Source organism: Electrona antarctica (genome assembly GCF_951216825.1).
Source record: "Electrona antarctica genome assembly, contig: scaffold_86, whole genome shotgun sequence".
Lineage (NCBI taxonomy): Eukaryota > Metazoa > Chordata > Actinopteri > Myctophiformes > Myctophidae > Electrona > Electrona antarctica.
The window spans coordinates 207,337-279,425 of record NW_027637549.1 but is presented as its reverse complement, the minus strand read 5'-3'; the positions used below and the strand labels follow the sequence as shown (position 1 = coordinate 279,425).

Genomic DNA, 72,089 nt, shown 5'->3' with positions numbered 1-72,089 from the left:
ATCCTGCCCTATGGGCCTCATAGCTCAGTTCATAATTAATGTTCCAGTGTTGGAGCTCTGGCTCAATATGGACTAAGAACCACAGAGAAGTGAACAGAACCGAGCTGGAAAAGAGCTCAACTCCTAGATGGAGTAGAGTGGTTTTTAAAGAGCTCAACTCCTAGATGGAGTAGAGTGGTTTTTAAAGAGCTCAACTCCTAGATGGAGTAGAGTGGTTTTTAAAGAGCTCAACTCCTAGATGGAGTAGAGTGGTTTTTAAAGAGCTCAACTCCTAGATGGAGTAGAGTGGTTTTTAAAGAGCTCAACTCCTAGATGGAGTAGAGTGGTTTTTAAAGAGCTCAACTCCTAGATGGAGTAGAGTGGTTTTTAAAGAGCTCAACTCCTAGATGGAGTAGAGTGGTTTTTAAAGAGCTCAACTCCTAGATGGAGTAGAGTGGTTTTTAAAGAGCTCAACTCCTAGATGGACTAGAGTGGTTTTTAAAGAGCTCAACTCCTAGATGGAGTAGAGTGGTTTTTAAAGAGCTCAACTCCTAGATGGAGTAGAGTGGTTTTTAAAGAGCTCAACTCCTAGATGGAGTAGAGTGGTTTTTAAAGAGCTCAACTCCTAGATGGAGTAGAGTGGTTTTTAAAGAGCTCAACTCCTAGATGGAGTAGAGTGGTTTTTAAAGAGCTCAACTCCTAGATGGAGTAGAGTGGTTTTTAAAGAGCTCAACTCCTAGATGGAGTAGAGTGGTTTTTAAAGAGCTCAACTCCTAGATGGAGTAGAGTGGTTTTTAAAGAGCTCAACTCCTAGATGGAGTAGAGTGGTTTTTAAAGAGCTCAACTCCTAGATGGAGTAGAGTGGTTTTTAAAGAGCTCAACTCCTAGATGGAGTAGAGTGGTTTTTAAAGAGCTCAACTCCTAGATGGACTAGAGTGGTTTTTAAAGAGCTCAACTCCTAGATGGAGTAGAGTGGTTTTTAAAGAGCTCAACTCCTAGATGGAGTAGAGTGGTTTTTAAAGAGCTCAACTCCTAGATGGAGTAGAGTGGTTTTTAAAGAGCTCAACTCCTAGATGGAGTAGAGTGGTTTTTAAAGAGCTCAACTCCTAGATGGAGTAGAGTGGTTTTTAAAGAGCTCAACTCCTAGATGGAGTAGAGTGGTTTTTAAAGAGCTCAACTCCTAGATGGAGTAGAGTGGTTTTTAAAGAGCTCAACTCCTAGATGGAGTAGAGTGGTTTTTAAAGAGCTCAACTCCTAGATGGAGTAGAGTGGTTTTTAAAGAGCTCAACTCCTAGATGGAGTAGAGTGGTTTTTAAAGAGCTCAACTCCTAGATGGAGTAGAGTGGTTTTTAAAGAGCTCAACTCCTAGATGGACTAGAGTGGTTTTTAAAGAGCTCAACTCCTAGATGGAGTAGAGTGGTTTTTAAAGAGCTCAACTCCTAGATGGAGTAGAGTGGTTGTATAGAGCTAGATGGAGTAGAGTGGTTTTTAAAGAGCTCAACTCCTAGATGGAGTAGAGTGGTTTTATAGAGCTAGATGGAGTAGAGTGGTTTTTAAAGAGCTCAACTCCTAGATGGAGTAGAGTGGTTTTTAAAGAGCTCAACTCCTAGATGGAGTAGAGTGGTTTTTAAAGAGATCAACTCCTAGATGGAGTAGAGTGGTTTTTAAAGAGCTCAACTCCTAGATGGAGTAGAGTGGTTTTTAAAGAGCTCAACTCCTAGATGGAGTAGAGTGGTTTTATAGAGCTAGATGGAGTAGAGTGGTTTTTCCTTTGATACTTTTGCACGACAAAAATCTGAAAGGCCGACATATGAGGTCACTACACGACACAAACAATGTTTGATTTCAATCTGTTTAGTTTAGCTTCCTGTCATTCAACTTCAGTCTCTCTCTCTCTCTCTCTGTACACATGGAACCAAATGGACCCTTACAGGTCTGTAACTCTGAGAGTGTAACACATGGAACCAGTCACCTAGAATGTTTTAGTGTTAGTCTAGTTTTAGTCGACTAAATGTCATACGATTTTAGTCTAAATCAACTGTTGATTTAGTCGACTAAAATGTATTTTGGCGGGCCTTGATGCTGTCGTAATGACTGATTTTATTTTAAGAGATCTACAAGCTCACAACGCGTCGCGCTTTGTGAGCTTGTAGATTGGCTATTTTCAGCATGCAACCAAGTGTAAAATGACTCATACTGGATCTCTTGTCCACTAGTCCGGGGGTTTTCAACTGATTGTGAACCAGGGACCACCACCCTGACTTAGAATCAACCTGGGGACCACTGTTGCGTTGGGGGGGGATATATGGGCTAAGGTTAATGCTCTCGTAACACTTGCTATGCATCCCACGTGTACACGTGTGTTTTGCCCTCCCTTGAGCACATGATGCGCTCCAGAGCGGGAAAGGGGCGTCTACGCTGGGAGGCATACTATGATCCGACGGAGCATTGGTCCGAGGTGGGGGTCGGGAGTTAGGTTGGGGTTAGGTTTAGGTGTGCTGCCCCGTGGGGGGTTAGGGTCAGGGTGAGGGTTTGAGGTAGGTTGTCGTTCGGACCAATGCTCCGTCGGACCAAACACATGAACCCGTCTACGTGTATATGTCTATGTACTCACCACTAGATCACCTGGAGGTTCTCTACTCACCACTAGATCACCTGGAGGTTCTCTACTCACCACTAGATCACCTGGAGGTTCTCTGCTCACCACTAGATCACCTGGAGGTTCCTCTACTCACCACTAGAGGATGTTCCTCTACTCACCACTAGATCACCTGGAGGTTCTCTACTCACCACTAGATCACCTGGAGGTTCTCTACTCACCACTAGATCACCTGGAGGTTCTCTACTCATCACTAGATCACCTGGAGGTTCTCTACTCACCACTAGATCACCTGGAGGTTCCTCTACTCACCACTAGATCACCTGGAGGTTCTCTACTCACCACTAGATCACCTGGAGGTTCTCTACTCACCACTAGATCACCTGGAGGTTCCTCTACTCATCACTAGATCACCTGGAGGTTCTCTACTCACCACTAGATCACCTGGAGGTTCTCTACTCACCACTAGATCACCTGGAGGTTCCTCTACTCACCACTAGATCACCTGGAGGTTCTCTGCTCACCACTAGATCACCTGGAGGTTCCTCTACTCACCACTAGATCACCTGGAGGTTCTCTGCTCACCACTAGATCACCTGGAGTGTCTCTGCTCACCACTAGATCACCTGGAGGTTCTCTACTCACCACTAGATCACCTGGATGTTCCTCTACTCACCACTAGATCACCTGGAGGTTCTCTACTCACCACTAGATCACCTGGAGGTTCCTCTACTCACCACTAGATCACCTGGAGGTTCCTCTACTCACCACTAGATCACCTGGAGGTTCCTCTACTCACCACTAGATCACCTGGAGGTTCTCTACTCACCACTAGATCACCTGGAGGTTCTGTACTCACCACTAGAGGAGGTTCTCTACTCACCACTAGATCACCTGGAGGTTCTCTGCTCACCACTAGATCACCTGCAGGTTCCTCTACTCACCACTAGATCACCTGGAGGTTCCTCTACTCACCACTAGATCACCTGGAGGTTCCTCTACTCACCACTAGATCACCTGGAGGTTCTCTACTCACCACTAGATCACCTGGAGGTTCCTCTACTCACCACTAGATCATCTGGAGGTTCTCTACTCACCACTAGATCATCTGGAGGTTCTCTACTCACCACTAGATCACCTGGAGGTTCCTCTACTCACCACTAGATCACCTGGAGGTTCTCTACTCACCACTAGATCACCTGGAGGTTCCTCTACTCACCACTAGATCACCTGGAGGTTCCTCTACTCACCACTAGATCACCTGGAGGTTCTCTACTCACCACTAGATCACCTGGAGGTTCTCTAATCACCACTAGATCACCTGGAGGTTCTCTACTCACCACTAGATCACCTGGAGGTTCCTCTACTCACCACTAGATCACCTGGAGGTTCCTCTACTCACCACTAGATCACCTGGAGGTTCTCTGCTCACCACTAGATCACCTGGAGGTTCTCTACTCGCCACTAGATCACCTGGAGGTTCTCTACTCACCACTAGATCACCTGGAGGTTCCTCTACTCACCACTAGATCACCTGGAGGTTCTCTACTCACCACTAGATCACCTGGAGGTTCTCTACTCACCACTAGATCACCTGGAGTGTCTCTGCTCACCACTAGATCACCTGGAGGTTCTCTACTCACCACTAGATCACCTGGAGGTTCCTCTACTCACCACTAGATCACCTGGAGGTTCTCTACTCACCACTAGATCACCTGGAGGTTCTCTACTCACCACTAGATCACCTGGAGGTTCCTCTACTCACCACTAGATCACCTGGAGGTTCTCTACTCACCACTAGATCACCTGGAGGTTCTCTGCTCATCACTAGATCACCTGGAGGTTCCTCTACTCACCACTAGATCACCTGGAGGTTCCTCTACTCACCACTAGATCACCTGGAGGTTCTCTACTCACCACTAGATCACCTGGAGTGTCTCTGCTCACCACTAGATCACCTGGAGGTTCTCTACTCACCACTAGATCACCTGGAGGTTCCTCTACTCACCACTAGATCACCTGGAGGTTCTCTACTCACCACTAGATCACCTGGAGGTTCTCTACTCACCACTAGATCACCTGGAGGTTCCTCTACTCACCACTAGATCACCTGGAGGTTCTCTACTCACCACTAGATCACCTGGAGGTTCTCTGCTCATCACTAGATCACCTGGAGGTTCCTCTACTCACCACTAGATCACCTGGAGGTTCCTCTACTCACCACTAGATCACCTGGAGGTTCTCTACTCACCACTAGATCACCTGGAGGTTCTGTACTCACCACAGTAGATCATCTTGGAGTGTCTCTACTCACCACAGTAGATCATCTTGGAGTGTCTCTACTCACCACAGTAGATCATCTTGGAGTGTCTCTACTCACCACAGTAGATCATCTTGGAGTGTCTCTACTCACCACAGTAGATCATCTTGGAGTGTCTCTACTCACCACAGTAGATCATCTTGGAGTGTCTCTACTCACCACAGTAGATCATCTTGGAGTGTCTCTACTCACCACAGTACGTGTAGATCATCTTGGAGTGCAGGAACCGGACGGTGAGGTTGTGAAGGACGGCCGGCTCGTGGAGGTAGCTCAGCGCCGTGAGGTCGTTCTCTCCCACCAGGATGTTGGGGTTCCTCAGGGGAGGCAGGAGGAGGAGCTTAGAGTCCACCGCCACCTCCACGCCCTGAAATACAAAAAACAGTGATGTTATTAACACAGAGCCCGCCAGAAACGAGGAACACGAAGGTTTAAATTAGTACCCTAGCCCGCCAAACCCCAGATTCTCGGGTTTGAGGGCTTGTATTCTTTAATCTATTTTTTGATCCGATCGTATCGCTAGCTGATGTTGCTACCCGCATCAACACAGAGTGGGACACTGGCCGCGGCCATTTTGAACATGCGCGCGCATCCACTTCCAGTCTAAGCCCACCATTCACAGCTCTGTATCTCAGAAAGGACATTGAGGGGCCGTTTCTGGTGAATACAAGGTTTTCAACGGGCTGTAGCAGGCGCGCTGACACTCGCGGTCTGCTTTTTCACACCACCGACCGACACAACAACCTCCGGGCAACATCCACACACAGCAGTTTGTCATTGTAACATTCGGTTACGGATATTTGGCTCTTCAAAGTAAGTGTTACGCGCGATAAAACCTTGACAATAGGCTATCGAGGGATTAATTAATGCTGGCGCGAATTGATTTAACACTCTCTCCACGCCCTGAAATAAAAAAATAACATTTTGCCAACGTGCCTTTTTTCAACTGAACATGTTTTTTCAACAAAATATGTTGTTCCAGGGACCTCCCCAGAAGCAAAGATTTGAGTTAAAAACGTTCGTTCTGGAAAAGAAATTGCAGAACGAGTGGCGCGCTACGAGCTTGTAGATCTGCTATTTTTCAATAGCTAAATTATAACATAATGTTTAAAACACCAAAAGGGGTTCCCGTCCCAAAATGGGTTAATAACCTGTTGCACCTTGATCTAAACGCCCTGAAATAATGTGTATGTTATTTTATTTCAGGGCGTGTAGATGGATGCCCTGCAGGGACGTGAGAGAGTGTTAGAACGCCCGGGGTCATTTAATCCATTACATTATAGTTAAGTTAAAGGTTATTTAATCCATTACATTATAGTTAAGTTAAAGGTTATTTAATCCATTACATTATAGTTAAATTAAGGGTCATTTAATCCATTGCATTATAGCGCCCAGTCGATTTATAAACACGGACCACTTTTACCGGCGGACCGGATGTTGTTGTGAATGTGTGTGTAGCAGCTCACAATAGCCACGCCACTTCAAAGTCGATCGATTAAGAAAACAACTGACAGATTACAACTTGTCCAAAATGCAGCAGCCAGAGTTTTAACTAAAACTAAGATGAGATAACATATTACTGCTGTTCTGGCTTCACTGCACTGGCTTCCGGTTGTTTTTAGGATTGATTTTAAAATGATTTGACTTGTTTATAAAGCTCTCAATGGTCTCGTACCTTCCTACCTACATGACTGCCTGTCTAAATATGTCCCAAACCTTCCTACCTACATGACTGCCTGCCTAAATATGTCCCAAACCTTCCCCCTAAGGTCTTCCACTGCTGGCCTGCTCGCTTTGCCTAAAAAAAATGGCAACTAAAAAAGCAGCTTTTTGCTTCTACGGGCCGACGGCGTGGAACAAACTCCCACTGTACCTTCGACAGGCAGCCTCTGTAGTTTAACAAACTCCCACTGTACCTTCCACAGGCAGCCTCTGTAGTTTAACAAACTCCCACTGTACCTTCGACAGGCAGCCTCTGTAGTTTAACAACCTCCCACTGTACCTTCCACAGGCAGCCTCTGTAGACATTTTTAAAGCGCAGCTCAAGACTTACTTCTACACTCTTGCTTTTAATTGATCTTTTAATTTTTTGTTATTCATGTCCTCACTGTATTGCATTACTGCTCTTGTTTTTTAATGTTTATGCCTTGCTTTTCTCTTCTTTTTTCTCCACTGCTCTGTAAAGCACTTTGAGCTGCATTTCATGTCATGAAAGGTGCTATACAAATAAAGTTTTATTATTACAAGTAAGACGCGCAAACGCGGGAAGCGAACGCAGCTCGTAAATTGCAATAACAACAATTAGAATAAATTACGTACTTTAAGGTTTTTTTTAAGTAAAGTTTTTTTAAATTAAATGTTTTTTCAAGTTTTTTTTTAGTGTGTGTATGTGTGCGTGCGTGCGTGTTTCTTTTTTAGGTTTTTTTTTTTAAGTTTTTTGTTTAAGTTTTTTTTTAAGTTAAGTTTTTTTTAAGTTAAGTTTTTTGTGTGTGTGTGTGTGTGTGCGTGCGTGCGTGCGTGCGTGCGTGTGTGTGTGTGCGTGCATGTGTGTGTGTGTGTTTTTGTGTGTGATACAGCTGCGCCCTCTGGTGGTGGGCGGGTGGTGTTACAGCGTGACACACAGACACACACACACACAGACGTGATCTGCTGGGTCTCATAGTAAATGCTCACTGCGTTCGCAATAGTAAATGCTCACTGCGTTCGCAATTATTATTTTTATTATTATCGCGACTAGCGACAGGACAGCGGAGCGCCGTCTAACACAGGATCTTTTTTCATAATTAGACGGGATGATTTAGATCGCGAGTTATTCATGTTTTAAGATTTTCGTTTTCGTCGGCTAAACAGGGGGAGTTTTTCGATGACGTCTCACTCTTACACAACACCGAGGATTGCCCAACAGGCGCTCCTAGGCGGTGGAGCCATGCGATCCGTTCTCATATCAATAAACTTCGTCTTTTGGACAATACTTCGTCCTGGGTGTCGGGCGTTACTAATAGATAAGACGAAGATACTTCGTCCTGGGCGTTCTAGGTGTTAAGACTTTTTGGACAAAAATAGGGACAAAAATATCTGCCAATAGGACTTTTGGACAAAAATAGCGATAATAGCAGATCAACAAGCTCTCAAGAGAGCTTGTAGATCGGCTAAAATAAAATAAAAATAAAGGCCTAGTTTAGGGACAAGGGGTTTAGCGGTGACGAAGAATAGAGCCCTAGATGTTCGCCCGGGACCCAAACTAGTGAAGAATAGCCGATCTACAAGCTCACAATGCGTCGCTTCGCGCCACGTTGTGAGCTTGTAGATCGGCTATTTTCACTATTTCTTAAAACATTTGTTTTCGATTTTATGGAATTTCTTTGCTTTGATTTAAAAAATCTACACAGCCATACATAACATAAAATGCTCCGATCAATCGGCCACCGATCGGAGATCGGACTCCAAATGACTCCATCGGTGATCGGGCAATTTACCCGCTCTGGAGAAACCGATCTTTTACACCATTTAAGTGGTATAAGTGGTCCATTTGGTTCTATTTGTAAACTCTGAGTTACGGACCCCCTGGAACTCCCTCAAGGACCCCTGGAACTCCCTCAAGGACCCCTGGGGGTCCCCGGACCCCCTGGAACTCCCTCAAGGACCCCTGGAACTCCCTCAAGGACCCCTGGGGGTCCCCAGACCCCCTGGAACTCCCTCAAGGACCCCTGTGGGTCCCCGGACCCCCTGGAAATCCCTCAAGGACCCCTGGAACTCCCTCAAGAACCCCTGGGGGTCCCCGGACCCCCTAGAACCTTCAAGGACCCCCTGGAACCTTCAAGGACCCCTGGGGGTCCCCGGACCCCCTGGAACCTTCAAGGATCCCTGGGGGTCCCCGGACCCCCTGGAACTCCCTCAAGGACCCCTGGGGGTCCCCGGACCCCCTGGAACCTTCAAGGATCCCTGGGGGTCCCCGGACCCCCTGGAACTCCCTCAAGGACCCCTGCTTTAAGCTGTCACAGACCTGTCCATTCCTACAATAACTGAACTCATTTCCATTCCTCCTCCACGTGTTCCAACCTGCCAGCAGCTCACATACCATCACATTATGGAACACTGAGCTCTGTGCGTGTGTGCGTGCGTGTGTGCGTGTGTGCGTGCGTGCGTGCGTGCGTGTATGCGTGCGTCTTCTGGACAGGAGTACAAATCACAACTAGAAATGCTCTCTGCCGAGGTGCTAACCTTCGCCTTGCACACCAGTAGGCCAACCTTCACCTTGCACACCAGTAGGCCAACCTTCACCTTGCACACCAGTAGGCCAACCTTTACCTTGCACACCAGTAGGCCAACCTTCACCTTGCACACCAGTAGGCCAACCTTTACCTTGCACACCAGTAGGCCAACCTTCACCTTGCACACCAGTAGGCCAACCTTCACCTTGCACACCAGTAGGCCAACCTTCACCTTGCACACCAGTAGGCCAACCTTTACCTTGCACACCAGTAGGCCAACCTTTACCTTGCACAACAGTAGTCCAACCTTCACCTTGACACCAGTAGGCCAACCTTCACCTTGCACACCAGTAGGCCAACCTTTACCTTGCACAACAGTAGTCCAACCTTCACCTTGCACACCAGTAGGCCAACCTTCACCTTGCACACCAGTAGGCCAACCTTCACCTTGCACACCAGTAGGCCAACCTTTACCTTGCACACCAGTAGGCCAACCTTCACCTTGCACACCAGTAGGCCAACCTTCACCTTGCACACCAGTAGGCCAACCTTCACCTTGCACACCAGTAGGCCAACCTTTACCTTGCACACCAGTAGGCCAACCTTTACCTTGCACAACAGTAGTCCAACCTTCACCTTGCACACCAGTAGGCCAACCTTCACCTTGCACACCAGTAGGCCATCCTACTTGATTACATCACCGTCAACAGCCAATCAGGGGCCTTGTATGGCCTACATACCATACATACAGTACACAGCCGACCACAGTACGTGCGCGCTCTGCTTGCGCGCAAGTAACTATTTACAGTGTAGATGTTCAGCAGAGTAACTATTCACAGTGTAAACGTTCAGCAGAGTAACTATTCACAGTGTAGGCATTCAGCAGAGGCTCTGAATCCAGAGAGATTTACAGTAACTGTTTACAGTGTAGACATTCAGCAGAGTAACTATTTACAGTGTAGCCATTCAGCAGAGTAACTATTTACAGTGTAGACATTCAGCAGAAGCTCTGAATCCAGAAAGATTTACAGTAACTATTTACAGTGTAGACATTCAGCAGAGGCTCTGAATCCAGAAAGATTTACAGTAACTATTTACAGTGTAGACATTCAGCAGAGGCTCTGAATCCAGAGAGATTTACAGTAACTATTTACAGTGTAGACGTTCAGCAGAGGCTCTGAATCCAGAGAGATTTACAGTAACTATTTACAGAGTAGACGTTCAGCAGAGGCTCTGAATCCAGAGAGATTTACAGTAACTATTTACAGTGTAGACATTCAGCAGAGACTCTGAATCCAGAGAGATTTACAGTAACTATTTACAGTGTAGACGTTCAGCAGAGGCTCTGAATCCAGAGAGATTTACAGTAACTATTTACAGTGTAGACGTTCAGCAGAGGCTCTGAATCCAGAGAGATTTACAGTAACTATTTACAGTGTAGACGTTCAGCAGAGGCTCTGAATCCAGAGAGATTTACAGTAACTATTTACAGTGTAGACGTTCAGCAGAGGCTCTGAATCCAGAGAGATTTACAGTAACTATTTACAGTGTAGACGTTCAGCAGAGGCTCTGAATCCAGAGAGATTTACAGTAACTATTTACAGTGTAGACGTTCAGCAGAGGCTCTGAATCCAGAGAGATTTACAGTAACTATTTACAGTGTAGACGTTCAGCAGAGGCTCTGAATCCAGAGAGATTTACAGTAAGCAACAACAACACATCACATGTTCGGCTCTAGCAGTGATTACTCAAACCGTTTAATTTCAAGGACCCCCCAGTTTGACATGCATTTAGTCTACGGACCCCCATTTAATGGCATTTTTATATCTCTGGGCCCCCCAATTTATATTGTAAAATCAATGTTCATTTAACTCTTGAGAGTGTACAAATGGAACCAAATGGACCCTAACGGGTACATTCCATGTGTACACTCTCAGAGTTACGGACCCATAAGGGTCCATTTGGTTCCATTTGTACACTCTCAGAGTTACAGACCCATAAGGGTCCATTTGGTTCCATGTGTACACTCTCAGAGTTACAGACCCATAAGGGTCCATTTGGTCCATTTGGTTCCATTTGTACACTCTCAGAGTTACAGACCCATAAGGGTCAATTTGGTTCCATTTGTACACTCTCAGAGTTACAGACCCGTAAGGGTCCATTTGGTTCCATTTGTACACTCTCAGAGTTACAGACCCATAAGGGTCCATTTGGTTCCATTTGTACACTCTGAGTTACAGACCCATAAGGGTCCATTTGGTTCCATTTGTACACTCTCAGAGTTACAGACCCATAAGGGTCCATTTGGTTCCATGTGTACACTCTCTGAGTTACGGCCCCATAAGGGTCCATTTGGTTCCATTTGTACACTCTCAAAGTTACAGACCCATAAGGGTCCATTTGGTTCCATGTGTACACTCTCTGAGTTACGGACCCATAAGGGTCCATTTGGTTCCATTTGTACACTCTCAGAGTTACAGACCCATAAGGGTCCATTTGGTTCCATGTGTACACTCTCTGAGTTACAGACCCATAAGGGTCCATTTGGTTCCATGTGTACACTCTCTGAGTTACGGCCCCATAAGGGTCCATTCCCCTTGGAACTCCCTCAAGGACCCCTGGGGGTCCCCGGACCCCTTGGAACTGCCTCAAGGACCCCTGGGTGTCCACGGACCCCTTGGAACTCCCTCAAGGACCCCTGGGTGTCCCCGGACCCCTTGGAACTCCCTCAAGGACCCCTGGGGGTCCCCGGACCCCTTTGGGAACCACTGCTATAGCAGTGGGCTTGGTTTTCTGGACTCACTGAAAAATCTGCCATTCGTTTTTTCCCCCCCAATAGAGATTTACACAAATATTGATCAATGATGTTAAGCTTAGAATCCAGACATCCAGAATCCTGCTGAGTCATGACCATAAAACCTTTGATTCTGTAAAAAAAAAAATGAAGTAAGTGGACTAATGGATGGGAACCAATGAGAATCTGTCACACTAATGGAGGAGAACCAATCACAATCTGTCACACATTCTCCTGGCGAGAGAGATGAATCTGATCATCTGACCCTCTGCTCACATCAGACATCACAGAACATGAAACCTCCTGTTATATCTGGATGAAGTGACACTGGACCCACAACTGGGAGAATCTGCTTCCTGCTTCATAGAACACTCTACAACAAACACTAAACATTATATCGCAATATCCTATGGACAATTTAATAAACCTGCTTTTAAATCTCCCTATACCTCAATATGTTGTTTATATTGTTTTTATTGTCTCCACCAGGCCGAAGGCATGGGGAGAGAGTATGTTTTATTGTCTCCACCATGAAGGCATGGGGAGAGAGTATGTTTAGTCGTCTCCACCAGGCCGAAGGCATGGGGAGAGAGTATGTTTTATTGTCTCCACCATAAAGGCATGGGGAGAGAGTATGTTTTATTGTCTCCACCATGAAGGCATGGGGAGAGAGTATGTTTTATTGTCTCCACCATGAATGCATGGGGAGAGAGTATTTTTGTTGTCTCCACCAGGCCGAAGGCATGGGGAGAGAGTATGTTTTATTGTCTCCACCAGGCCGAAGGCATGAGGAGAGAGTATGTTTTATTGTCTCCACCAGGCCGAAGGCATGGGGAGAGAGTATCTTTTGCACTCCGTCCGTGTGTGTGTGTGTGTGTGTGTGTGTGTGTGTGTGTGTGTGTGTGTGTGTGTGTGTGTGTGTGTGTGTGTGTGTGTGTGTGTGTGTGTGTGTGTGTGTGTGTCCGTCCGTCCGTCTGTGAACAGCTAATCTCCGGCACCGTTAACCCGGTCGGGTTTAGCACACACACTCCCTGGATGCCAAACGATGAAACTCTGCCCCAAATTTTCCAGAACGGCCTGTTATAGCGCCACCAGGAGGGCGACTTTTGAAAAACATATATTTTTTAAATTACTCCTCCAGATTCTGTCCAAAAATCCCGCAAATCGTTACACGGTATATCTAGTCATGTGTTCAAGACGGAAATATATCCCACCCTTTTCACATGTTATAGCGCCACCAGGAGGCCACAACCTGACCTGCCCTGGTGGAGACCTGTGCCCCGAGAGGCACTTTATCTAGTTGATTTTGCGTTTGTAATCTGTGTAAGCATTGAGGGTGAACCTCAATAAACATTGAGGGTGAACCTCAATAAACATTGAGGGTGAACCTCAATAAACATTGAGGGTGAACCTCAATAAGCATTGAGGGTGAACCTCAATAAGCATTGAGGGTGAACCTCAATAAGCATTGAGGGTGAACCTCAATAAACATTGAGGGTGAACCTCAATAAGCATTGAGGGTGAACCTCAATAAACATTGAGGGTGAACCTCAATAAACATTGAGGGTGAACCTCAATAAGCATTGAGGGTGAACCTCAATAAGCATTGAGGGTGAACCTCAATAAACATTGAGGGTGAACCTCAATAAGCATTGAGGGTGAACCTCAATAAGCATTGAGGGTGAACCTCAATAAACATTGAGGTTCACCCTCAATAAGCATTGAGGGTGAACCTCAATAAGCATTGAGGGTGAACCTCAATAAACATTGAGGTTCACCCTCAATGCTTGTTGAGGGTGAACCTCAATAAGCATTGAGGGTGAACCTCAATAAACATTGAGGTTCACCCTCAATGCTTGTTGAGGGTGAACCTCAATAAGCATTGAGGGTGAACCTCAATAAGCATTGAGGGTGAACCTCAATGCTTGTTGAGGTTGAACCTCAATGCTCTTTGAGAATAAATAAGGGTTCCAATCATCCAATCAATCAATCAATTCTGAACATACAGAAACATACAGAAACCTCATGATTCTGGACACATTACTGTGTGTGTGTGTGTGTGTGTGTGTGTGTGTGTGTGTGTGTGTGTGTGTCTGTGTGTGGTCTTACCGTCCCATCCTCCAGGAGGACGTTAAGAGTCTTGTCTCCAGGATTATAGTTCCTGCTCAGCTCTGCAGGCTGCCAAACATCCTGGTGGTGGGGGAGCCACACCCGGGCATGCTGGGAGAAAACACAACACACAATTAATAATAACAACAACAATAACAATAATACTAATACTATGTTGCTGTTGGCATTCAGATGCTCTTAATCCAGAGTGATTTACAGTAAGCAAGAACAACACATGGTACTACATCAAACATAGAAATAGTCATCAAGGATTAATTGATTGATTGATTGAAGTATTTATTAACAGTTTGCAGAATTACAGTACATTTCAAGCACAACTTAATACAAAGACTGTTAACTGTGAGTGGACGACACCATAAAGCATTACACTTGTTTACAAGAGGGTCCACCTTGTTCAATTCATCATAAACCATAAGCAAGCTAAGAACCTAACATCTCTATATAATGTATGTACAGTGAGGCTATGAGTATACATTAAAGAGTGCTATATCTACATAATATTATAAATATAATAAAATGCTAAATTATCAAACTAAAGTTTCAGCAGCTAAATCAGTTTAGCCTGCGCTGCGGGTTGAGGTGGAGTCTGAAGTCTGTAGTTCTGACTGCAATGGGAAGTTCATTCCATAGTTTAGAATGGGAGTGAGTCTGTAGTTCTGACTGCAATGGGAAGTTCATTCCATAGTTTAGATTGGGAGTGAGTCTGTAGTTCTGACTGCAATGGGAAGTTCATTCCATAGTTTAGATTGGGAGTGAGTCTGAAGTTCTGACTGCAATAGGAAGTTCATTCCATAGTTTAGATTGGGAGTGAGTCTGTAGTTCTGACTGCAATGGGAAGTTCATTCCATAGTTTAGATTGGGAGTGAGTCTGTAGTTCTGACTGCAATGGGAAGTTAATTCCATAGTTTAGATTGGGAGTGAGTCTGTAGTTCTGACTGCAATGGGAAGTTCATTCCATAGTTTAGATCGGGAGTGAGTCTGTAGTTCTGACTGCAATGGGAAGTTCATTCCATAGTTTAGATCGGGAGTGAGTCTGTAGTTCTGACTGCAATGGGAAGTGCATTCCATAGTTTAGATCGGGAGTGAGTCTGTAGTTCTGACTGCAATGGGAAGTTCATTCCATAGTTTAGATCGGGAGTGAGTCTGTAGTTCTGACTGCAATGGGAAGTTCATTCCATAGTTTAGATCGGGAGTGAGTCTGTAGTTCTGACTGCAATGGGAAGTTCATTCCATAGTTTAGATTGGGAGTGAGTCTGTAGATCTGACTGCAATGGGAAGTTCATTCCATAGTTTAGATCGGGAGTGAGTCTGTAGTTCTGACTGCAATGGGAAGTTCATTCCATAGTTTAGATCGGGAGTGAGTCTGTAGTTCTGACTGCAATGGGAAGTTCATTCCATAGTTTAGATTGGGAGTGAGTCTGTAGTTCTGACTGCAATAGGAAGTTCATTCCATAGTTTAGATTGGGAGTGAGTCTGTAGTTCTGACTGCAATGGGAAGTTCATTCCATAGTTTAGATTGGGAGTGAGTCTGTAGTTCTGACTGCAATGGGAAGTTAATTCCATAGTTTAGATTGGGAGTGAGTCTGTAGTTCTGACTGCAATGGGAAGTTCATTCCATAGTTTAGATCGGGAGTGAGTCTGTAGTTCTGACTGCAATGGGAAGTTCATTCCATAGTTTAGATCGGGAGTGAGTCTGTAGTTCTGACTGCAATGGGAAGTTCATTCCATAGTTTAGATTGGGAGTGAGTCTGTAGATCTGACTGCAATGGGAAGTTCATTCCATAGTTTAGATTGGGAGTGAGTCTGTAGATCTGACTGTAATGGGAAGTTCATTCCATAGTTTAGATTGGGAGTGAGTCTGTAGTTCTGACTGCAATGGGAAGTTCATTCCATAGTTTAGATTGGGAGTAAGTCTGTAGTTCTGACTGCAATGTGAAGTTCATTCCATAGTTTAGATTGGGAGTGAGTCTGTAGTTCTGACTGCAATGGGAAGTTCATTCCATAGTTTAGATTGGGAGTGAGTCTGTAGTTCTGACTGCAATGGGAAGTTCATTCCATAGTTTAGATTGGGAGTGAGTCTGTAGTTCTGACTTCAATGGGAAGTTCATTCCATAGTTTAGATTGGGAGTGAGTCTGTAGATCTGACTGCAATGGGAAGTTCATTCCATAGTTTAGATTGGGAGTGAGTCTGTAGTTCTGACTGCAATGGGAAGTTCATTCCATAGTTTAGATTGGGAGTGAGTCTGTAGATCTGACTGCAATGGGAAGTTCATTCCATAGTTTAGATTGGGAGTGAGTCTGTAGTTCTGACTGCAACGCTGGAGAGGAAGGCAGAAGCACCGTGGCAGACGTGCTGGGATCCTGGTGCGGGCGAGGAAACGTGCAGGCAGGCTCCCTCTGCCATCGATCCTGCTCGCTAACGTCCAATCACTGGACAACAAGATGACGGAACTTCGGGCGAGGATGAAGTTCCAAGGAGAGACACGAAACACGGCTATTGTTTGTCTCTCTGAGACGTGGCTGGACGCTGACATACCAGACTCGGCGATAGAGCTACCTGGCTATGCTCACTTCCGTGTTGACAGGACAGTAGAACTGACCGGAAAGGTACGAGGAGGAGGTGTGTGTGTGTACGTCAGTGACACCTGGTGCTCTGATGTGAAGACCATTGGCTCCCTCTGCTGTCCAGATGTGGAATATGTCATGATACAACTCAGACCGTTCTGGCTACCAAGGGAGTTCAGCACAGTGTTTTTTATAGGTGTCTATATACATCCAAAGGCGGATATAGACACAGCACTCAAAGAGCTCCACAAGGCCATCAGCGAAATGGAAACTGCCCATCCAGAGTCTGTTGTGGTAGTTGCAGGAGATTTCAACAGAGCAAATCTGAAGAAAGTTCTCCCAAAATACCACCAACATATCACCTGTAACACTAGGGGTGACAAAATTCTGGACCACTGTTATACCACCTTCCCTGGCGCCTATAAGCCCCTCCTCCGCCCTCCTTTTGGGAAGTCAGACCACAGCGCCATTCAGCTGCTTCCTGCCTATAGGCAGAGGCTGAAGCGTGAGCCCATCAAGGAGAGGGAGGTTCGGACATGGTCTGACCAATCAGACTCTATGCTACAGGACTGTTTTGACCATGTGGACTGGGAGATGTTTCAGAACGCTGCTGAGAACATCAATGAGTTCTCAGACACGGTCATGTGTTTCATTGGTAAATGCATAGACGACGTGGTCCCAGTGAAGTCAATCAGGACCTACCCCAACGAGAAACCCTGGATCAACAGCGAGGTCCGTGCCGCTCTCCTCGCACGTAATGCCGCCTTCAGATCCGGTGATCTGGGGGACACCCGAGCGGTGCTCCAGAAAACCATCAGGAGAGCGAAGAAGGAATACTCAGCCAAGTTGGAGGACCAATTTGAGAGCGGGGACGTGAGGACCACATGGCAGGGGCTTCGGACCATCACAGACTTCAGAGGAAGAGCCAGATGTGCAGAGAGTCCCTCTGCCTCCCTCCCTGGTGAGCTGAACACCTTTTATGCTCGTTTTGAACATAACCCAGGGAGCCACAACCTCCCACCGCCTGCACTAACTGCGGAGGCCAGCCCTTTAACCATCTCGGAAGCTGACGTGCGCAGAGCCTTCCAGCGGGTGAACACCCGCAAAGCCGTTGGTCCCGATGGCATCCCAGGCCGGGTGCTGAAGGTATGTGCAGCCCAGCTAGCAGGAGTGTTCACGACCATCTTCAACCTCTCCCTCTCCCAAGCTGTGGTCCCGTCTGGCTTCAACCTCTCCCTCTCCCAAGCTGTGGTCCCGTCTGGCTTCAACCTCTCCCTCTCCCAAGCTGTGGTCCCGTCTGGCTTCAAGTCATCCATTGTGGTACCGGTTCCCAAACACTCCAAGGTGGCGTGTCTGAACGACTGGAGACCGGTGGCCCTCACTCCGATTGTGAGCAAATGTTTTGAAAGACTGGTGAGAGACTATATTTGCTCTGTGCTGCCGGCCACATTGGACCCATGGCAATTTGCATATCGTCAGAACCGATCCACCGACGATGCAGTTGCCCTGGCGCTACACTCTGCACTCACCCACCTGGACAGGGGGGGCAAGAACAGATGTGTCCGAATGCTCTTCGTAGATTATAGCTCTGCTTTTAACACCATAATTCCCACCAGACTAGACGCAAAGCTCAGGGATCTAGGACTGCACCCGGCCATGTGCAGCTGGATACTGAACTTTCTATCAGATCGCCGTCAGGTGGTGAGAATGGGAAACATTACATCGGACCCCCTGACCCTCAACACGGGAGCACCCCAGGGCTGTGTGCTGAGCCCTCTCCTCTATTCCCTGTACACACATGACTGTACGACCACACACAGCTCTAACGTCATCATTAAGTACGCAGATGATACTACAGTGATGGGCCTCATTGAAAACGATGACGAGACGGCCTACAGAGCTGAGGTTGACACACTGACACAGTGGTGTCAGGAAAACAACCTCGCTCTCAACGTCAGTAAGACCAAAGAGCTGGTCGTGGATTTTAGGAGACAGGAGAGAGAGCATGCACCCATCTTCATCGACGGCGTTGCAGTGGAACAGGTCACTGACTTTAAATTCTTGGGGATACACATCTCCAAGGACCTGAAGTGGGCCACACACACCAAAACAGTGGTGAAAAAAGCCCAACAGAGACTTTATTGCCTCCGCCGCCTGAAGAAGTTCAGAGTGAGCCCACGCATCCTCAGAGCGTTTTACAGCAGCACCATAGAGAGTGTCCTGACAAGTGGCAGCACCGCGTGGTTTGGAAACTGCACCGCTGCGGAACGCAGATCACTGCAGAGAGTGGTGCGAACAGCACAGCGCATCGTGGGGGTGGAGCTTCCCCCCCTCCAGGGAATACATGAGAGACGCTGCGTGGCTAAAGCGGAAAGTATCATCAGGGACATTCACCACCCCAGCCACAGCCTGTTCAAGCCGCTGCCGCACCCACGGCCAGGCAAGCGATTCAGGAGCATCGGGAGCTGTACTACCAGACTCTTGAACAGCTTTTATTTGTCAGCAATCAGACTGCTGAACAAGAGCTAAGTTAAGACGCACTGAACTGAACTGATTCATGCTCAAATAGGGACTCTTTTTGTTATAGCCTAGTCGTACATACAGTACATGCACCCATGATGAACTTTTATTTATTTTGCACTAACTTTGTTATGTCATGCACTTTATGTTCTTCTCTCTCTACCTTAAACTGCAATATGAGCCTGCACAACCAAGTTTTTCACCCACCTTACTTGTAATGTGATGTGACAATAAAGATTGATTCTGATTCTGATTCTGATTCTGAAGTTCATTCCATAGTTTAGATTGGGAGTGAGTCTGTAGATCTGACTGCAATGGGAAGTTCATTCCATAGTTTAGATTGGGAGTGAGTCTGTAGATCTGACTGTAATGGGAAGTTCATTCCATAGTTTAGATTGGGAGTGAGTCTGTAGTTCTGACTGCAATGGGAAGTTCATTCCATAGTTTAGATTGGGAGTGAGTCTGTAGTTCTGACTGCAATGGGAAGTTCATTCCATAGTTTAGATTGGGAGTGAGTCTGTAGTTCTGACTGCAATGGGAAGTTCATTCCATAGTTTAGATTGGGAGTGAGTCTGTAGTTCTGACTGCAATGGGAAGTTCATTCCATAGTTTAGATTGGGAGTGAGTCTGTAGTTCTGAATGCAATGGGAAGTTCATTCCATAGTTTAGATTGGGAGTGAGTCTGTAGTTCTGACTGCAATGGGAAGTTCATTCCATAGTTTAGATTGGGAGTGAGTCTGTAGTTCTGACTGCAATGGGAAGTTAATTCCATAGTTTAGATTGGGAGTGAGTCTGTAGTTCTGACTGCAATGGGAAGTTCATTCCATAGTTTAGATTGGGAGTGAGTCTGTAGTTCTGACTGCAATGGGAAGTTCATTCCATAGTTTAGATTGGGAGTGAGTCTGTAGTTCTGACTGCAATGGGAGGTTCATTCCATAGTTTAGATTGGGAGTGAGTCTGTAGTTCTGACTGCAATGGGAAGTTCATTCCATAGTTTAGATTGGGAGTGATTCTGTAGTTCTGACTGTAATGGGAAGTTCATTCCATAGTTTAGATTGGGAGTGAGTCTGTAGTTCTGACTGTAATGGGAGGTTCATTCCATAGTTTAGATTGGGAGTGAGTCTGTAGTTCTGACTGCAATGGGAAGTTCCTTCCATAGTTTAGATTGGGAGTGAGTCTGTAGTTCTGAATGCAATGGGAAGTTCATTCCATAGTTTAGATTGGGAGTGAGTCTGTAGTTCTGACTGAAATGGGAAGTTCATTCCATAGTTTAGATTGGGAGTGAGTCTGTAGTTCTGACTGAAATGGGAGGTTCATTCCATAGTTTAGATTGGGAGTGAGTCTGCAGTTCTGACTGCAATGGGAAGTTCATTCCATAGTTTAGATTGGGAGTGAGTCTGTAGTTCTGACTGAAATGGGAAGTTCATTCCATAGTTTAGATTGGGAGTGAGTCTGTAGTTCTGACTGCAATGGGAAGTTCATTCCATAGTTTAGATTGGGAGTGAGTCTGTAGTTCTGACTGAAATGGGAAGTTCATTCCATAGTTTTGGAGCCAGAAGGGCTCCATGCTGAGAGGCGTGCATCAGTCACAGTCTGGATCTCACAGTGACCAGACAAACGAGTATTAATAATACTTATTATTATATATACACAGGTTTAATGTTTGTTTTTAGTTAAACAAACATTAAAAATCACACCCGTGTGAAGTGAGGGGCGCTAATATATTAAAGTCTAACTCATGTTGATTAGGTGATGTAATGGTGATGTAAAACAACATTAAACGCCATTAACAATAAAGAGACAATATGACACATATTACATAGTACATTTTCCCTTCATTGTCAATGTGTTTACCACATTTTGAAGTAACTAAAGACAAACATTAAACCTGTCTATAGGAGGGGCTAGGGGAGGGGCTAGAAGAGGGGCCGTCAGTCTAAACCATGAAAAGCACAAAGACTAGTTTCCATCAGGGTCCTCCATGTTCAATTCATCACAACATTTACAGACGTACAAATATACACTAAAACAAAACAGGAAATCATGCGTGTGTCCGAGCGTGCGTGCGTGCGTGCGTGCGTGCGTGTGTGGGTGCGTGCGTGCGTGCGTGCGTGCGTGCGTGGGTGCGTGCGTGGGTGCGTGCGTGCGTGCGTGCGTGGGTGCGTGCGTGCGTGCGTGCGTGGGTGCGTGCGTGGGTGCGTGCGTGCGTGCGTGGGTGCACGTGCGTGCATCAGAGACGATAACATGTGAATGCATCAGAGACAGTAATGATGAGATTATCTCCAGCTGTGCTGATGCTGCTCTGATGATGTTTTTAATGTGAGGACAATAAAACACTTTAACTGATAATTAACATATATATATATATATAACTATAACACTATTAAAACACGTTAATTCAACCTACTGAACATAACGTTAACTATAACACTATTAAAACACTTCTATTCTATAATAATTAACATAATGGACCCTCTTGTAAACCAGTGTAATGCTTTATGGTGTCGTCCACTCACAGTTAACTGTCTTTGTATAGAGGGTATGCGCATGCTTAAAGTGAATGGCAAATCGAGTGGCAAAGCAACAGGCAAAGTGAGTTTAACATTGTTTAATGTTGTTTAATGCAATCAGACAGGACTTCTCTGTGTGGATGTCTGGGCTGTCGAGGCCAGAAAGTAGTTTTTTGCCACTCAGTAGGTGTTCCTGCATAACTTCCTGGTTTGATGATGATGTCACGCGCATACCCTCCATTGAGTTGTGCTTGAAATGTACTGTAATTGTACTGTAAATGTACTGTAAATGTACTGTAAATGTACTGTAAATGTACTGTAAATGTACTGTAAATGTACTGTAATTCTGCAAACTGATAATAAATACTTCAATGTGAGCTAGAGCAGTGCTTCCCAAACCTTTCCATGTCAAGGACCCCCAAATTGACACTATAATCAGCCCCGCGGACCCCCATTAGAAAATATATATTATGCCAGGGACCCCCATAAGAGAAGATGCATGTTTACGGCTCTAGCAGTGATTCTCAACCCGTTTAATTTCAAGGACCCCCAGTTTGACATGCATTAGTCTACGGACCCCCAATTAATGGCATTTATTTCTCTGGGACCCCCACTTTATATTGTAACATCAATGTAAATTTAACTCAGAGAGTGTACAAATGGCACCACATGGAACCAGAGTTACAGACCCATAGGCCTAAGGGTCCATTTGGTTCCATACTGGGGACCCCCTGGAACTCCCTCAAGGACCGCTGGGGGTCCCCGGACCCCACTTTGGGAACCACCGTATTAGAACACAGAAGCTAATAAACAAAACACTTCAGAAAGAATGAAACATAAATCTTCTTCAACTAAATATTCTTCTCGTTTCCAATAAAATAAAACTTTCCTCGTTATTTCCAGAAGACATGAATAACACTACAGTAATGAATATCCGTCCGTGAATATCCGTCACTTTAAAAACTATATTTAATTTCTCCATAATTATGAAAAACAATGAATGCGAGGCTCGATCGTTTCCCCTAAGAATAAACACAATCATACTCGTTCACCAATTATAACTTATTTATCCTGATAAAGCCTGTTAATTAAAACGTTTTGTCTTGAAGTGCAAAGTTAAACTCGAGTCATTCAGATTTCAGAACCTCTCTCTCTCTCTCTCTCTCTCTCTCTCTGTCTGTCTGTCTCTCTCTCTCTCTCTCTCTCCCATAAATATCACATTATCTTCATGTTAAACCAAAGGTCGCTGTAGATTAACTCACAACTCAAACTCAAACTCTTTCAGCATTAATAATAAAGTTTACGTGCAACAAAAACAACTCCTCACTCACTCACTCACACACTGACTGACTGACTGACTCCCGTTCACTTCTGAATGGAATCAATCAATACATCCATCCATTGATCCTCCTTACCTTCACATAGAGCTCAGAAGCCGCCATGCTGCCTATGGATCGATCAGTCCAATTGATCAATGATCAATATTCATGTTTGATTTGATGTCACAACGTTTGAGCGACAGACAGACAGACAGACAGACAGGCAGGCAGCAGAAAAATAAAACGTGTAGATCCTTCAGCTGTGACTCTGAGCAAGAACCTGTCTGTCTGTCTGTCTGCCTGTCTGTCTGTCTGCCTGACTCCTCCCCAACAGTGCATAGGGTAAATTTGATCTCCCTGTGGGTTTTTTATCAGGCACCTACCTACCTACCTACCTACCTACCTGCCTACCTGCCTACCTACCTACCTACCTACCTACCTACCTGCCTACCTACCTGCCTACCTACCTGCCTACCTACCTACCTACCTACCTACCTACCTGCCTGCCTGCCTGTCTGTCTGTCTGTCTGTCTGTCTGTCTGTCTGTCTGTCTGTCTGTAGGGAACCCCCCAAAATAACACCATTTAAAGTGGTACACCTCCCCCCAAAAAAATATAATAATAATAATAACCACATTTATAAATGTATAAATGTGTGTGTGTGTGTGTGTGTGTGTGTGTGTGTGTGTGTGTGTGTGTGTGTGTGTGTGTGTGTGTGTGTGTGTGTGTGTGTGTGTGTGTGTGCGTGCGCGTGCGTGCGTGCGTGTGTGCGCATGCGTGCGTGCGTGCGTGTTTGTGGTATTTATGTTAAATCCCACTACTGTATTAACCAATGAGTTGCAGCAACTGGTTTTCACCTCAAGGTGTCGCCAGAGCACAACATACTACAACTACAAGAAAACAGTTCAACAATCTCAGACCGTCACTATATTGATTGATTGATTGAAATATGTATTAACAGTTTGCAGAATTACAGTACATTTCAAGCACAAACTCAATACAAAGGCTGTTAACTGTGAGTGGACGACCCAATTAAGCATTACACTTGTTTACAAGAGGGTCCATCATGTTAAATTAATCAAAACATTTAGAGACGTACAAATAGACTCTTCTATATATAGACAAAGAACAGAACAGGAATTCATCATAAAGGAGGTAAAAAGGGAAAAGAAACATAGCCTATACAGTGAGGGGATTCAGATTTTACGGGAGCCAGTTTCGAATTGCAGCCGTCCGTAGGTGCCCTTTGAGAGCGGTTTTGAAGGAGTCAAGGGATTTGCATGTCTTAATGACTGTTGGTAGGGCGTTCCACATTTTGGTGGCATAGGAGCGAAAATAATTTAGTCCCTTGTTTGTGCCGAATCTGGGTTGTACATGGTTCGTTGCACTCCCTCTGGTGTTGTGGGTGTGGACTTCGTTAACATTAAGGAAGTATCTAGTGGGCAGGGGGGTGAGGCCAAGTAGGAGCCTGACCAGTTTGTGTTGGGAAGTCTGGAGCCTTGTTTTAAGGGCCTTTGAGGTGCTGTGGTACCAGGAGGTGCATGCATAGTCAAAGAAACCTTGTACGAGGGCTCCTGTTAGGGTCTTCAACGTGTTTTTGTTGGAGATCCTGTAAAGGAATCTTGTTCTTTGGTTGACTTTTTTGATTACGTTGGTGGCCATTTTATCACCGGAAAGATTAGCCTCCAGGATGGAACCTAGGTAGGTAATTTCATCTTTACGTGTGATAACATTGTCACCCACTCTAACCAAGAAGCCATTTGCCTTGCTGAGATTACTATTAGAGCCAAAGAGAATGGATTCAGTTTTTCCCAGGTGTAAAGATAGCTTGTTATCAGCGAGCCAGGTGCAGATTCTACCGAGTTCAGAGCTGAGGGCCTTTTCAACCTGCAGTCACAAGCTGAAGTCATGTCGTTAACATATATTAGGAACAGTAAAGGCCCTAGTATCACTGTATACTTGTACCCTAGTACAGTGGAGTGCAGATTCTACCGAGTTCAGAGCTGAGGGCCTTTTCAACCTGCAGTCACAAGCTGAAGTCATATCGTTAACATATATTAGGAACAGTAAAGGCCCTAGTATCACTGTATACTTGTACCCTAGTACAGTGGTCCGGGGACCCCCCCCCCCCCCCCAGGGGTCCTTGAGAGAGTTCCAGGGGGTCCGGGGACCCCCAGGGGTCCTTGAGGGAGTTCCAGGGGGTCCCCAGCTAAATGATAGTTTGGAACCAAATGGACCCTTTTGGGTCTGTAACTCTGAGTGTGCAAGTGGAACCAAATGGACCTGTTAGGGTCTTCAACACTCAGTTAAATTAACATTGATTTTACAATATAAATTGGGGATAGAAATGTCATTAAATGGGGGTCCGTAGACTAATGCATGTCAAACTGGGGGGTCCTTGAAATCAAACAGGTTGAGAATCACTGCTTGAACCGTAAACATCTTCTCTCATGGGGGTCCCTGTCATATCTCTTCAAATCGGGATCCCTGGTATATCTCTTCAAATGGGGGTCCCTGGCATATCTCTTCTTATGGGGGTCCCTGGCATATCTCTTCTAATGGGGGTCCCTGGCATATCTCTTCTAATGGGGGTCCCTGGCATATCTCTTCAAATCAGGATCCCTGGCATATCTCTTCAAATGGGGGTCCCTGGCATATCTCTTCTAATGGGGGTCCCTGGCATATCTCTTCAAATGGGGGTCCCTGGCATATCTCTTCTAATGGGGGTCCCTGGCATATCTCTTCAAATGAGGGTCCCTGGCATATCTCTTCAAATGGGGGTCCCTGGCATATCTCTTCAAATGAGGGTCCCTGGCATATCTCTTCTAATGGGGGTCCCTGGCACATTTCTTCAAATGGGGGTCCCTGTCATATCTTTTCAAATGGGGGTCCCTGGCATATCTCTTCAAATGAGGGTCCCTGGCATATTTCTTCAAATGGGGGTCCCTGGCATATCTCTTCTAATGGGGGTCCCTGGCACATTTCTTCAAATGGGGGTCCCTGGCACATCTTTTCAAATGGGGGTCCCTGGCATATCTCTTCAAATGAGGGTCCCTGGCATATCTCTTCTAATGGGGGTCCCTGGCATATCTCTTCTAATGGGGGTCCCTGGCATATCTCTTCTAATGGGGGTCCCTGGCATATCTCTTCTAATGGGGGGTCCGCGGGGCTAATTAGTGTCAATTTGGGGGTCCTTGACATGAAAGGGTTTGGGAACCACTGTTTCAGAGAAGGGATATGGGCTCCCCTAAACCCCTTAACCCTAAACCCCTTAACCCTAAACCCCTTATCCCTAAACCCCTTACCCCTAAACCCCTTATCCCTAAACCCCTTAACCCTAAACCCCTTAACCCTAAACCCCTTATCCCTAAACCCCTTACCCCTTAACCCTAAACCCCTTATCTCTAAACCCCTTATCCCTTATCCCTAAACCCCTTATCCCTAAACCCCTAAACCCCTTAACCCTAAACCCCTTATCCCTAAACCCCTTATAAACCCCTTATCCCTAAACTAAACCCCTTATCCCTAAACCCCTTATCCCTAAACTAAACCCCTTATCCCTAAACCCCTTATCCCTAAACCCCTTATAAACCCCTTATCCCTAAACCCCTTATAAACCTCTTATCCCTAAACCCCTTATCCCTAAACTTCTTATCCCTAAACCCCTTATCCCTAAACCCCTTAACCCTAAACCCCTTATCCCTAAACTTCTTTGCCTTTTTTTACTATTTTGCTAAACATTTTTGAATAGTTTGAATAGTTTTTGAATAGTTCAAATGGCCAGTCTACAAGCTCACAACGTGTCAATGTAGATTTCTGTCTTTCTACTATTTCTGTCTTTCTGTCTGTTTTTCTACTATTTCTGTTTTTCTTTGTTTGTTCCTAAACCCTGGACCAATCTGTCCTCTTGATCTGAAACAAAGGGCTAGCAGGATATACAATCACCATTAGGCTAAGCAATCAGCCCCTTTTTGGACTTCGCATAATCCTGTGTTAATAGCTCCTAGGCATATAAATAGCACTGCTATATATATGCCTCAGATCAAACAACACTCTGACCAGCGGTGTGACACCTTTTCGGTCACTCACTCTGTCTGTCTCTCTTGTAATAACATCTACATCTGTTTATTGTTCATTTTCTTCGGACACTCTCTTTTAATAACATCTACATCTGTTTATCGTTCACTCCTTCGGTCACTCACTCTTTCTGTTTGTCTGTCTCTTTAAAACTTCTCTGAGCTCTCTTAGTTCCTTTCCTCTCCTCCCGTCTGTCTTCCCTGTGCCCCCACGCTATACTCTGGCTCACGACTGGTTAAATCTCCATCCTCATCGAACAAACTCTCACAGGCTATCTAGTATAGCCTAGTGCCAAAGCTAAAGACCCGGACATCCAGAGACACATCAAGCGAAGAAAAACCACCTCCCAGGGTTTTGTATCAACCTTTTGTATCATCCTTTTTCACTACATATTATTGTCATTACTATTATTGTTATTATTATTATTATTATTTGTAATTATTAGTATTATTATTATTATTATCATTATTACTACGGTTTTTGTTCTATTATTATTACTACCACTATATATATATATATCACCTATTTTTTCTCTGTACAATGTGTTTTCCCACCATCCCCATACTTTCCCCCTCATGCCGTCCTAGTCACTACTTCCCCCGTCTCAGAAATCCCTCAAATCTCATCTATCCAGCTCGTTCACCCAGTCACCACATGGTGGTGGAGGGAGGCCTCTGGAACTGCCACGCAGCTACCAAAAAGAAAATGCCTGAATTCATTTCAGGCCACGCCTCCCTCAAGTCTCTGCATTTCCTTGCTCTGACTGAAACCTGGATTACCCCAGACAACTCTGCAACCCCGGCCGCCCTCTCTGTTTCCCACAAGTTTACCCACACCCCTCGCCCAACAGGTGCAGGGGGTGGCACAGGACTACTAATGTCCCCCAAATGGAATTTCCGTGTCTTAAATCTCTCTCACCTTTCTCTGTCCACATTTGAATTCCATGCTATCTCAATATCACAACCAGTCCCCCTCACCCTCATTGTGCTCTATCGCCCCCCAGGAACTCTTGGGAACTTCCTGGAAGAACTAGATTCCCTGATTAGTTCATTTCCGGAAGATGGCACCCCCCTGATCCTACTGGGCGATTTCAACCTACCTACAGCAGAGAAGTATCTTCCCGTTACATCCCTTCTGGCCTCATTTGACCTCTCACTATCTCCCTCCCCTCCCACTCACAAGGCTGGTAATGTTTTGGACCTTGTGTTCTCCAGAGCCTGCTCTCCCTCTACACTCTCTGTTACTCCGTTAATTAGGTCTGACCACCACTTCATAGCCTTCTCCCTCTCTCTCTCCACCCTCCCGCCTAAACCCACTAACCCTCCTAACGTCACCACCCGACGCAATCTCAAATCCCTAAACCCCTCCTCCCTCTCATCCTCTATTCTCTCCTCTCTACCCTCCCTGGAGTCCTTCCTCTCTCTCTCACCTGACTCTGCAACCTCATCCTTCCTCTCCTCTATCTCATCTGCATTCGACCAACACTGCCCGCTCTCATCCAGGCCAGCTCGCTCATGTCCACCGGCTCCCTGGTTATCTGAAACTCTCAGATCTGAACGAACGCAGCCGAAAGGAAATGGCGCAAGACAAAGCTACCTGATGACCTATCCCACTTTCACTCACTCCTCTCTGCCTTCTCCCTCTCACTAACCACTGCTAAAACCTCTTTCTACCACACCAAAATCCAATCCTGTACTTCTAACCCAAGGAAGCTCTTCTCCACTTTCTCCTCCCTCCTTAAGCCCCCTCCCCCCACCCAACCTTCATCCCTCACTGCTGATGTTTTTGTCAACTACTTCGAGAAGAAGGTTGACGATATCAGCAGCTCCTTCCCCCCCCTCCCCCATAAAGTGGCATCTGACTCAACCAACACTAACCCCAACACACCATGCATGTCCTCCTTCTCTCCTCTTTCCCCAGACGAGGTCCTACAACTAGTGACTTCCACTAGACCTACCACCTGTCCTCTAGACCCTGTCCCGTCTCCAATCTTCCAGACCATCGCACCTGATCTGCTCCCCTTCATCACCTCCATCATCAACACCTCAGTAACCTCAGGCTGCGTCCCATCTGCCCTCAAGTCAGCCAGAGTAACACCACTCCTCAAGAAACCAACCCTTGACCCCTCAGATGTCAAGAACTACAGACCAGTATCACTCCTTTCATTTCTATCAAAAAGCATTGAACGTGTTGTCTCCAACCAGCTCTCTCTCCATCTCTCACATAACAACCTGCTAGATCCCAACCAGTCCGGATTCAAAAAGGCCCACTCCACAGAAACTGCCCTGCTGGCAGTCACAGAAGCACTACATGCTGCCCAGGCTGCTTCCCACTCTGCAGTCCTGATTCTCCTAGACCTATCAGCAGCATTTGACACAGTGAACCACCAGCTGCTCCTAGACACCCTAGCGGATCTAGGCATCGGCGGGACGGCACTAAAGTGGTTCTCCTCTTACCTCACCGACCGGACCTACCAGGTCTCCTGGAAAGGTCTGTTATCATCCCCCCGAACCCTCCAAACTGGGGTCCCACAGGGATCTGTACTTGGTCCCCTCCTTTTCTCACTGTACACTAAATCCCTTGGCACTATCATCTCTGCTCACAATATATCCTATCACTGTTATGCCGATGACACACAACTGTTTCTATCCTTCCCCCCCTCTGCCACCCAGGTGGAAGAGCGCATCACTGCTTGCCTGGCTGACATCTCACAGTGGATGTCCTCCAACCACCTCAAGCTGAACCCAGACAAGACTGAGCTTCTCTTCTTCCCAGCTAAGTCCTGCCCGATGCGGGAGCTAACTATTTCCGTAGACAACGCCCTGGTAACGTCTGTCCCAACAGCCAGGAACCTTGGTGTTGTCCTGGACAGTCAGCTCTCGTTCAAAACTCACATCACAGCTGTCACTCGATCCTGTAGGTTCACACTCTATAACATACGACGAATTAGACCGTTCCTCACCCAGGAATCATCCCAGCTCCTAATCCAGACAACAGTCCTGTCAAAACTTGACTATTGTAACTCTCTCCTTACTGGCCTACCGGCATGTGCACTGAAGCCTCTCCAACTGATCCAAAATGCCGCAGCTCGCTTGGTCTTCAACCAGCCAAAATTCTCACATGTCTCCCCCCTGCTCCGCTCCCTGCACTGGCTCCCGGTTGCTGCCCGCACAGAATACAAAACTCTGATGTTGGCATTTAAAGCAACCAAAGGTATGGCTCCCCCATATCTTGCCAGCATGATTGAACCCTACAAACCCTCCCGCGCAGTCAGATCAGCCAACGCAGGGAAGCTGGAAGTACCCTCACTAAAAACGCCGGGACAACGCTCCACACGTCCCAAACTCTTCTCCCTTCTGGCCCCAAAACTGTGGAATGCACTTCCCGTTGCAATCAGAACTTCAGCATCACTCCCGATCTTCCGCCGTAGTCTGAAAACCCACCTTTTCAGACTCCATCATGGCCCGTAGCACTTACCCTACCCCCCTTAGACAGCACTTCTTAGACTTATATAGCATTTGAAACAGACTTATAGCATGTCATGTAGACAGCACAATAAGTGCATTGTATGTAGTCATAGCACTTCATAGTATATATGTACAGCATAGTATAGCATATATGTGTAGTTTATATGTTTAGTGTCATTATATAGATATGTTCTAGTTATAGTTTATATGTATAGTGTCATTATATAGATATGTTCTAGTCACGTTCTTAGCTTACGCAATACGCATGTTTCGCGATAAATGCATTTTTACATATGTGATGTATTCCCATGCTTTTTGTTCTTGCTTATTGTAAGTCGCTCTGGATTAAGGGCGTCTGCTAAATGCCTAAATTGTAAATTGTAAATCGGCTAGTTGAACTATTCAAAAATGTTTTCAAAATAGTAAAAAAAGGCAAAGAAGTTTAGGGATAAGGGGTTTAGCGGTGACGAAAAGGGAGCCCAATATGTACACAGATTCACAGGAGAGCAGAAATTATGCAAAACTATTTTATTTACAAAACAAATGGCACGGTGGGACTGCGTTGAGCGTTTTTACAACATGCACAGTCCAGACAATCACCATCATCACCATCATCACCATCATCATCATCACCACCATCATCATCATCACCACCATCATCATCACCATCACCATCACCATCATCACCATCATCCTCAAACCCCCCTAAACAGTTCCAGTCGAACAGCAGACATTAGTTCACCGCTCAGGAAATCCAGGAAATCAGCCACGAAAAACAAATATTGTTGGACAGAAACAGTGTTGCTGCTATAAGGCCATCTTCAACCCATTTTGACCTGAGATCAGATTCTAAAAATGACTTCTACATCCTGACAGTTTTCTGAAAAAGCTATGTTTCTATGTCAGTCGTTCTTTGACTCGGTGCCGCGGCCCGCGCTACGAGCTTGTAGATCTGCTATTTTCACAAAATCGTGAAAAGGTGTCGCAAATCTTTGAATATATATTATTTCAGAGTGAACGTTTTTAACTCAAATCTTTGAATATATATTATTTCAGAGTGAATGTTTTTAACTCAAATCTTTGAATATATATTATTTCAGGGGGGGTCCCTGGAACAACATATTTTCAGATGTGGGTCGGTGGCCAATTATATATATTTTGGGGGTCCTTGACATGAAAATGTCTGAGAACGACTGTCGACTGTTTTCAGAAAACTGTCGTTGTAGAACCTGTTGAAGGTCAAAATGGGTTCAGCCATCGTTTCTAATCGATTACTTTTTCGATTAATAATAGAGTAATCGAGAAGCAAATAAAAAAAAGAGGAAAAAAAATGAAAAGGCTGTTCCAATGAACCGATTACTAATTATTCAGTTCGTCAGTCAAACAAAAGATTTCATTTGTTTTTGCGTTTACAATTTCTGCGTAATATAAACAGCATGCCCCAAAACATGGGGTCGATTTATTTTACTAAATTATCAATTGTTTTAATTTCTTCTGATCGATTAAAGGCATTCCATGTAACAGCGTCGTGTGTTTACATGAAACAATTAAAATACATTTGTTTTAACCCATTCTGGACGGGAACCCCTTTTGGTGTTTTAACTAAGCATTATGTTATACTTTAGCTACTTAAAAAGTAGCAGATCTACAAGCTCATAGCGTGCCACCGAGTGGTGCGCTACGAGCTTGTAGGTCTGCTATTTTTGGATATATATATATATATTCTTTCAGAAGACTTTTTGAAGACAGAGGCCTAAATTTAACCCATGGTTTCCCTCTACTGTACCTCTACTGTACCTATACTGTACCTCTACTGTACCTCTACTGTACATACAGTAGTGTGTTTACACCCCCCCCCCCCCCCCCCCCCCTAAAAACAAAACAAAAACAACAACAAAAGAAAACAAAAAGAAAGGGTCCCACCGTCTAAAATCATGAATTTGTTTTGATTTGAAAACACAAGGCGAACGTACACCTGTATGGTCCGGCCAGCACTGCGTACAAAGAGGAGTTAACGGGCAATTATGGACACTGGATTTTGCCCGTAAACCTCAAGTTTAGCAGCATATACAGTTAATATACGGTAATATACAGGTGTGATGGTACAATTCTGGAGTTTACCGGAGTTTGTTGGAAAGTTTAACGGTTTCCTGTAATATACACATCCGTATTCCATGCTTGTTGCGCAGTGCAGGCTTCTGATGTACAGCATGGTGTACAGTATGGTGTACAGCATGGTGTACAGTATGGTGTACAGTACGGTGTACAGCATGGTGTACAGCATGGTGTACAGCACGGTGTACAGTATGGTGTACAGCATGGTGTACAGTACGGTGTACAGCATGGTGTACAGTATGGTGTACAGCACGGTGTACAGCATGGTGTACAGTATGGTGTACAGCATGGTGTACAGCACGGTGTACAGTATGGTGTACAGTATGGTGTACAGCATGGTGTACAGTATGGTGTACAGCATGGTGTACAGTACGGTGTACAGCACGGTGTACAGCATGGTGTACAGCATGGTGTACAGTACGGTGTACAGAACAGTGTACAGTATGGTGTACAGCATGGTGTACAGAATGGTGTACAGCATGGTGTACAGCATGGTGTACAGCATGGTGTACAGTACAGTGTACAGCATGGTGTACAGCATGGTGTACAGTACGGTGTACAGCATGGTGTACAGTATGGTGTACAGTATGGTCCAGCCAGGCTTCTGCGGTCAGTTTGAGTATTTTTTGTCAGGTGAGACGAGATGTACAACAGGCCCGTTTATTATCAGCGACCTGGTCATGATTGGCTGCCCCCTAAGCCAATGGGAGTCCGACACCACACTGCCTAAGCCAATGGGAGTCTGACCCCACACTGCCTAAGCCAATGGGAGTCCGACCCCACACTGCCTAAGCCAATGGGAGTCTGACCCCCACACTGCCTAAGCCAATGGGAATCCGACCCCACACTGCCTAAGCCAATGGGAATCCGACCCCACACTGCCTAAGCCAATGGGAGTGCCTCCTAAACTAATGATAGCCAATGGTTACAGGGAGTGTGTGCAGGGGGGCGGGGCTACAGCAGGCGCCGGGCCCAGGAAGGAAGTGAGACCAGTGGCCGTGACATCACAGCCGCGGCCGTGACATCACAGCCGTGGCTGTGACATCACAGACAATTTGAAACACTAAAATATCTAAAAGTAAAAACACATTTTAGCCACACATAAAACCATTAAAATGAGATCTGGTTGCAAAATGGGTGAAGTTGCGCTTTAACGGACACTCTAGTGCTAGAGGGGTGAAGGGATGGGGTCTCTAGACCTCTATGGAGGTCTGGGGTCTCTAGACCTCTATAGAGGCCTCTATAGAGGTCTGGGGTCTCTAGACCTCTATAGAGGTCTGGGGTCTCTAGACCTCTATGGAGGCCTCTATAGAGGTCTGGGGTCTCTAGACCTCTATGGAGGCCTCTATAGAGGTCTGGGGTCTCTAGACCTCTAGAGGTCTGGGGTCTCTAGACTTCTATGGAGGTCTGGGGTGTGGGGTCTCTAGACCTCTATAGAGGCCTCTATAGAGGTCTGGAGTCTCTAGACCTCTATGGAGGCCTCTATAGAGGTCTGGGGTCTCTAGACCTCTATGGAGGCCTCTATAGAGGTCTGGGGTGTGGGGTCTCTAGACCTCTATGGAGGCCTCTATAGAGGTCTGGGGTGTGGGGTCTCTAGACCTCTATAGAGGCCTCTATAGAGGTCTGGGGTCTCTAGACCTCTATAGAGGCCTCTATAGAGGTCTGGGGTGTGGAGTCTCTAGACCTCTATAGAGGCCTCTATAGAGGTCTGGGGTGTGGGGTCTCTAGACCTCTAGAGGTCTGGGGTGTGGGGTCTCTAGACCTCTAGAGGTCTGGGGTGTGGGGTCTCTAGACCTCTAGAGGTCTGGGGTGTGGGGTCTCTAGACCTCTATGGAGGCCTCTATAGAGGTCTGGGGTGTGGGGTCTCTAGACCTCTAGAGGTCTGGGGTGTGGGGTCTCTAGACCTCTATGGAGGCCTCTATAGAGGTCTGGGGTCTCTAAACCTCTATAGAGGTCTGGGGTGTGGGGTCTCTAGACCTCTATGGAGGCCTCTATAGAGGTCTGGGGTCTCTAGACCTCTATGGGTCTCTATAGAGGTCTGGGGTCTCTAGACCTCTAGAGGTCTGGGGTGTGGGGTCTCTAGACCTCTATCGAGGCCTCTATAGAGGTCTGGGGTGTGGGGTCCCTAGGGGCCAGGTCTCTGGGGCAGGTCCTGGGTCGGTGGTCACCACTAGCCCTCCAGGGTAGCCAGCTTGGAGGCCACGATGGAGGGTTTCCTCTGGGGCAGGTCTTGGGGCTCCTAGCCCTCCATCGTAGCCAGCTTGGAGGCCACGATGGAGGGTTTCCTCTGGGGCAGGTCTTGGGGCTCCTAGCCCTCCATCGTGGCCAGCTTGGAGGCCACGATGGAGGGTTTCCTCTGGGGCAGGTCTTGGGGCTCCTAGCCCTCCATCGTAGCCAGCTTGGAGGCCACGATGGAGGGTTTCCTCTGGGGCAGGTCTTGGGGCTCCTAGCCCTCCATCGTGGCCAGCTTGGAGGCCACGATGGAGGGTTTCCTCTGGGGCAGGTCTTGGGGCGTAGGGATGTGGTCTCCCGTCACCTCGGGGGTCTTCTCGGCCGCTGACGGAGGCAGCATGCTGGGGAGGAGCTGCTTGCTCTTCATCTTGGCCTTCGCCATGTTGTAGTCACCCGAGTCAAAGTACTTTGGCTGTTGGAGGAGAAATAACACCTGAGTCAAAGTACTTTAAATAACACCTGAGTCAAAGTACTTTAAATAACACCTGAGTCAAAGTACCTTAAATAACACCTGAGTCAAAGTACCTTAAATAACACCTGAGTCAAAGTACCTTAAATAACACCTGAGTCAAAGTACTTTAAATAACACCTGAGTCAAAATACCTTAAATAACACCGGAGTCAAAGTACCTTAAATAACACCTGAGTCAAAGTACCTTAAATAACACCTGAGTCAAAGTACCTTAAATAACACCTGAGTCAAAGTACCTTAAATAACACCTGAGTCAAAGTACCTTAAATAACACCTGAGTCAAAGTACCTTAAATAACACCTGAGTCAAAATACCTTAAATAACACCTGAGTCAAAGTACCTTAAATAACACCTGAGTCAAAGTACCTTAAATAACACCTGAGTCAAAGTACTTTAAATAACACCTGAGTCAAAGTACTTTAAATAACACCTGAGTCAAAGTACTTTAAATAACACCTGAGTCAAAGTACCTTAAATAACACCTGAGTCAAAGTACTTTAAATAACACCTGAGTCAAAGTACCTTAAATAACACCTGAGTCAAAATACCTTAAATAACACCTGAGTCAAAGTACCTTAAATAACACCTGAGTCAAAGTACCTTAAATAACACCTGAGTCAAAGTACTTTAAATAACACCTGAGTCAAAGTACCTTAAATAACACCTGAGTCAAAGTACTTTAAATAACACCTGAGTCAAAGTACCTTAAATAACACCTGAGTCAAAGTACTTTAAATAACACCTGAGTCAAAGTACCTTAAATAACACCTGAGTCAAAGTACTTTAAATAACACCTGAGTCAAAGTACCTTAAATAACACCTGAGTCAAAGTACTTTAAATAACACCTGAGTCAAAGTACCTTAAATAACACCTGAGTCAAAGTACTTTAAATAACACCTGAGTCAAAGTACCTTAAATAACACCTGAGTCAAAGTACCTTAAATAACACCTGAGTCAAAGTACCTTAAATAACACCTGCGTCAAAGTACTTTAAATAACACCTGAGTCAAAGTACCTTAAATAACACCTGAGTCAAAGTACCTTAAATAACACCTGAGTCAAAGTACCTTAAATAACACCTGAGTCAAAGTACCTTAAATAACACCTGCGTCAAAGTACTTTAAATAACACCTGAGTCAAAGTACCTTAAATAACACCTGAGTCAAAGTACCTTAAATAACACCTGAGTCAAAGTACCTTAAATAACACCTGAGTCAAAATACCTTAAATAACACCTGAGTCAAAATACCTTAAATAACACCTGAGTCAAAGTACCTTAAATAACACCTGAGTCAAAGTACCTTAAATAACACCTGAGTCAAAGTACCTTAAATAACACCTGAGTCAAAGTACCTTAAATAACACCTGAGTCAAAGTACCTTAAATAACACCTGAGTCAAAGTACCTTAAATAACACCTGAGTCAAAGTACTTTAAATAACACCTGAGTCAAAGTACCTTAAATAACACCTGAGTCAAAGTACTTTAAATAACACCTGAGTCAAAGTACTTTAAATAACACCTGAGTCAAAGTACCTTAAATAACACCTGAGTCAAAGTACTTTAAATAACACCTGAGTCAAAGTACCTTAAATAACACCTGAGTCAAAGTACCTTAAATAACACCTGCGTCAAAGTACTTTAAATAACACCTGAGTCAAAGTACCTTAAATAACACCTGAGTCAAAGTACCTTAAATAACACCTGAGTCAAAGTACTTTAAATAACACCTGAGTCAAAGTACCTTAAATAACACCTGAGTCAAAGTACTTTACATAACACCTGAGTCAAAGTACCTTAAATAACACCTGAGTCAAAGTACTTTAAATAACACCTGAGTCAAAGTACCTTAAATAACACCTGAGTCAAAGTACTTTAAATAACACCTGAGTCAAAGTACCTTAAATAACATCTGAGTCAAAGTACTTTAAATAACACCTGAGTCAAAGTACCTTAAATAACACCTGAGTCAAAGTACTTTAAATAACACCTGAGTCAAAGTACCTTAAATAACACCTGAGTCAAAGTACCTTAAATAACACCTGAGTCAAAGTACTTTAAATAACACCTGAGTCAAAGTACCTTAAATAACACCTGCGTCAAAGTACTTTAAATAACACCTGAGTCAAAGTACCTTAAATAACACCTGAGTCAAAGTACCTTAAATAACACCTGAGTCAAAGTACCTTAAATAACATCTGAGTCAAAGTACTTTAAATAACACCTGAGTCAAAGTACCTTAAATAACACCTGAGTCAAAGTACTTTAAATAACACCTGAGTCAAAGTACTTTAAATAACACCTGAGTCAAAGTACTTTAAATAACACCTGAGTCAAAGTACCTTAAATAACACCTGAGTCAAAGTACCTTAAATAACACCTGAGTCAAAGTACCTTAAATAACACCTGAGTCAAAGTACCTTAAAAAACACCTGAGTCAAAGTACTTTAAATAACACCTGAGTCAAAGTACCTTAAATAACACCTGAGTCAAAGTACCTTAAATAACACCTGAGTCAAAGTACTTTAAATAACACCTGAGTCAAAGTACCTTAAATAACACCTGAGTCAAAGTACTTTAAATAACACCTGAGTCAAAGTACCTTAAATAACACCTGAGTCAAAGTACCTTAAATAACACCTGAGTCAAAGTACCTTAAATAACACCTGCGTCAAAGTACTTTAAATAACACCTGAGTCAAAGTACCTTAAATAACACCTGAGTCAAAGTACCTTAAATAACACCTGAGTCAAAGTACCTTAAATAACACCTGAGTCAAAGTACCTTAAATAACACCTGCGTCAAAGTACTTTAAATAACACCTGAGTCAAAGTACCTTAAATAACACCTGAGTCAAAGTACCTTAAATAACACCTGAGTCAAAGTACTTTAAATAACACCTGAGTCAAAGTACCTTAAATAACACCTGAGTCAAAGTACCTTAAATAACACCTGAGTCAAAGTACTTTAAATAACACCTGAGTCAAAGTACCTTAAATAACACCTGAGTCAAAGTACTTTACATAACACCTGAGTCAAAGTACCTTAAATAACACCTGAGTCAAAGTACTTTAAATAACACCTGAGTCAAAGTACCTTAAATAACATCTGAGTCAAAGTACTTTAAATAACACCTGAGTCAAAGTACCTTAAATAACACCTGAGTCAAAGTACTTTAAATAACACCTGAGTCAAAGTACCTTAAATAACACCTGAGTCAAAGTACCTTAAATAACACCTGAGTCAAAGTACTTTAAATAACACCTGAGTCAAAGTACCTTAAATAACACCTGCGTCAAAGTACTTTAAATAACACCTGAGTCAAAGTACCTTAAATAACACCTGAGTCAAAGTACCTTAAATAACACCTGAGTCAAAGTACCTTAAATAACATCTGAGTCAAAGTACTTTAAATAACACCTGAGTCAAAGTACCTTAAATAACACCTGAGTCAAAGTACTTTAAATAACACCTGAGTCAAAGTACTTTAAATAACACCTGAGTCAAAGTACTTTAAATAACACCTGAGTCAAAGTACCTTAAATAACACCTGAGTCAAAGTACCTTAAATAACACCTGAGTCAAAGTACCTTAAATAACACCTGAGTCAAAGTACCTTAAAAAACACCTGAGTCAAAGTACTTTAAATAACACCTGAGTCAAAGTACCTTAAATAACACCTGAGTCAAAGTACCTTAAATAACACCTGAGTCAAAGTACTTTAAATAACACCTGAGTCAAAGTACCTTAAATAACACCTGAGTCAAAGTACCTTAAATAACACCTGAGTCAAAGTACCTTAAATAACACCTGAGTCAAAGTACCTTAAATAACACCTGCGTCAAAGTACTTTAAATAACACCTGAGTCAAAGTACCTTAAATAACACCTGAGTCAAAGTACCTTAAATAACACCTGAGTCAAAGTACCTTAAATAACACCTGAGTCAAAGTACCTTAAATAACACCTGAGTCAAAATACCTTAAATAACACCTGAGTCAAAGTACCTTAAATAACACCTGAGTCAAAGTACCTTAAATAACACCTGAGTCAAAGTACCTTAAATAACACCTGAGTCAAAGTACCTTAAATAACACCTGAGTCAAAGTACCTTAAATAACACCTGAGTCAAAGTACCTTAAATAACACCTGAGTCAAAGTACCTTAAATAACACCTGAGTCAAAGTACTTTAAATAACACCTGAGTCAAAGTACCTTAAATAACACCTGAGTCAAAGTACTTTAAATAACACCTGAGTCAAAGTACTTTAAATAACACCTGAGTCAAAGTACCTTAAATAACACCTGAGTCAAAGTACTTTAAATAACACCTGAGTCAAAGTACCTTAAATAACACCTGAGTCAAAGTACCTTAAATAACACCTGCGTCAAAGTACTTTAAATAACACCTGAGTCAAAGTACCTTAAATAACACCTGAGTCAAAGTACCTTAAATAACACCTGAGTCAAAGTACTTTAAATAACACCTGAGTCAAAGTACCTTAAATAACACCTGAGTCAAAGTACTTTACATAACACCTGAGTCAAAGTACCTTAAATAACACCTGAGTCAAAGTACTTTAAATAACACCTGAGTCAAAGTACCTTAAATAACACCTGAGTCAAAGTACTTTAAATAACACCTGAGTCAAAGTACCTTAAATAACATCTGAGTCAAAGTACTTTAAATAACACCTGAGTCAAAGTACCTTAAATAACACCTGAGTCAAAGTACTTTAAATAACACCTGAGTCAAAGTACCTTAAATAACACCTGAGTCAAAGTACCTTAAATAACACCTGAGTCAAAGTACTTTAAATAACACCTGAGTCAAAGTACCTTAAATAACACCTGCGTCAAAGTACTTTAAATAACACCTGAGTCAAAGTACCTTAAATAACACCTGAGTCAAAGTACCTTAAATAACACCTGAGTCAAAGTACCTTAAATAACATCTGAGTCAAAGTACTTTAAATAACACCTGAGTCAAAGTAACTTAAATAACACCTGAGTCAAAGTACTTTAAATAACACCTGAGTCAAAGTACTTTAAATAACACCTGAGTCAAAGTACTTTAAATAACACCTGAGTCAAAGTACCTTAAATAACACCTGAGTCAAAGTACCTTAAATAACACCTGAGTCAAAGTACCTTAAATAACACCTGAGTCAAAGTACCTTAAAAAACACCTGAGTCAAAGTACTTTAAATAACACCTGAGTCAAAGTACCTTAAATAACACCTGAGTCAAAGTACCTTAAATAACACCTGAGTCAAAGTACTTTAAATAACACCTGAGTCAAAGTACCTTAAATAACACCTGAGTCAAAGTACTTTAAATAACACCTGAGTCAAAGTACCTTAAATAACACCTGAGTCAAAGTACCTTAAATAACACCTGAGTCAAAGTACCTTAAATAACACCTGCGTCAAAGTACTTTAAATAACACCTGAGTCAAAGTACCTTAAATAACACCTGAGTCAAAGTACCTTAAATAACACCTGAGTCAAAGTACCTTAAATAACACCTGAGTCAAAGTACCTTAAATAACACCTGCGTCAAAGTACTTTAAATAACACCTGAGTCAAAGTACCTTAAATAACACCTGAGTCAAAGTACCTTAAATAACACCTGAGTCAAAGTACCTTAAATAACACCTGAGTCAAAATACCTTAAATAACACCTGAGTCAAAGTACCTTAAATAACACCTGAGTCAAAGTACCTTAAATAACACCTGAGTCAAAGTACCTTAAATAACACCTGAGTCAAAGTACCTTAAATAACACCTGAGTCAAAGTACCTTAAATAACACCTGAGTCAAAGTACTTTAAATAACACCTGAGTCAAAGTACCTTAAATAACACCTGAGTCAAAGTACTTTAAATAACACCTGAGTCAAAGTACCTTAAATAACACCTGAGTCAAAGTACCTTAAATAACACCTGCGTCAAAGTACTTTAAATAACACCTGAGTCAAAGTACCTTAAATAACACCTGAGTCAAAGTACCTTAAATAACACCTGAGTCAAAGTACTTTAAATAACACCTGAGTCAAAGTACCTTAAATAACACCTGAGTCAAAGTACCTTAAATAACACCTGCGTCAAAGTACCTTAAATAACACCTGAGTCAAAGTACCTTAAATAACACCTGAGTCAAAGTACCTTAAATAACACCTGAGTCAAAGTACCTTAAATAACACCTGAGTCAAAGTACCTTAAATAACACCTGAGTCAAAGTACCTTAAATAACACCTGAGTCAAAGTACCTTAAATAACACCTGAGTCAAAGTACCTTAAATAACACCTGAGTCAAAGTACCTTAAATAACACCTGAGTCAAAGTACCTTAAATAACACCTGAGTCAAAGTACCTTAAATAACACCTGAGTCAAAGTACCTTAAATAACACCTGAGTCAAAGTACCTTAAATAACACCTGAGTCAAAATACCTTAAATAACACCTGAGTCAAAGTACCTTAAATAACACCTGAGTCAAAGTACCTTAAATAACACCTGAGTCAAAGTACTTTAAATAACACCTGAGTCAAAGTACCTTAAATAACACCTGAGTCAAAGTACTTTAAATAACACCTGAGTCAAAGTACCTTAAATAACACCTGAGTCAAAGTACCTTAAATAACACCTGCGTCAAAGTACTTTAAATAACACCTGAGTCAAAGTACCTTAAATAACACCTGAGTCAAAGTACCTTAAATAACACCTGAGTCAAAGTACTTTAAATAACACCTGAGTCAAAGTACCTTAAATAACACCTGAGTCAAAGTACTTTACATAACACCTGAGTCAAAGTACCTTAAATAACACCTGAGTCAAAGTACTTTAAATAACACCTGAGTCAAAGTACCTTAAATAACACCTGAGTCAAAGTACTTTAAATAACACCTGAGTCAAAGTACCTTAAATAACATCTGAGTCAAAGTACTTTAAATAACACCTGAGTCAAAGTACCTTAAATAACACCTGAGTCAAAGTACTTTAAATAACACCTGAGTCAAAGTACCTTAAATAACACCTGAGTCAAAGTACCTTAAATAACACCTGAGTCAAAGTACTTTAAATAACACCTGAGTCAAAGTACCTTAAATAACACCTGCGTCAAAGTACTTTAAATAACACCTGAGTCAAAGTACCTTAAATAACACCTGAGTCAAAGTACCTTAAATAACACCTGAGTCAAAGTACCTTAAATAACATCTGAGTCAAAGTACTTTAAATAACACCTGAGTCAAAGTACCTTAAATAACACCTGAGTCAAAGTACTTTAAATAACACCTGAGTCAAAGTACTTTAAATAACACCTGAGTCAAAGTACTTTAAATAACACCTGAGTCAAAGTACCTTAAATAACACCTGAGTCAAAGTACCTTAAATAACACCTGAGTCAAAGTACCTTAAATAACACCTGAGTCAAAGTACCTTAAAAAACACCTGAGTCAAAGTACTTTAAATAACACCTGAGTCAAAGTACCTTAAATAACACCTGAGTCAAAGTACTTTAAATAACACCTGAGTCAAAGTACCTTAAATAACACCTGAGTCAAAGTACTTTAAATAACACCTGAGTCAAAGTACCTTAAATAACACCTGAGTCAAAGTACTTTAAATAACACCTGAGTCAAAATACCTTAAATAACACCGGAGTCAAAGTACCTTAAATAACACCTGAGTCAAAGTACCTTAAATAACACCTGAGTCAAAGTACCTTAAATAACACCTGAGTCAAAGTACCTTAAATAACACCTGAGTCAAAGTACCTTAAATAACACCTGAGTCAAAGTACCTTAAATAACACCTGAGTCAAAATACCTTAAATAACACCTGAGTCAAAGTACCTTAAATAACACCTGAGTCAAAGTACCTTAAATAACACCTGAGTCAAAGTACTTTAAATAACACCTGAGTCAAAGTACTTTAAATAACACCTGAGTCAAAGTACTTTAAATAACACCTGAGTCAAAGTACCTTAAATAACACCTGAGTCAAAGTACTTTAAATAACACCTGAGTCAAAGTACCTTAAATAACACCTGAGTCAAAATACCTTAAATAACACCTGAGTCAAAGTACCTTAAATAACACCTGAGTCAAAGTACCTTAAATAACACCTGAGTCAAAGTACTTTAAATAACACCTGAGTCAAAGTACCTTAAATAACACCTGAGTCAAAGTACTTTAAATAACACCTGAGTCAAAGTACCTTAAATAACACCTGAGTCAAAGTACTTTAAATAACACCTGAGTCAAAGTACCTTAAATAACACCTGAGTCAAAGTACTTTAAATAACACCTGAGTCAAAGTACCTTAAATAACACCTGAGTCAAAGTACTTTAAATAACACCTGAGTCAAAGTACCTTAAATAACACCTGAGTCAAAGTACTTTAAATAACACCTGAGTCAAAGTACCTTAAATAACACCTGAGTCAAAGTACCTTAAATAACACCTGAGTCAAAGTACCTTAAATAACACCTGCGTCAAAGTACTTTAAATAACACCTGAGTCAAAGTACCTTAAATAACACCTGAGTCAAAGTACCTTAAATAACACCTGAGTCAAAGTACCTTAAATAACACCTGAGTCAAAGTACCTTAAATAACACCTGCGTCAAAGTACTTTAAATAACACCTGAGTCAAAGTACCTTAAATAACACCTGAGTCAAAGTACCTTAAATAACACCTGAGTCAAAGTACCTTAAATAACACCTGAGTCAAAATACCTTAAATAACACCTGAGTCAAAGTACCTTAAATAACACCTGAGTCAAAGTACCTTAAATAACACCTGAGTCAAAGTACCTTAAATAACACCTGAGTCAAAGTACCTTAAATAACACCTGAGTCAAAGTACCTTAAATAACACCTGAGTCAAAGTACCTTAAATAACACCTGAGTCAAAGTACCTTAAATAACACCTGAGTCAAAATACCTTAAATAACACCTGAGTCAAAGTACCTTAAATAACACCTGAGTCAAAGTACCTTAAATAACACCTGAGTCAAAGTACTTTAAATAACACCTGAGTCAAAGTACCTTAAATAACACCTGAGTCAAAGTACTTTAAATAACACCTGAGTCAAAGTACCTTAAATAACACCTGAGTCAAAGTACCTTAAATAACACCTGCGTCAAAGTACTTTAAATAACACCTGAGTCAAAGTACCTTAAATAACACCTGAGTCAAAGTACCTTAAATAACACCTGAGTCAAAGTACTTTAAATAACACCTGAGTCAAAGTACCTTAAATAACACCTGAGTCAAAGTACTTTACATAACACCTGAGTCAAAGTACCTTAAATAACACCTGAGTCAAAGTACTTTAAATAACACCTGAGTCAAAGTACCTTAAATAACACCTGAGTCAAAGTACTTTAAATAACACCTGAGTCAAAGTACCTTAAATAACATCTGAGTCAAAGTACTTTAAATAACACCTGAGTCAAAGTACCTTAAATAACACCTGAGTCAAAGTACTTTAAATAACACCTGAGTCAAAGTACCTTAAATAACACCTGAGTCAAAGTACCTTAAATAACACCTGAGTCAAAGTACTTTAAATAACACCTGAGTCAAAGTACCTTAAATAACACCTGCGTCAAAGTACTTTAAATAACACCTGAGTCAAAGTACCTTAAATAACACCTGAGTCAAAGTACCTTAAATAACACCTGAGTCAAAGTACCTTAAATAACATCTGAGTCAAAGTACTTTAAATAACACCTGAGTCAAAGTACCTTAAATAACACCTGAGTCAAAGTACTTTAAATAACACCTGAGTCAAAGTACTTTAAATAACACCTGAGTCAAAGTACTTTAAATAACACCTGAGTCAAAGTACTTTAAATAACACCTGAGTCAAAGTACTTTAAATAACACCTGAGTCAAAGTACCTTAAATAACACCTGAGTCAAAGTACCTTAAATAACACCTGAGTCAAAGTACCTTAAATAACACCTGAGTCAAAGTACCTTAAAAAACACCTGAGTCAAAGTACTTTAAATAACACCTGAGTCAAAGTACCTTAAATAACACCTGAGTCAAAGTACTTTAAATAACACCGGAGTCAAAGTACCTTAAATAACACCTGAGTCAAAGTACTTTAAATAACACCTGAGTCAAAGTACCTTAAATAACATCCGAGTCAAAGTACCTTAAATAACACCTGAGTCAAAGTACCTTAAATAACACCTGAGTCAAAGTACCTTAAATAACACCTGAGTCAAAGTACTTTAAATAACACCTGAGTCAAAGTACTTTGGCTGTTGGAGGAGAAATAACACCTGGAGTTAATTTAGTTCATTCAGGACGGGATCTAATCCCCACATTTAGACCTGATGTTTCTATATCAGTGGTTCTCACAGGGTTAAACCCTCATGTTTCTATGTCAGTGGTTCTCACAGGGTTAAAACCTCATGTTTCTATATCAGTGGTTCTCACAGGGTTAAACCCTCATGTTTCTATGTCAGTGGTTCTCAGGGTTAAAACCTCATGTTTCTATATCAGTGGTTCTCACAGGGTTAAAACCTCATGTTTCTATGTCAGTGGTTCTCACAGGGTTAAACCCTATGTTTCTATGTCAGTGGTTCTCACAGGGTTAAACCTTGTGTTTCTATGTCAGTGGTTCTCACAGGGTTAAACCACATGTTTCTATATCAGTGGTTCTCACAGGGTTAAAACATCATGTTTCTATATCAGTGGTTCTCACAGGGTTAAAACCTCATGTTTCTATGTCAGTGGTTCTCACAGGGTTAAACCCTCATGTTTCTATGTCAGTGGTTCTCACAGGGTTAAACCTTGTGTTTCTATATCAGTGGTTCTCACAGGGTTAAAACCTCATGTTTCTATGTCAGTGGTTCTCACAGGGTTAAAACCTCATGTTTCTATGTCAGTGGTTCTCACAGGGTTAAAACCTCATGTTTCTATGTCAGTGGTTCTCACAGGGTTAAACCTCATGTTTCTATGTCAGTGGTTCTCACAGGGTTAAACCTCATGTTTCTATGTCAGTGGTTCTCAGACATTTTCATGTCAAGGACCCCCAGAATTATATGTAATTGGCCGCCGACCCCCATCTCGCTCGTAGCACGTACAAGCTTGTAGATCTGCAGATTTGTGCCACAAAAACGTGGCAAAAATCTTTGGATATACCTATATTCTTTCAGAGTGATCGTTTTTAACTCATATGGTTGCTTCTGGGGGTCCCTGGAACAACATATTTTCAGATGGGGGTCGGCGGCCAATTACATATAATTTTTGGGGTCCTTGACATGAAATAGTTTTCAGAAAACTGTCATGATTTAGAACATTTTTTTTGTAAAGAATCGTCAAGTCCAAATGGGTTAGTTTATTGTGCGTGCGAGAATGCGACTGTGCGTGCAACTCACTCCTTTCTGCAGCCTCTTGCGCAGCAGGTCTGAGCCTGCAGGCTTGGTTGCCAGGTTGGGGTAGGTTGCCAGGTTGGGGTAGCGAGATTTCAGCTTGGCCTCCTCCACTCTCTCTGGGCTGATCACCATGTTGTCATCCATTTCCTGTTGAAAATACACCAAAATACACCCATTTCCATTTTATTTAACAATTAAACAGCGCCTGAAACAGGCATTAGCCTACCTCTCCATCAAATGAAAAGATATATAATCCAAACTCCTCTGTCAATATTGTAAACGAACGGTAACATGAATGAACTCTTCAAGCCTGACACTTGTCAGAAATAAAATCAACCACGGTTGATTTGATTGATCATAAAGTTAATGCGAGTGTGCGCATGGGAAAAAGCGATGCGATGCCGATGGAGAAATCCCACATAGTTAAGTTACCTCATAGTCATGCTGCATGCGCTGTTGGTCTTTGAAGAATTAGAATCCAAGGTTTGTCAATCATATTATGGTTTATGGTTGAAAGTAAACCATAATTAGTCAACTTTAAAAAGAGATCAAACTTTATTTATATAGCACATTTAAAACAATATAAGCTGACCAAAGTGATGTAGGCCTACAGGCGCACAGACAAAAAGAACATAATTAAAAAAAAAACACAGCCAAATAGTAGGCTACATAATTAAAATAATACGATCAGGTGCAATTAAATGCCAAAGAGAAAAGGTGTGTTTTCAGTAGAGATTTGGTCTGGGTCTGTCGGAGCTGCTCTGTTACAGGTTACAGGTCAGTCTGTGCTGCCTGGGAGTTCACAGTGATGTTACAGGTCAGTCTGTGCTGCCTGGGAGTTCACAGTGATGTTACAGGTCAGTCTGCTGCATGGGAGTTCACAGTGATGTTACAGGTCAGTCTGCTGCATGGGAGTTCACAGTGATGTTACAGGTCAGTCTGCTGCTGCATGGGAGTTCACAGTGATGTTACAGGTCAGTCTGTGCTGCACAGGGAGTTCACAGTGATGTTACAGGTCAGTCTGCTGCATGGGAGTTCACAGTGATGTTACAGGTCAGTCTGCTGCATGGGAGTTCACAGTGATGTTACAGGTCAGTCTGCTGCCTGGGAGTTCACAGTGATGTTACAGGTCAGTCTGTGCTGCATGGGAGTTCACAGTGATGTTACAGGTCAGTCTGCTGCATGGGAGTTCACAGTGATGTTACAGGTCAGTCTGTGCTGCTGCATGGGAGTTCACAGTGATGTTACAGGTCAGTCTGCTGCTGCCTGGGAGTTCACAGTGATGTTACAGGTCAGTCTGCTGCCTGGGAGTTCACAGTGATGTTACAGGTCAGTCTGTGCTGCCTGGGAGTTCACAGTGATGTTACAGGTCAGTCTGTGTTGCATGGGAGTTCACAGTGATGTTACAGGTCAGTCTGCTGCTGCCTGGGAGTTCACAGTGATGTTACAGGTCAGTCTGCTGCCTGGGAGTTCACAGTGATGTTACAGGTCAGTCTGTGCTGCATGGGAGTTCACAGTGATGTTACAGGTCAGTCTGCTGCTGCCTGGGAGTTCACAGTGATGTTACAGGTCAGTCTGCTGCCTGGGAGTTCACAGTGATGTTACAGGTCAGTCTGCTGCTGCATGGGAGTTCACAGTGATGTTACAGGTCAGTCTGTGCTGCATGGGAGTTCACAGTGATGTTACAGGTCAGTCTGTGTTGCATGGGAGTTCACAGTGATGTTACAGGTCAGTCTGCTGCCTGGGAGTTCACAGTGATGTTACAGGTCAGTCTGTGCTGCATGGGAGTTCACAGTGATGTTACAGGTCAGTCTGCTGCCTGGGAGTTCACAGTGATGTTACAGGTCAGTCTGCTGCATGGGAGTTCACAGTGATGTTACAGGTCAGTCTGCTGCTGCTGCCTGGGAGTTCACAGTGATGTTACAGGTCAGTCTGCTGCCTGGGAGTTCACAGTGATGTTACAGGTCAGTCTGCTGCTGCATGGGAGTTCACAGTGATGTTACAGGTCAGTCTGCTGCCTGGGAGTTCACAGTGATGTTACAGGTCAGTCTGCTGCCTGGGAGTTCACAGTGATGTTACAGGTCAGTCTGTGCTGCTGCCTGGGAGTTCACAGTGATGTTACAGGTCAGTCTGCTGCCTGGGAGTTCACAGTGATGTTACAGGTCAGTCTGTGCTGCTGCCTGGGAGTTCACAGTGATGTTACAGGTCAGTCTGCTGCTGCCTGGGAGTTCACAGTGATGTTACAGGTCAGTCTGTGCTGCATGGGAGTTCACAGTGATGTTACAGGTCAGTCTGTGCTGCATGGGAGTTCACAGTGATGTTACAGGTCAGTCTGTGCTGCATCATGGGAGTTCACAGTGATGTTACAGGTCAGTCTGTGCTGCATGGGAGTTCACAGTGATGTTACAGGTCAGTCTGTGCTGCATCATGGGAGTTCACAGTGATGTTACAGGACAGTCTGTGCTGCATGGGAGTTCACAGTGATGTTACAGGTCAGTCTGCTGCATGGGAGTTCACAGTGATGTTACAGGTCAGTCTGTGCTGCTGCCTGGGAGTTCACAGTGATGTTACAGGTCAGTCTGCTGCTGCATGGGAGTTCACAGTGATGTTACAGGTCAGTCTGTGCTGCTGCCTGGGAGTTCACAGTGATGTTACAGGTCAGTCTGTGCTGCTGCCTGGGAGTTCACAGTGATGTTACAGGTCAGTCTGCTGCTGCATGGGAGTTCACAGTGATGTTACAGGTCAGTCTGCTGCTGCATGGGAGTTCACAGTGATGTTACAGGTCAGTCTGCTGCTGCATGGGAGTTCACAGTGATGTTACAGGTCAGTCTGTGCTGCCTGGGAGTTCACAGTGATGTTACAGGTCAGTCTGTGCTGCTGCCTGGGAGTTCACAGTGATGTTACAGGTCAGTCTGCTGCTGCATCATGGGAGTTCACAGTGATGTTACAGGTCAGTCTGCTGCTGCCTGGGAGTTCACAGTGATGTTACAGGTCAGTCTGCTGCATGGGAGTTCACAGTGATGTTACAGGTCAGTCTGTGCTGCTGCCTGGGAGTTCACAGTGATGTTACAGGTCAGTCTGCTGCTGCCTGGGAGTTCACAGTGATGTTACAGGTCAGTCTGCTGCTGCATGGGAGTTCACAGTGATGTTACAGGTCAGTCTGCTGCTGCATGGGAGTTCACAGGACGCATGCGCGGCGTAAGAAGTCGGAAGGGCTAGGGGCTCTAGACGGCGTGTAGAACAATGTATTAAAAAGTCACTTAAAAGTTCTAATTATATCCTCTACCCCCACGACAAACAACAAGAATCAAAGTAGGTTGTGTGTGGGATAAAAATTACTGAAGACAACGACCCACAAGAGTGAACATATGATGGCAACTACAACCAGAAACCAAACAAAGACGCAGCCAAGCCAGGGGGCTGGAACAGGCAATTACAACGCCAGGTTCGATGAATTGGATTCGAAATTGGACAAGTTGCTGGAACTAAACGCCTCAACTAACACCCTGTTGAACACTGTTGTCGGGCGAGTGGACACACTTGATACAAAAACTGAGAGCATTATGGCTGATGTACACGAACAAGGAGTGAGGCTAAACTCGCAAGAGAAGCGGGTCTACGAGCTGGAGAAGAAGTTACGACATGCAAATGAGTATATTGATCAGCTTGAAAATAGACACCGTCAGAACAACCTAAGACTCCTGAATGCAGGTGAAGGGGAAGAAAGTGATATGCCAATGATTTCCTACTTGGTTAAAACCCTCGCGGAAAAATGGAATCTTGAGCTCAAGGAAGATGATTTTGAGAGAGCTCATCGCGTTGGTCCAGTTAAGGACAAGGCAACACGTCCCCGGGCCATTATATTTAAACTCCACCACTTCCAGAAGAAGCAGCTAATATGGAAACAGACAAGAGAAAGTCTGGAAGGTTGTGATCTCAAAATTGTGCAGGACACGTCCGCACAGTTGCGGATGAAGAAAGCGGAGTACTGGCCATTAAGAGAACAACTTCATCAACTGAATATTAAGACCTACATAAAACACCCAGCAACGCTATACGTGGAGGACGAGGACATCACTGTGAGCTTCAAAACGCTAGACGAGGCCAAATGCGAGTTGAAAGGGAAATACCCATCCATTAAACTTCTATTTAAATGACCGACCATCAAACCTACAAGGACAGATGAGGCGATAAACGGCGGGTAAGAGACTACACACTCTATATGATTCAACTAAGACTTTAATCTTATTATGCCACCAAGCCCGAGTCTGACGTTTAAGGATGGCCCAAAAGTAGCGATATTTGAAGACAAAATAACTGATAATTGCAGTAACGGAATAAGTGGACAATCAAACATTCATATTACTGCACACTATGGAACTATGGACTGATTAGCGCACCATACGGACTAGTAGCAGAGCCGCTCCTCGGCGCTGCTCTTTTTCTTTTTTTTTTTTCTCTATGAAACTTGTTGAATGGACCTAACACGGTTGGGGGGGGGGGTGCTGGGGGCGGAGGCGTGGGGTTGAAAACGTCGGGAGGGGGGGGGGGGGGGGTTCGGAAATGGGCTTCTCTTCTCACCTTCTCTTTCTCCCTCTCTGCCTGTCTGTCTCCTCTTCCCCTGTCGCTGTCACCCTTCAGACTCTTCCCCTCCTTATTTTTTCTCCTTTCTTCTCTTTTTCTTTAACTTATTATAGGTTGCATTAAGATGGAAAATTAAACCTGATCCAATTGTATTTGGTTGTATTCAGTTAGAGCATTACGTAATAAATCTAGAGTATAATATTAATGATTAATCTCTTCTTTTTTTTATTATTTTTGTCTGGGTTATGCACGATTATGTTATGTTGCGAATAGGCAACACCACATTTATTTAATGGAGGAGGAGGGTGAGAGTGATAATATGGAAGCATATATTGAATCACAAATTCATTGCTCTTTCCCTCTAACCTATAGACTAGCGAGGTATAAGTAGAACTAGTGGGGAGAAATAGCCCTCAAGTATTGTGGGTATGTATGTATGTATGTATGTATGTATACTTATTATTATTATTTTCTCTCTCCCCCACTATTTAATTATTTAATTTCTACATTTCATTTCTATTTATGTATTACTTTAACTGTGCCTCGAAGACAAATTAAGTTTCAAATAATCAAATGCCACTATCCCCCTCCTGTCACTAAGAACCATATGATGTACAACTTATTTAATTTGCAAATGAGGGGTTTGAAATGTGAGGCTTAGTTATTTTTGTCCTGGGTCGGAGGAAGTGTAAACATGAACATGAATGGTCGATACATTTGCATGAGGAGGAGAACCTTCAGGAATGTGAATAGAAAGGTTGTGGACCTAAAACAAGGAGGTATGAATGAGTCTGTATGAGTGCTTATTTCAGTAAATTGTTCTGCACGCCAAAGAGTGGGGGTTTATAGCTCTAACAAAGCATGTGTCTAAAATATAGGGAAGGGGTGGGTGGGGGGTGGGGCAGGTCAGCGTTCGTGGGGGTAAATGTCTGTGTGTTTGAGTGTGTGTTGTGTTCCCCCTGTGTGTCAGGTTCCTGGGTTCATAGCGGGTTTGATCCCGGCGGCTCTACCTCTAATCGAGCCTCTACTTATTATAGGACATAGAACATCCATGGCTAATCAAAACCCTGTAAAAACTATTCCAGTGTCCTTTCAAATAGTAACATGGAATGTAAATGGTCTTCAGGAAGGCACAAAAAAACAGAAAGTCCTACATCATTTGGGAAAACTGTCCTCCGACATTGTCTTTTTACAGGAACTTCACTTTAAAGTAGGACAAATGGAATATTTAAAGAGGCAATGGGTAGGGGAGGCATTTGAAGCTGTTTTTACATCTAGGAGTAGGGGGGTGGGAATATTAATTAACAAGAGGATACCATTTAAGTTGATTTCTCAACACAAGGATATCCACGGCAGGTATCTAATAGTGAAATGTGAAATATTCGGTGAACGCTACACTCTCATAAATGTCTATAACCCTCCCAACTCAGATATGTCTTTCCTGGGTAAAATTCAAACTATATTAGATAACACACCAACAGGGGTGATTATAATGGGGTCAGATTTGAACAATATCTTTAGCTCTAATGACAGCTCAACTAAAACCAGGAAAATCAACCCACCAAACAAACTTGTGAAATTTCTCTCAGATAATGAACTACAAGACGTATGGAGAATTTTACATCCCAATACAATAGACTACACATACTTCTCACATCCTCAAAATAGTTACAGTCGATTAGATTATATATTTGTATCACAGCAAGGCCTGGACAATGTACTATCAAGTAAAATTAACAACATCATTATATCAGACCACGCTACAGTCTCATGTGTCATGACCCCAAAACAAAATGCTCTTTCTCAGAGGATGTGGAGAATGAATAGGAAATATTTAACAGATAACGAATTTTTGATGCACATTAAAAAACACATAGAGATATTTATCCAAACGAATGTACATGTAGAAGACCCTCAAGACAGGCCTGAAATTGAGGTCATATGGGATGCATTTAAAGCATATATAAGAGGAATAATGTTAGGGTATGCCGCAAAAAAGAAAGCTGAATTGAACAAGGAAATAAATAAACTGAGGGAACATATTAGTAGCTTAGAGAAAAAACACAAGACACACTTTGATAGGAAAACATTATCTGAACTACAGGAAGTTAAGTTAAAATTGGATAGCTTATTAACTAAAAAGGCTAATGATTTTCGACATAACTCCAACAAACTTAACTATATTTCGGTTAATAAATCAGGCAAACATTTAGCATCATTGGTTAAAAAGGTGTTGAAGAGACAACCTATATCTTTAAAAAACAAAACAACAGACTTGGTTAATAGAAACAACCAGTTAATTAACAATGAATTTAAATCATTCTATGAAAACCTATACACATCGGAAATAAAAGATCAGGACCCGCTCCCCTTCTTAAACTCACTAGAATTGAAAAAACTATCAGCAGAGCAAAAAGACAATTTTAATAAGGACTTCTCTTATGAAGAAATTAAATCGGCAATAAAACAATCTCCCCCCAAAAAAGCTCCTGGAATGGATGGCCTCCCAATAGAATTCTATTCTACATTCTGGTCAAGTATAAACCCCCTCTTTATGGAAGTTATAAATTCTGCTCAAACAAAACACTCGCTTCCTCAAACGATGTATTTAGCTACTATCTCGGTATTACCGAAACCTGGAAGAGAATGCGTAAGTCCTTCTGACTTTAGACCAATTAGTTTAATTAACTGTGATAAAAAAATAATTACAAAGGTAATGAATAACAGATTAGCTCAGGTTCTACCAAGTATAATTCATCACAATCAAACAGGATTTATTCAAAATAGAGACTTGAAAACGAACACCAGAACTTGCTTATCCTTAATACAATACGCTAAGAAGCATAATAAAGAGTTAACGCTAATGGCCGTCGATGCGGAAAAAGCCTTTGACCGTCTAGAATGGTCATACTTGTACAAAGTCTTAGAGGTGTATGACTTCCCATTAAAATTCATAAACATGGTAAAAACAATCTATAAATCACCAAAGGCACAAGTATACACTAATGGAATTTTATCCGACCCCTTTCCCTTGAGCAGAGGATCAGCTCAAGGCTGCCCCCTATCGCCTTCCCTGTTCGCCTTAGCAATTGAGCCCTTGGCCCAAAAAATTAGACAGTCCGAACAAATAATGGGTATTAGCATTGGTAAAAACCAATATAAACTGAGCTTGTTTGCAGATGATTTATTGCTCTACCTAAGTAATGTAAACCGGGATATGCCACACATATTAGAAATTATGAAAACATTTTCAAAAATATCAGGTTACAAGATGAACGAAGGAAAAACTGAATTGCTGGTAATAAATAAAGGGGAAACCGATTTGGACGAATTTAGACAATTTAAAGTAAAAAAGAGTAATATCAAGTACCTAGGTTGCTATATGAGTGCAAACAAACTACAGCTGTATAAAGATAATTTTATCCCATTAGTTAAAGGACTGAAAGAAGATTTGGAAAGGTGGTCTGACTTGAACATCAACCTTATGGGCAGAATAAATCTCTTTAAGATGATGTGGTTGCCTAAATTTTTATATATATTTCAGACTATATCTATTACACCGCCCAAATCCTTTTTTAAAAGCGTGAATTCACTTATTACATCCTTCATTTGGTCTAATAAATCAAATAGAATAAAGAGGAAACTGCTGCAATACCCTCGAGAGGAGGGAGGTCTAAATCTTCCTAATATGGAACTCTATCATAATACAAGTCAAATGTTCTATATCTATAACATAATTAATAACACAAATGAGGAACCGTGGATAGACATTGAAAACCACCAGTTACAACCACATAGTTTACTCTTAGCCCTTTTCCCCAAGAAAAGAATTAAAACGTCAAACTTTATTATTAATAGCACTGTTAACGCTTGGAAAAATATGAAAAAAATAGTAGGTCACGATATAGGAATCCCTAAACATATACAAATTTGGAATAACCCATCAATAACAATTCAAAACGCTCAACTGAACTGGGAAACATGGATTAATGGTGGAATTCAGAAGTTATCAGACATTATACAAAATAATCAATTATGTTCCTTTCAGGAATTAAAAGACAAACACAAATTAAACAATAGGGATGTTTTTAAGTATCTGCAGTTGAAAAACTGGGTAATAGAAAATTTGGATCTTGGGGAAAAAATTCCAACTAAATTAAGCGACGTGATTAAAAAAAGGGATAAAAAGAGACCACTTATAGGTGCTGTATATAACATCCTAAGCAATGCAGAGAATAGTGACGAACTGCTACAAAATATATATAATAAATGGAATGAAGATCTTCAAATAGATGATGCTAAATATAAATGGAAGGGATGCTTACAACGTACATATAAAACTACCACAAACGAAAATCTAAGACTAATTCAGTATAAAGTAATGACAAGAATGTACTATACTAGAGATAAGATAAATAAGTTCGATCCCACATCCTCTGATAGATGCTTAAAGTGTTGCACACAAAGAGATTCCCTTATACACGCCTTCTGGTACTGCGAGAAAGTTAGAAAGATCTGGGAGAAAATGGAGAGTTTTTTAAATATAAATTGTAAATGTGCAGTCGTGCTTTCACCTAAGATCTGTATCTTCCAAAATATTGAGGAAACCAGATGCCCAATAAGCAGGCAAATTCTCTTTTCATGTTTAGTATATAAAAAACTGCTGTTGCAAAACTGGAAAAATAAAGAAGCACCCTCCCTTCAAGATTGGAAATCACTAATGAAATATTATTTAAATATTGAGAAGACAATGTCGGAGGACAGTCATAAAGAAAACCAATTTAACTCTCTGTGGAGCCCAATTTATGAGGCGTTGTAGGAGGAATGGAGCCGCTGAGTCAACCTGTGCTGGACAACCTAAGGAACCTGTATGAGTGTGTGTGTGTGTGATGTTTTGTGTTGCTCCCCCTTTGTTTCTTCCCGCATCTCCCTCATGTGTGTGTATAGGGCAGGGCAGGGCAGGTAGGGTGTGTGTGTGTGTGTGTGTGTGTGTGTGTGTGTGTGTGTGTGTGTGTGTGTGTGTGTGTGTGTGTGTGTGTGTGTGTGTGTGTGTGTGTGTGTGTGTGTGTGTGTGTGTGTGTGTGTGTGTGTGTGTGTGTGTGTGTGTGTGTGTGTGTGCGTGCGTGCGTGCGTGCGTGCGTGCGTGCGTGCGTGCGTGCGTGCGTGCGTGCGTGCGTGCGTGTGTGCGCGCGCGCGTGTGTGTGCGCACATGCGGCTTTAGTAAGAATGAGGTGTGAATGAAAATAAAATGAAAAAACCATTGGGTGGATGAAGCCATAAAATTAATGAAATACAAAATGTTTAAAAAACTCTAATGTCATGTAAACCATTTCCTGTTACCTCCTTGACTAAGATCATTCCTTATGAAAATGTACTATTGATATGTATTCAAGAATGTATGTAACCACTCAACCACCCAATAAAAAAAATAATTATAAAAAAAAAAGGGAGTTCACAGTGATGTTACAGGTCAGTCTGCTGCTGCCTGGGAGTTCACAGTGATGTTACAGGTCAGTCTGTGCTGCATGGGAGTTCACAGTGATGTTACAGGTCAGTCTGTGCTGCATGGGAGTTCACAGTGATGTTACAGGTCAGTCTGTGCTGCATGGGAGTTCACAGTGATGTTACAGGTCAGTCTGTGCTGCATCATGGGAGTTCACAGTGATGTTACAGGTCAGTCTTCAGACAAGAAAAAGTTTCATTCGTGCCATTATACTAAGCAGGGACGAATAGTTTTCATAATCCTCAAGGGGGCCGTGCCCACGCTCCAAAAGTGGCATCACCTGTCACTCATTAGTAGTCTAATCACTGTGTGAGGAGTGCATAGTAGGCTATAGTTCCTTTTCTCCACAACGGACTTTTTCGCTTCTAAACCCCTTGTTGCTTTTCCCTGTGATGGTCACGCAGCAATAAGGTGAAACAGAACACAAAAATGAGTAGCCTATTTATTTTTTAACACGCTGCGTCACACACATCCCTCTCTCGCTCCTCTCCCTCTCCCTCGTGTGCGCAATGTCTGTGACTGTGAGACACAGACGCGGTCAATAATATATAGCATAAATAATAGGCCAAATATAACACTTTCCCTCTATCTGTGACTGTGATCAGCTCCTCACACACATACCTGGCAGGTTAAGCACCCAGATTAGCATTTCAATGCCTGATCTGCATGTGTACAAGGGACAGGCAACGCGGTCCACCACCCCCGCCCCGGACAGTGAGAAAAACAGACGTGTTAAGGTGCCAGACTTGGATGGTTAGAGCGGCGCGATTGTATACACAATGCAAGACGAGAATTGCGCGAATTGTAGAAAAACTAGAAATCCCCTAAAATCATCAAGGGGGCTCGAGCCCCGCAGCCCCCACGTAGTCGTCGTCACTGATACTCAGCCTATGCACAACGATTGTTTTAATTCAAAGTGGTATAGCTATTCTGCACTCACCATGTGAATCCAAGCAGGTCCTCACAAGTACAGTATAGGTAAAACACCGCAAGGTCCTCACTCCTCCTCAGCGCAATGGCACATCGATAAACGTTGAGATTTCACTAGTGGCATATTCAGGCAATCCTCAACAGATTGTTATAATTCCAAGTGATCTATAATCTGTGAAGTTTATATTTTCATGTGGGTGTAAGTAATGTTTTTATATGACTTTTATCAAACATGGTAGCCTATATTTAATGTCCACTGAGCTGTGGTGGCTTGCCTACACTCTCTCAATTAGGGATTTTCCCGGCGGTTATTTTCACTCTCGTGTACAACCTTTATTCAAATACGGTATTTTAAAATGCAACCACACTTTTGATTTATTTTTCCTGGGACTGCAGCTGCACTTGTTCAGTTGACTTCCTTTCTTAACACGGGGGAAAGAGGACGTTGCGAGGCGCTGCGAGGCGTTGCGAGGCGCTGCGAGGCGCTGCGAGGCGCTGCGAGGCGCTGCGAGGCGTTGCGAGGCGCTGCGAGGCGTTGCGAGGCGCTGCGAGGCGTTGCGAGGCGCTGCGAGGCGTTGCGAGGCGCTGCGAGGCGCTGCGAGGCGTTGCGAGGCGCTGCGAGGCGCTGCGAGGCGCTGCGAGGCGCTGCGAGGCGTTGCGAGGCGTTGCGAGGCGCTGCGAGGCGTTGCGAGGCTCTGCGAGGCGCTGCGAGGCGTTGCGAGGCTCTGCGAGGCGCTGCGAGGCTCTGCGAGGCGCTGCGAGGCGCTGCGAGGCGTTGCGAGGCGTTGCGAGGCGCTGCGAGGCGCTGCGAGGCGTTGCGAGGCGCTGCGAGGCGCTGCGAGGCGTTGCGAGGCGCTGCGAGGCGTTGCGAGGCGCTGCGAGGCGTTGCGAGGCGCTGCGAGGCGTTGCGAGGCGCTGCGAGGCGTTGCGAGGCGCTGCGAGGCGTTGCGAGGCGTTGCGAGGCGTTGCGAGGCGCTGCGAGGCGCTGCGAGGCGTTGCGAGGCGCTGCGAGGCGCTGCGAGGCGCAAGCATGGGACCAAAATGGGACGCTTTTTTTTTAAATAGAATAATCGATTTTTTATTTCAAGATCGATTCCCGTGCTTATCGAACGAACGTCGATTAATCGATTTTTTTGGGTCAGCCCTACAATGGAGGGTATTGGTGGACCAATAGGATGTCTATGGAGGGTATTGGTGGACCAATAGGATGTCAATGGAGGGTATTGCAACTCTAGATTCATCCCATTAAAAAATGAATCACACCCATGTGAAGTGAGGGTCTGAGGGGCGATCTTATCATCACAAATCCTCATACATCATCTCATCCCGGCCAATTAGTCCAATTAGTCCAGGGGCCAATTAGTCCTGGGGCCAATTAGTCCAGGGGCCAATTAGTCCAGGGATATAGAAACAGGTTTTTCAGATTTTTTTTAATCGACCTCATTCCAAAATGGGTTAACAACCTACAGAAGGCTATTGAAGGCAAAATGTTGGCCTGGGCTGTGGCTCAGCGGTCCAGGCACCTTGGCCGGTAGTCCAGTCTGGCAGTGTGCCGCGGGTTCGACTCCCGAACCCGACGGCCTTTACTGCATGTCACCCCCCCCCCCCCCCCATCTCTCTCCCCATTTCCTGTCAGCCTACTGTCTATCTCTCTATAAAAAAATATAAAATAAAGGCAAAAGCAACAAAACAAAAAAAAAAATGAAAAAAGAGAAGGCAAAATGTTCTAAATGTCTTATGCTTTAAGTAGCATGTGATGTGTGTAAAAACTAGGGTTTTTTCATGATTCTGAATCCATTCCATGCATTTGTTTTGCACGAAAAACACATTTTGTGATGACGGCTATGGCCGTTCTTAGCCCAAGGAGTGTTTTTTGTGCAAAACGAATGCTTGGAATGGATTCAGAATCATGAAAGCCCCCTAGTTTGACACGTCACATGATACTTCAAGAATGATGACACTTGGACATTTTGTGCATAGGTTGTCTATGGTGTATTCACATATAACAGTTTTTAGTCACCTTATGTGGTACAAATTCATGAAAATATCAGTCACAATTTGCATCCTCAGTTTTGTCTTAAAAAACTGGCCATTCATTATCAATGGCATTTAATGTTCGTGTTCGGACAATGTTTGTCCGAACACTCAAAACTGGACATAGCTTCATAAATATATTGTTGCAAACTGCAGCTAAGCTAAGGGGGTCCCTGCTTCATCTCTCTCAGCTAAGGGGGTCCCTGCTTCATCTCTCTCTCAGCTAAGGGGGTCCCTGCTTCATCTCTCTCTCAGCTAAGGGGTCCCTGCTTCATCTCTCTCTCAGCTAAGGGGGTCCCTGCTTCATCTGTCTCAGCTAAGGGGGTCCCTGCTTCATCTCTCTCAGCTAAGGGGGTCCCTGCTTCATCTCTCTCTCAGCTAAGGGGTCCCTGCTTCATCTCTCTCTCAGCTAAGGGGGTCCCTGCTTCATCTGTCTCAGCTAAGGGGGTCCCTGCTTCATCTGTCTCAGCTAAGGGGGTCCCTGCTTCATCTCTCTCTCAGCTAAGGGGGTCCCTGCTTCATCTCTCTCTCAGCTAAGGGGGTCCCTGCTTCATCTCTCTCTCAGCTAAGGGGTCCCTGCTTCATCTCTCTCAGCTAAGGGGGTCCCTGCTTCATCTGTCTCAGCTAAGGGGGTCCCTGCTTCATCTCTCTCTCAGCTAAGGGGGTCCCTGCTTCATATCTCTCTCAGCTAAGGGGGTCCCTGCTTCATCTCTCTCTCAGCTAAGGGGGTCCCTGCTTCATCTCTCTCAGCTAAGGGGTCCCTGCTTCATCTCTCTCTCAGCTAAGGGGGTCCCTGCTTTATCTCTCTCAGCTAAGGGGGTCCCTGCTTCATCTCTCTCTCAGCTAAGGGGGTCCCTGCTTCATCTCTCTCAGCTAAGGGGGTCCCTGCTTCATCTGTCTCTCAGCTAAGGGGGTCCCTGCTTCATCTCTCTCAGCTAAGGGGGTCCCTGCTTCATCTGTCTCTCAGCTAAGGGGGTCCCTGCTTCATCTCTCTCTCAGCTAAGGGGGTCCCTGCTTCATCTCTCTCTCAGCTAAGGGGGTCCCTGCTTCATCTCTCTCTCAGCTAAGGGGGTCCCTGCTTCATCTGTCTCAGCTAAGGGGGTCCCTGCTTCATCTGTCTCAGCTAAGGGGTCCCTGCTTCATCTCTCTCTCAGCTAAGGGGGTCCCTGGCTTCATCTGTCTCAGCTAAGGGGGTCCCTGCTTCATCTCTCTCTCAGCTAAGGGGGTCCCTGCGTCATCTCTCTCAGCTAAGGGGTCCCTGCTTCATCTGTCTCAGCTAAGGGGGTCCCTGCTTCATCTCTCTCTCAGCTAAGGGGGTCCCTGGCTTCATCTGTCTCAGCTAAGGGGGTCCCTGCTTCATCTCTCTCTCAGCTAAGGGGGTCCCTGGCTTCATCTGTCTCAGCTACAATTTGCATCCTTAGTTTTGTCTTCAAAAACTGGCCATTCATTATCAATGGCATTTAATGTTCGTGTTCGGACAATGTTTGTCCGAACACTCAAAACTGGACATAGCTTCATAAATATATTGTTGCAAACTGCAGCTAAGCTAAGGGGGTCCCTGCTTCATCTCTCAGCTAAGGGGGTCCCTGCTTCATCTCTCTCAGCTAAGGGGGTCCCTGCTTCATCTGTCTCAGCTAAGGGGGTCCCTGCGTCATCTCTCTCAGCTAAGGGGGTCCCTGCTTCATCTCTCTCTCAGCTAAGGGGTCCCTGCTTCATCTGTCTCTCTGCTAAAGCGATTTCAGTCAAATCATAACAAAATCAAGACGAGTCACGGCGCACACACACACGCACGTACGCACACACACGCACGCACGCACGCAAACACACACGCGCGCGCACACACACACACACACACACACACACACACACACACACACGCAGTGTGGTTAGCCTGTTAGCATGCATGCTAACCAACACTAAGACACACATCTATCTATCATTAGAGTAACAAATAAATACAGATGAATTATTATATTTGGTCATAATTCCAGTACCTGCTTGGTGGCTTCAACCTCCTCACACATTGTAGTGGATTCACTTTAATGTCAATTAAAGGATTTGAATTTAATCCAAAACAAACACAAAGTCAACAAGAAAACAGCCTGTCTGGACAGGACGATCAACAGATCACAGAGCAGACAGACAAGACGACCAACAGATCACAGAGCAGACAGGACGATCAACAGATCACAGAGCAGACAGGACGATCAACAGATCACAGAGCAGTCAGGACGATCAACAGATCACAGAGTGGACAGGACGATCAACAGATCAGATCACAGAGCAGACTGGACGATCAACAGATCACAGAGCAGACAGGACGATCAACAGATCACAGAGCAGACAGACAGGACGATCAACAGATCACAGAGCAGACAGACAGGACGATCAACAGATCACAGAGCAGACAGGACTATCAACAGATCACAGAGCAGACAGACAGGATGATCAACAGATCACAGAGCAGACAGGACTATCAACAGATCACAGAGTCCTCTGGACTACAGGGCACCTGGACAACTGGGCACCTGGACAACTGGGCACCTGGATGAGTGGCCACCTGGACAACTGGGAACCTGGATGAGTGGCCACCTGGACAACTGGGCACCTGGATGAGTGGCCACCTGGACAACTGGGCACCTGGATGAGTGGCCACCTGGACAACTGGGCACCTGGATGAGTGGCCACCTGGACAACTGGGCACCTGGATGACTGGGCACCTGGACAACTGGGCACCTGGGTGACTGGGCACCTGGACAACTGGGCACCTGGATGACTGGGCACCTGGACAACTGGGCACCTGGACAACTGGGAACCTGGATGACTGGGCACCTGGACAACTGGGCACCTGGATGACTGGGCACCTGGACAACTGGGCACCTGGACAACTGGGAACTTGGATGACTGGGCACCTGGATGACTGGGCACCTGGACAACTGGGCACCTGGATGACTGGGCACCTGGACAACTGGGCACCTGGACAACTGGGCACCTGGATGAGTGGCCACCTGGACAACTGGGCACCTGGATGAGTGGCCACCTGGACAACTGGGCACCTGGATGAGTGGCCACCTGGACAACTGGGAACCTGGATGACTGGGCACCTGGACAACTGGGCACCTGGATGACTGGGCACCTGGACAACTGGGCACCTGGATGACTGGGCACCTGGACAACTGGGCACCTGGATGACTGGGCACCTGGACAACTGGGCACCTGGACAACTGGGAACCTGGATGACTGGGCACCTGGACAACTGGGCACCTGGATGACTGGGCACCTGGACAACTGGGCACCTGGACAACTGGGAACTTGGATGACTGGGCACCTGGATGACTGGGCACCTGGACAACTGGGCACCTGGATGACTGGGCACCTGGGCAACTGGGCACCTGGACAACTGGGCACCTGGATGACTGGGCCCCTGGACAGCTGGGCACCTGGATGACTGGGCACCTGGATGACTGGGCACCTGGACAACTGGGCACCTGGATGACTGGGCACCTGGACAACTGGGCACCTGGATGACTGGGCCCCTGGACAGCTGGGCACCTGGATGACTGGGCACCTGGATGACTGGGCACCTGGACAACTGGGCACCTGGATGACTGGGCACCTGGACAACTGGGCACCTGGATGACTGGGCACATGGACAACTGGGCACCTGGATGACTGGGCCCCTGGACAGCTGGGCACCTGGATGACTGGGCCCCTGGACAGCTGGGCACCTGGATGAGTGGGCACCTGGAAAAACTGGGCACCTGGATGAGTGGGCACCTGGACAACTGGGCACCTGGATGACTGGGCACCTGGACCACTGGGTACCTGGATGACTGGGCACCTGGACAACTGGGCACCTGGATGACTGGGCACCTGGATGACTGGGCACCTGGACAACTGGGCACCTGGATAACTGGGCACCTGGACAACTGGGCACCTGGATGACTGGGCACCTGGATGACTGGGCACCTGGATGAGTGGGCACCTGGACAACTAGGCACCTGGATGACTGGGCACCTGGACAACTGGGCACCTGGACAACTGGGCACCTGGGTGACTGGGCACCTGGACAACTGGGCACCTGGACAACTGGGCACCTGGATGAGTGGGCACCTGGACAACTGGGCACCTGGATGACTGGGCACCTGGACAACTGGGTACCTGGACAACTGGGTACCTGGACAACTGGGCACCTGGACAACTGGGCACCTGGATGAGTGGGCACCTGGACAACTGGGCACCTGAACAACTGGGCACCTGGATGAGTGGCCACCTGGACAACTGGGAACCTGGATAAGTGGCTACCTGGACAACTGGGAACCTGGATGACTGGGCACCTGGACAACTGGGCACCTGGATGAGTGGCTACCTGGACAACTGGGAACCTGGATGACTGGACAACTGGGCACCTGGACAACTGGGCACCTGGATGAGTCAGTGAGCACCGGGAAGGTTCATGTTTTTTTTACCAGCAGGTTGGGGAGAGACTAGCATTTTGACATAATTTGCTGTATGTCTGTCTGGAGAAACTACAATAAAACACCATCAAATGTTGCTGCCTGACTGGACAATGGCCTCATTCCCTAGACCACTGCGTAAGATTCGCTGTCCGGTGCCTTTAGTGGCCTTTTAAGTTTGTATTGTTCATGGTGTGAATTAGCCACTACATAAAGTAAAAAACCTTCCTTATTGAAGCGGAAACTTTTATTGTTGTTTTGGATTTTTTTGCACCGTTGGATGTTTGGAGTTGGAGTTGATCGACGCACTTGCACTTTCAAACAAAGCAATCAATGGAGCCACCAGCCATGCCGGGACACCCGTTGAAGTTTGGATCAAGCTGTTAAAGATACGATCAGAGGACCAAGCGGCCCAAATGGACATCGCACTCGCACAAAACTACGCAGCAACAACATTGGTATGTGAAGAATAACTGTCAGCCTTATTGGAAGGAGGCAAGCTCATTGGAGTGACTGGATTATTGTCCTGCTACACGTTGATGCATATTGGGAGTTTGTTGGACGTGTGAGTCATTCATTCTTAAATCTCTGACGTAAATTAATTACACATTGCTTGTGTGAATCACATTCAGAAAAATGGATCTAGTTGTGGCAAATGAGACAGTGACTGTGGGTGATTCAAAAGTTTCAAGTGTGGAGAATGTTGCTCAGCCCGAGCCCTCTGCAAAACGAAACATCAAGTTCACAGCAAAGGGATTGGCTTTTTACATGCAAACATGCCAAGAGAAAAGATCTGCTAAAATCAAACAGGCCAAGAAATACATTGAGCCAATATGTGTGTTGATGAAATCTCCTGACAATGTGAAATCTGTGCAAAGTAATTTGTGTAACTTCATCAAATGTTATGAGGAGGCCATGGATATGCATGAGTCTTTCATAAATATGGATTTGCCTGAGGAGGAGGTCAAAAGGCAAAATACATATTTCAATGCAACAATGGTGAAATTCTGTAATTTCACTGAGGATGTCAAGGGTTGGTTGTTTGCTGCAGGGCACCCTCATGTGGTATCAAATGGAAATTATGTTGAAAATGAGTCTGAAATACATGAAACTGGTGTTGAAATAAATGACAATGTTGACAATGATGATTTTGAGACTCAAACTAAACAAAGTACTATTATTGACGATATCAATCCAGAGGACAGTGCCTCCAACCTTTCATGTCCAAGGGAAAAAACCTCCTCTAATGCATCTAAGACCTCCTCTACTGCATCTAAGACCTCCTCTACTGCATCTAAGACCTCCTCTAATGCATCTAAGACCTCCTCTAATGCATCTAAGACCTCTACTGCATCTAAGACCTCCTCTACTGCATCTAAGACCTCCTTTACTGCATCTAAGACCTCCTCTAATGCATCTAAGACCTCCTCTACTGCATCTAAGACCTCCTCTAATGCATCTAAGACCTCCTCTACTGCATCTAAGACCTCCTCTAATGCATCTAAGACCTCCTCTACTGCATCTAAGACCTCCTCTAATGCATCTAAGACCTCCTCTACTGCATCTAAGACCTCTACTGCATCTAAGACCTCCTCTACTGCATCTAAGACCTCCTCTAATGTATCTAAGACCTCCTCTACTGCATCTAAGACCTCCTCTAATGCATCTAAGACCTCCTCTACTGCATCTAAGACCTCCTCTAATGCATCTAAGACCTCCTAATGCATCTAAGACCTCCTCTACTGCATCTAAGACCTCCTCTAATGCATCTAAGACCTCCTAATGCATCTAAGACCTCCTCTACTGCATCTAAGACCTCCTCTAATGCATCTAAGACCTCCTCTACTGCATCTAAGACCTCCTCTAATGCATCTAAGACCTCCTCTAATGCATCTAAGACCTCCTCTAATGCATCTAAGACCTCATCTAATGCATCTAAGACCTCCTCTAATGCATCTAAGACCTCCTCTACTGCATCTAAGACCTCCTCTACTGCATCTAAGACCTCCTCTAATGCATCTAAGACCTCCTCTAATGCATCTAAGACCTCCTAATGCATCTAAGACCTCCTCTAATGCATCTAAGACCTCCTCTAATGCATCTAAGACCTCCTAATGCATCTAAGACCTCCTCTAATGCATCTAAGACCTCCTCTACTGCATCTAAGACCTCCTCTAATGCATCTAAGACCTCCTCTAATGCATCTAAGACCTCCTCTACTGCATCTAAGACCTCCTCTAATGCATCTAAGACCTCTACTGCATCTAAGACCTCCTCTAATGTATCTAAGACCTCCTCTACTGCATCTAAGACCTCCTCTACTGCATCTAAGACCTCCTCTAATGCATCTAAGACCTCCTAATGCATCTAAGACCTCCTCTACTGCATCTAAGACCTCTACTGCATCTAAGACCTCCTCTAATGCATCTAAGACCTCCTCTAATGCATCTAAGACCTCCTAATGCATCTAAGACCTCCTCTACTGCATCTAAGACCTCTACTGCATCTAAGACCTCCTCTACTGCATCTAAGACCTCCTCTAATGCATCTAAGACCTCCTCTACTGCATCTAAGACCTCCTCTAATGCATCTAAGACCTCCTCTAATGCATCTAAGACCTCATCTAATGCATCTAAGACCTCCTCTAATGCATCTAAGACCTCCTCTACTGCATCTAAGACCTCCTCTAATGCATCTAAGACCTCTACTGCATCTAAGACCTCCTAATGCATCTAAGACCTCCTCTACTGCATCTAAGACCTCCTCTACTGCATCTAAGACCTCCTCTACTGCATCTAAGACCTCTACTGCATCTAAGACCTCCTCTAATGCATCTAAGACCTCCTCTAATGCATCTAAGACCTCTACTGCATCTAAGACCTCCTCTAATGCATCTAAGACCTCCTCTACTGCATCTAAGACCTCCTCTACTGCATCTAAGACCTCCTCTAATGCATCTAAGACCCCCTCTACTGCATCTAAGACCTCCTCTACTGCATCTAAGACCTCCTCTACTGCATCTAAGACCTCCTCTAATGCATCTAAGACCTCCTCTACTGCATCTAAGACCTCCTCTAATGCATCTAAGACCTCCTCTAATGCATCTAAGACCTCATCTAATGCATCTAAGACCTCCTCTAATGCATCTAAGACCTCCTCTACTGCATCTAAGACCTCCTCTAATGCATCTAAGACCTCTACTGCATCTAAGACCTCCTAATGCATCTAAGACCTCCTCTACTGCATCTAAGACCTCCTCTACTGCATCTAAGACCTCCTCTACTGCATCTAAGACCTCTACTGCATCTAAGACCTCCTCTAATGCATCTAAGACCTCCTCTAATGCATCTAAGACCTCTACTGCATCTAAGACCTCCTCTAATGCATCTAAGACCTCCTCTACTGCATCTAAGACCTCCTCTACTGCATCTAAGACCTCCTCTAATGCATCTAAGACCCCCTCTACTGCATCTAAGACCTCCTCTACTGCATCTAAGACCTCCTCTAATGCATCTAAGACCTCTACTGCATCTAAGACCTCCTAATGCATCTAAGACCTCCTCTACTGCATCTAAGACCTCCTCTAATGCATCTAAGACCTCCTCTACTGCATCTAAGACCTCCTCTAATGCATCTAAGACCTCCTCTACTGCATCTAAGACCTCCTCTAATGCATCTAAGACCTCTTCTACTGTATCTAAGACCTCCTCTAATGCATCTAAGACCTCCTCTACTGCATCTAAGACCTCCTCTAATGTATCTAAGACCTCCTCTACTGCATCTAAGACCTCCTCTAATGCATCTAAGACCTCCTCTAATGCATCTAAGACCTCCTCTAATGCATCTAAGACCTCCTCTAATGCTTCTAAGACCTCCTCTAATGCATCTAAGACCTCCTCTAATGCATCTAAGACCTCCTCTACTGCATCTAAGACCTCATCTAATGCATCTAAGACCTCCTCTAATGCATCTAAGACCTCATCTAATGCATCTAAGACCTCATCTAATGCATCTAAGACCTCCTCTAATGCATCTAAGACCTCCTCTAATGCATCTAAGACCTCATCTAATGCATCTAAGACCTCCTCTAATGCATCTAAGACCTCCTCTAATGCATCTAAGACCTCCTCTACTGCATCTAAGACCTCCTCTACTGCATCTAAGACCTCCTCTAATGCATCCGCCAGGCTAAAGGTGGAGGCTGACAAAGCAGCACTTGTGGAGCGCATTAAGGCATTAAAAAGGAGACATGAGTTGGAAGCAAAGGAGGAGGAATTAAGGAAGGAAACGGAGAAAATAAGAAAGGAAAAGGAACAGTTGGCTCTGGAGAGTGAGCTAGCTGCAACTAATGCCAAACTCAATGTGTTGGAAACCAGCTCAAAATGCAGCTCCAAAAGATCAGATGGAATGAACTCGTACCTGGAAAGAAACAAGGCTCAGAATCGGATGACAAGCCAACTCAACCCTCGAACTAATCCATTTGTCCCACAGGGAAATTACAAAAATGACATGCAAAATGTATTTCACCCTGAGGCCCAGGCTGTCACTGTAAGGCCAAAGACAACATCACAGACCATCAGGTTTATGGAAACAACACAAAGGGCAACATTGCAGACAAACCTCAGACCACCAACCAATAACACTCGAGCACCAATAACACAAGTGGTTCACGATGCTCCACAGACAGGATCGGCATCCACCTCCAACATGGCATGTAACAGCAGCACCCAAAATGACATTGTGAACATTATGCAACACCAAACTGAAATCACTAATATGTTGGTAAAGCAAAATGTAGCGTCTTCCCTACCAGTGAGAAACATACCCATTTTTTATGGTGATCCTCTTCATTACCATTCCTTCATCAGATCCTTTGAAAATTGTGTTGAGGTCAAAACTGACAATGCAGGTGATTGTTTACACTTTTTAGAACAGTACACCAGGGGGCAACCAAGAGACCTGGTGAAAAGTTGTCAGCACCTACCCTCTGTTCAAGGCTACCAAAGGGCCAAATACTTGCTTTCTGAACATTTTGGAAATTAATACAAAATTGCTTCTGCTTATATGGACAGAATTGATAACTGGCCTCTGGTTAAAGGAGAAGATGTCAAAGCACTGCGATACTTTTCTCTTTTCTTGAGGGAATGCTCAAATTTAACACAGCAAATCATGCACATGAATGAGTTGGACGTGCCATCAAACCTCAGCAATATTGTCATGAAGCTTCCTTATAAGATGAGGGAGAAATGGAGGAATGTTGCATGTGATTTACAGGAGCAACGTGGTTGCAGAGCACTTTTTATTGACCTTGTGAACTTTGTTGAAAAGGAAGTTAGAATTGTCTCTGACCCACTGTTTGGAAATATTCAGGATCCAAAAAATGCCAGCTACAACAGGTCACCCCCCACTGTCAGTCAACCAAGGCAGAGGAATCAGGGCACCTTTGCCACCAGTGTCACTGCAGTGAAAGAGGGAAACACAAGTCTCACAAAATGCTGTTTATTCTGCCAACAAACCAGTCACTCACTTGACGAATGCTCACAGTTTGAGTCCAAGACACAAAGTAGATTTCATAAAGGAGCATGGGATTTGTTTTGGATGCCTGAAAGTGGGACACACAAGCACATTTTGTATGAGTAGATTGTATTGCGGCGTGTGTCAGAAAAGGCATCCATCAGTTCTTCACATTGAGCATAATGAAGCTCATGAACCTGGGAGTGATGCATCTCATGAGTCTCAGACATGTGGCCATATAGGGGCCGGAGACGAGGACAATGCTGTATTTTCAATTGTGGCAGTTAAAGTGAAAAGCAAAATGAGTGGCAGAGTTGTGCAGACATATGCATTTTTGGATCCGGGGAGTTCTGGTACCTTTTGCACTCATAAACTTGCAGAGAGACTGGGGCTAAGTGTCAAGCCAACCAGTATTCTATTACGAACAATGGGGCAAAAGAAAATTGTGAGTATCAGTGTGTTGTCTCACTTGGAAGTATCGGGCATGGACATGAATGATTTTATTGAACTGCCAAATGTTTTAACCCAAAAGGCTATGCCAGTGTCACGAGTGAACATTCCACGACAGGATGAAGTGGACAAATGGCACTACTTGAAGAACATAAAGCTGCATGACTTGGATGCAGATGTGGATATGCTCATCGGAACTAATGCAGCAAAGGTGATGGAACCATGGGAGCTGATCAACAGCCAAAATGAAGGACCATACGCAGTCAGAACAAGAGTTGGCTGGGTCATCAATGGACCACTCAGGAGTGGAACTAAGAGCAGAGTTAAAACTGGCTGCTCTGTTGTTACAACTAATCACATATCTGTGGAACATCTGGAAGAAAAGTTAATTAAACAACACAACCATGCTTTGAATGAAACATCAGAGAGGAAATTGGAAATGCCCAGTGAGGACACTCAATTCACGATGAGAACAACAGAAATGAAAAATGAACATTACATTGACTTACCTTTCAGAAAAGAAGATCCGGTCATGCCAAGTGAATTGCAGAGCATCAAGCAGCAACTTCAAGACCCGAAGAGGAAAGGCCCAGATTTGCTTGAGAACGAGTGGCCTACGCTGGAAATGGAGTCAGTTATTCCCATCGATGACCCAGAGGTCAAAAGAGAAGCAGCAGCCATCGTTAAGGACTCCTCTTGCTTCTCAAAAAGAGAAGAGAGTCAACAGAGAAAGGAACTTAAAGCCACCAAAAGTGACAATGATGCTGGAGTCAAAAGTATTGAACAGAATCATCACAGCTTCAAATGCACACTGTCTGGAAAACATTTCACTCCAAAAGATTGTGATGAAGCAGAGAAGGCAAGCATTCATTTTGTGCAGAAACACAGGTTCAAGAATGAAATGTCCTCCCTCAAACATGGTTCAAATCTCATCTCCAAGAACAGTGCACTGTACATATTAGACCCCATACTGGAGGACATCCTCAGAGATGGAGGTAGTTTGCACAAGTCTGCATTAACATCAGAAACAAAGCACCATGTTGTTCTTTTCAAATAATTACATCTTTCCCAGCTCATTTTACGTCGCATCCATCAACAACTAGGACACACTGGGAAGATCTACATATTGTACAGAACCCCCACAAAAGCATCTGACGACCCCCATGACCTTGAGGCCCTCACCTCAAACCATATTCTCCTGCTGAAAGGCAAACCCATCTTTCCCCCAGGACTCTATGAAAAGAGTGACCTGTACATCAGAAGAAAATGGAAGCAAGTACAGTATATTGCAGAGCTGTTTTGGAAAAGATGGACATCTGAATACTTACTGCAGGAAAGACATGGGCAGGTCCAAGAAGAAACTTCTCCCCAGGAGACATTGTCATTATAGCCGACGCTTCAGCTCCAAGAGGATCCTGGAAGATGGGTCGAGTATTGAGCACCAAGTCCGACTCCAAAGGATTGGTCCACTCTGTGTGCATCCAAACCAAAACCAGCGTTCTGGAGAGACCTGTGACAAAGATCTGCCTGCTGGTGGAGGCCACAGAATAAGACCACAATCTCAATCTATTTTCTCTTTCTATCCTGTCTTCTCTCCATCTGCTTATTTTTCAGTGGCTACAGAGAAGGAGACAAATAAGTAAATGGATACAATTTACAATTTACAATTTAGGCATTTAGCAGACGCTCTTAATCCAGAGCGATTTACATTAAGCAAGAACAAAAAGCATGGGAATACATCACATATGTAAAATGCATTTATCGCGAAACATGCGTAAGCTAAGAACGTAACTAGAACATATCTATATAATGACACTATACATATAAACTATAACTAGAACATATCTATATAATGACACTATACATATAAACTATACATATATGCTATACTATGCTGTACATATATACTATGAAGT

General features: G+C 44.0%; 2 protein-coding genes across 2 annotated transcripts in view; both read right to left on the bottom strand.

Annotated features, from left to right (window-relative positions):
* Nucleotides 1–23,226, bottom strand: part of LOC306918843 (unconventional myosin-Va-like) — a 111,555-nt gene extending 88,329 nt beyond the window's left edge. The window contains exons 1-3 of the mRNA XM_079531697.1: nucleotides 23,041–23,226; nucleotides 14,010–14,120; nucleotides 5,091–5,262 (exon numbers count right to left, since the gene is read on the bottom strand). Coding sequence (XP_079387823.1) covers nucleotides 5,091–5,262; nucleotides 14,010–14,120; nucleotides 23,041–23,067 — 310 coding nt within the window. The 5' untranslated portion in view covers nucleotides 23,068–23,226. The remainder of the gene's footprint in view (nucleotides 1–5,090; nucleotides 5,263–14,009; nucleotides 14,121–23,040) is intronic.
* An 11,417-nt stretch (nucleotides 23,227–34,643) lies between these two features.
* On the bottom strand, nucleotides 34,644–61,874 carry LOC306918841 (cAMP-regulated phosphoprotein 19-A-like). The gene is made up of 3 exons (XM_079531696.1): nucleotides 61,747–61,874; nucleotides 46,705–46,848; nucleotides 34,644–35,246 (listed from the first exon to the last, which is right to left on the bottom strand). The coding sequence occupies exons 1-3, from the start codon at nucleotides 61,774–61,776 to the stop codon at nucleotides 35,049–35,051; spliced, it is 372 nt and encodes a 123-aa protein (XP_079387822.1). The 5' UTR covers nucleotides 61,777–61,874; the 3' UTR covers nucleotides 34,644–35,048.
* Nucleotides 61,875–72,089: the final 10,215 nt, after the last annotated feature.

Bases quoted from the DNA above. Each gene is read 5' to 3' on its own strand.
- LOC306918841 (XM_079531696.1), bottom strand. From the start codon at position 61,776: ATGTGTGAGGAGGTTGAAGCCACCAAGCAG. The intron at 46,849-61,746 runs GTACTGGAATTA...TATTTTCAACAG, and splicing joins AGGTTGAAGCCACCAAGCAG to GAAATGGATGACAACATGGT. The intron at 35,247-46,704 runs GTGAGTTGCACG...CTCCTCCAACAG, and splicing joins GCAAGAGGCTGCAGAAAGGA to CCAAAGTACTTTGACTCGGG.